The following is a 69,752-nucleotide window of genomic DNA, read 5'->3' as shown; positions in this document are numbered from 1 at the left end:
ATATCTCTGTTGAGGAAGAAGCTTTCAGGTCAGTGTGTTTATGTGACACCTCCAGATCGGTGTGTGTTTTGTGACACAGTGAGAGTGGCGCTCTGAAGTAAGCGTAGAGGATAGAGAGTGTGACCACAACCATTACTGGTGCAACTGTATCTTACCGCTTAAATAACTGACAAGCAGACTGGGTGGGTTGTCTCTGATAATGTAGAGTTTGTAACTGTCCTTTGTAAGGAAAAAGATCAAATGACAAGATTTCGAGTATTTTAATATTTTGATCAAGTGCAATAAAAAGCAGAAAACGACAGAAATGAAAAATGTCGCAAAGTATTTCAGGCAGACCAGTTTTAGGTTTTTGATACAGTAAATCCTACAATTACATAAAATGCAGTCCACTCATTACCTTTTTTTTTTTTAAATTTACCCTCTCCATTGGTCTTCCAGTTCAGTTCGTTGTTGAAGTGGACATTCAGGTGAGGACTCCTCCCTGACATCAGCATCCTGTTCCAGGATGACAAGGGCTTTATAATAGTACTCTTCTCTTTGAAGTTGAACATTAATCCTTTGATTTTATCCCTGTGTAGAATTAAATGATTTCTCTCAAGGCACACCCCAAAATATTCCTCTAATGTTCGGCATTCCTCCACCTGGCTGTCAGTTATACAGCACTGCAGGATCGTCTATAGGGAAAATGACCTAGAATTGTTTTGAAGTATGTAGAAGACAAACAGAAATGGAACCAATACTGAGTTTGTTGACCAATATATATATAAGATAATAAGAGAATGCAAAATCACACCTTTTTCATAGCTGTTTTGGGTTTCTTTTTTGTGAAAACATACTAGGGGACAATCCGAGTTACGATTAGCTAGGTAACCCTCTCACATATCATTTACCACCCTCTCACATATCAATCAATGGCATTCTTCAATCTCATTGTAATCACCTACTTGAATTTGCGAGAGATTAACATTAGACCCACTACCTTCATGTAACCAACAAATATTTCAGCTGCAGCCACCTGAAATGTTGAAATGCAAATTTTATAGATTTTTTATGGTCGCTGCTCTACATTGTCACCTGTCACTTCCTTTGGAAATGCTCCTTTAATCAGTTTTGGCACTCACAATCTTAGCAGTTGCTACTTATAACGTAAAACTTGGAGCTATACAGCCTTGCATGGAGCAAGCATAACATTATTAGAGCTTGACCTACAAAAAATCTGATCCATCAGCTATTTTTTTAAATTGCCTAAAAAAGGTTTCCCTAACATTTGGTAAATGTAGTTATTTGTGGGCCATATCACAGGATATCTGACACTTTGCTTTATTTTTTTGTTGTAAATGGAACAAAATGTTTGCTGGGGAAGATATGTCCATCTGTTTACTTCCACTAAGACAATGAAAGTAAGGTGTAATCGGAGAGGACATGCAAACTCCACATAGAAAGGCTTTGGTCTCAAGTCAAACCTAGAACCTTCTTGCCGTGAGGTAAAAGCGCTGACTACCACATCACCATGCTGCCAGATAAAGGGACCTATAACTGCTATAAAAATAAATGCATTTGCTTTTTGATAGTGTAGTGCACAATAACTCAGCTAACATAAGAAACAGCTTTCTAAAACATTTTAGTGGTGTAAAATGGTCTGTTCAGATGCAGAACCTAACCTAGTTTTACTGCCTAAACCTAACCAGGCAGGCGAAAATAAAAACATGTACTGGGTCAAAGCAAAGCTTTAAGATGTCCCCAGATAGGACTTGAATCCACTTACATACCTAGATAAACATTTTAAACATTTTAAAGTAGAAAGAAGCTCAAGAAGTCTATTTAGAAATTCTGAAATGAATTATTGCCAGAAGGTAGAAACAAATGACAAATTAATCATTGGAGAACTTGCTGGAAAAACTTTAAAAATGCCTTGTATTATACTTAAAATGAGTGATGAAATGGCTAAGCAACAGACGCTTTACTCCTCAAAGACCTGGATGAAACAAAGTGACAGGAAGTTCACTTCATTCTCTGATTCTGATCTATATATTCTGTGATAACCAATCAGCCAATAAGATCGGTGTAACAGTTTGACATAAAAGGTCCAAGTACCTCCTACAAACAGTGAGATACCTACAAGTCCATAACAAAAGACATGTCAAGATGATCGTGTTATGGGTTACGCTCCTTCTTCTCCATCAAGGATGTAAGTGCTTTTTCTGATTTCGTTTTGAATACATGCTGTTTGCTTGGTGGTTTTCCTGTGTCATTGTGAATTAATGTTTTAGATTTCTGTGTGTTTTCTATGAAATTAGATACACTTGTTCCAGTAACTTCAGTTCAACTTGGGGAAACTGTAACCATCCCATGTCAACTGCCTGTGATTGAGACCATTCGTAAAGAAGTCCACTGGTACAAGCAGCGTGCCGGGGACACTCTGAAAGTAATTTGGACAATAAGGGAATCTACAACACCTGACTTTGCACCTGAGTTTAATAACTCCAGATTGAAGGTAAATCACAATAAACACTTTACCAACCTGACCATTTTGAAGACAAATCAAGAGGACGAGGGAATCTATCACTGTGGATTCACAGAATGGCGTAGGAATACTGAATGGACCGGGACGTATTTGTTAGTAAAAGGTAATGATGTGCGCTTCTTTCATGGAGTTTTGCCACATGCTTCAGTCTGTAAAATTGTAAAGTATAAATTATAACAACAGCTTATTAATTGTCAAAAGCATGATCAGAAAACAGTTAATATACTCATACAAATGTATTTTAATTTACATTTAATTTGCTCCTAATTCATTTTAAAGACACATTTTATAGATGCAGTACATGAATCCTTCACAATGTGCTTTGTTAACACATTTTTATTACTCAGGAAACACCCAGAAAACATCAAACTACACTTTTGTTAAGGAGAAAGTCCATCCAGGAGACTCTGTGACTCTTCAGTGTTCAGTCCTCTCCAGCTCTAACAGAAAGACATGTCCAGGAGGTCACAATGTGTTCTGGTTCAGGGAAGCAAATACATCTCATCCTAGCATCATATACACCGCTGGAAACAGACATCATGAATGTGAGAAAAGATCTGAGACTGAGCAGAGTTGTGTTTATCGCTTGTCTAAGAACATCAGCTCCTCTGATTCTGGGACTTACTACTGTGCTGTGGCCACATGTGGAGAAATATTATTTGGAAATGGAACAAAACTGGACAGTCGAGGTACCTGTGATCACATTAATGAATGATAATATTCTCCAGTCCAGAACATCAGTCTATAGTTTGAATATTAAATATTGACTCACTTTGGTTTTACATTAACAGTAATCTAATCTGAAGGTGATATTAAACACAATTTAGTGTTTGTCCAACATAACTTGAGTTTTTACTTTTAATATTGTTTCAGAAACCAGAGTGTGGTCACAGACGGCCAGCAGCACAATTTTTCTACTGTGCACTGTCTTGGCTATAAGTCTGATTGTTATAGTTGCTCTCATTTGGATGATCAAGAAAAACAGTGATCACTGCAGAGGTAATTCAAATTGCATTGTTCTCTATGAAAAAGAACCACATAAATCTTACATTTATATTAATTGTTACCTGTATCTTCTATATTCAAGCTGATATCCAGAGGAAATGTTTTACTGATCAGAAGAAACAAGAGGTAAAGAACTTTTTGAGCTTTTTGTTTTTTCTAATATTTTGAGATTTCTAATACATTATATTTACTCTGTTTTCCCAGAATAAGGACAGATGGATGTTTTCTGTTGTTGTTTTTACCACAATGAAAGCTGATGGATGCACAAAAAAGTATGCAAAACCTATGAAGAAGGAGCAGATCTATACAGCTGCCGAGGCGTTTGTCTTCGGTTAGGCATATTTACCAGTATTTGATATGAAATTACCTAATTGATGTTTGCTTAGACATAGTAGGGTTTTTGCTGTTTTTCTATATATATATTAGAGTTTAAATGTGTTTTATAGTAAATGCATCTTGATGATGAAAATGTTTACTTCTGCATACAGCTATAGTAACAAAGTATACCCTCTTTAAATTCAATGGTCTTTGGTTTTATAGAGGTAGCAAACTTGCTTAAGATCAATTTCAGTACCTGCTTCTACTTTTCCTAATATATCCTATGGAAGGATTCAAAGTCTTTTATTCTGCATTTTAGCTTAATTTTTGTAACATAAATATGATACAATGTAATGTTTTGTCGTTCATCTGAAGTTGCATTTAGATCATTATGAAACCTGCTGGGGATGTTTTATTTTATTTTATTTTTATTATGTGTTGATATACACCTAAGAACTGAAAAGATTAACATTCCTATCGTGGTGTGATCATTTGTGGTCTGATTGTTGCTTTTCTCTGTCATGTTTTCTTACTTCCTGTCTCATGTCCCGCCGTTAAAGAAGCTTCAGATTTATTGAACAATATGGATGGATTCAGCCAGGTGACTCACATGTCATACAAGTCTGTAGATTTAACATTATACAAAGCGAACAGCTATTTTCATCTGTACAAAAGACAATGAAATGTGCAACAGTGAGCAGTTAAAAGGACGTTTTCTGCATCATTCATGCATCTTGTTGTAATGAAATATCCTTTCTTTTTTTGTTCCATATAAGTGGCATAGTATGTTTGTAAGGGGACATTTGGTGAACACATCTAAGTAATGACATGTATGTTGGTGCAGTGAATCAAAGTAAAATGCATTTAGTTCAGTTACTGTTTGTTTCATTGCACCAACATGAGTGAAAGCAGTACAGGTGGCTTACACTGAGAGTTGTGAAAGTCCAATCTAACAGCGTCCACATGGTCTGGTGGTGACTTTCTGTCCTTGTGAAGTGTATAGGAATTTCTTTTACTTGTGTATTAATCACATTATTTTATTGTATGATGCCTTGGTGCCACTGGATTTTAACAAGTCTCACACTCATACAGTAAGACAAATGGTGGGGGTGTAGTAAGGAAGTTGTGAGGAAGCAGACAACTCCACAGGAAGAAACTTTTGTCTCTTCGAGGACTCTGGGAGGTAGCAAGGGAGTGGGAACCTTAAGGTGTGAAACAGCTGTGTACTGCCTTTTGTTCCTGGAGAAGGTATTTAACTGAGAGCCATGCTGGGTGCAGGGAGACTCTGCTGACCGTCTGTCCCGCGGTCATGCAGGGACTTCATCAAGCTTGGTTGTCTGTTCTTTGTGTGTTTGATTAAAGAATGTTAGCTACCGCTCACCGCTCGTCTGCAGGCTTCATTTAAATGGAAAACTTCCACAACAGAAGCAATGGTAAATGCATTGGTTCTTATAAACCACTTTTCTACTCTAAGTACTCAAAGCTCTTTATACAACTTCTCTCATTCACCCAAATATTTTTTTTCTATGATTTTTCTAAACAAGTTCTTTCTGTCTAACATTCACACACATGACATATGCATTGGCTGCAACGAGGGGTTAGCATCTTGTCCAAGGATATGTGACACAAACCACAAACCTTCTGATTAGTAGATGACCTGCTCTACCTCCCGAGCTACACCCGCCCCAAATTAACACTTAAACTCCCACTCCTACGTAGTTCACAGTCTGAAATCACAGGCATTTCAGATTGTATTTAACTGGGAATAATGCAGGAGTCAGAAATATTTGCTTTGCTTCCCTTTTCAGGAAATATCCTAATACCCAATAGCCATATTTACCAAATTGCTGGCTTGGTCCAGAGTTGACATGTCCAACATGATTGGAGGCACTTATGTTCACTAAAAAAACAAAAACATAAGAGAGAGAGCTATGTTCTAGGCAGTGCGATCTTACTAAAAGTCATCTAGAAATGGCGACATTTTACTCTTCACTGTTAAGCTTGATACATGTCTTCTTCCATGTCAGAGAGATTAAGATCCCCTGGTTGACTCATCTCCATTCAAAAGAGGGATAAAAGGACTTAAAAAGTAGTAAACCAATAATAATAAAGTGATAAAGAGTGTTACATCAGCGTTCATTTGTATGTGATTCTGCTAATCATTAATCAGGTTTAATTCAAGTCAAAGTATAATCAAATGTAAACCTAATTAATATAATGAATGAGAAAAAATAGCCTGGGTAATGAAAGGATTTGAACACCTGACCTTTCCACATAGACAGCAAAGTGAACATGAACTCTGACCCAGATCTCTGTGAGGGCAGGAGTGAGGCCTTGTCTGTAAGCTTGTTAGGAAGGAAGTATTGAGTCACTGAGGCAGAGCTTTGTCATTTTAGCAACTGGTATAAATATAGAGAAAACACAGGATGAACTGCAAAGGTTTTTGTTTAAAAAGTGTTCTTTTTATCTTTTTATGTGCCAATGACAAACGCAAAGTAATGGCTAAAGGCTTACACTCAAAAAGGTTATTTTAGCAGGAGCAGCACAAAACTCCAGAGCAAGACAGACGTCTCAGCTACTAACTATTATTAATGTTAAGGACTAAACGTGTGTTTAGGAGTCTGAATATGTTCTTTTCAGCTTTTCACTTGTGGTTTCAGTGAATGCTGTTCTGCATGTCAAGAGCAACGAGCAAAGCAGCACATAACATCTTTACTTTCAGACCAAGGTTAGGTTAGGTACCATTTCTCCATTCTATGGCTGACCACAGAAGCTGTTGACTCAGAACAGACCACACTATGAGCGCTCATCAAATATAAAGCAAGTGAAGAGCTACAAGACACTTGAGTGGGCTTTTTTAAACCTTTATAAAGAGACAAATGCTGCTCTCTTAAGGTTAAAACACTAAGTAAACAGCATAGTTTTGCAATTTTGTAGTGTATAGTTCCGTTTTTTTGTTCATGCTGTAGTAATGTTGCACATTGTAGATCATTTTAATTTTGACAGGGTGAAAGTCCACAACTGTACTAAATGATGCACACTGGAATTTATTTCTTTGAGGATGTCAAACCTCCTGCACAATGCTGTGAAATGTTGCTATTATTAAAACAAGAAAGAAAAAAGAGTGAGTGAATTATCAGCACCTCCTCTCATTTCTTCGCAACTACATAGGAAAAAACCCCAAAGTAAAGTAAAACTAGTCCCAGCATGACTGAACAGGTCTGAGTGTGTGTCCTTTTCTCAGATGTCCTTCAACAGCTTCTCTAGACTGTTCTAATTTAAATATGATTCGTGGTAATAATATAGTGTTATTTCAGTGTCCTAAAATAGATAAGACACTGGTGCAAGACCAACTGCTTGAGATTAAAACAGAGACACAGAGAGAAAACCCCTTTGTATTCACTCCTCTGTTTGAAAGCTCAACCACAGCAATGACTAAGTTGTCATGCATCAAGTCTGTCTATAGTTATCTCTGTGGGTTTCAGGTGCAAGTAGTGTGTGTACAAAAAACAAAAAGCAACAATCAAAGGAAAAAAAAGAGATTAGAAAATGGACATGTAGGAGATTTAATAATTTAATACTTTAATTGCTACTTTTTAAATTATATTTTGCACTAGGCTGGACACAGCCTAGTCTGACTGAATCTGTACTGTCTTTTATCCAAGTCTCAGCTCTTTGCATTTATAGATTTATTCAAACATGCATCCCCACTTCAGTCAAAAATTTCTTATCACCTCCAGGTTTATGTTCTTTGCGTAAGAATGGTGTTCTGAAGCGAGTGCAGAGCATTTAAAATGTGACTGCAATGACTTTGTTGAATCTGTAGGCTGGTACTTGTGCTTAAGTAAGTTGCCCTGTTTCTGTCCTTGGGGTGCAGAACTGAATCAGTCTATTTGAGAAATTAATGCCTGTCCAGTAAGTGGTTCAGAGGGTGGTTAAATGATCCATGATGGATAGTAATTTATTTGATTTAGGAGTTGGTTTGGGTGAAGCATTGCATATATATCCACCACAGCTTTCCACAGCTGTAAGTCGACACATGGCATTTTATGTCATTAAAACAATTAATCTCTTTGTCAAAAATGTTTTAAAATATTTATTTGTTTTAGGGTTCATCGCACTTTCCAAAAGTTCTCTACATTTCTTTCATGAGAATAACAAGCAGAGGCACATGCAACAACTACTGTTACAAACAAATGCTGCGGTACGCCATTTCTCCGCCCTTTGACCGACCACTGAAGGCGTTTCTTCAGAACAGGCCTCACTGTGAGCTTAAACAGGATATGAAGTGAGAGAGGAGCTACAGGAAGGCTTCAGGAGATTCGTTTTAGCTAAACAACGGATTTTTTAAATGTATACTTATTGATTTGTTCATCATTAGTTTGGACAAGCCACATGCCCACCTCGGTGCTAAGTGAGGTGTGTGACAACACACTATACCAAAGCTTCATACCTACAGTCAGCAATGAAGCAAACATTTTAAGACATTGACAAAGAGGCCCAGTTGGGGTAGGGGGAGTGATTGACACCTCCTCTCTTCCATCAACAGCTATGAAGAACCACAAATAAGTGTGATAAAAGTGGTCAGTGTAGCTGAGAAGGTGATCATGTGCACTTTTTGTTTATCCTTTAACTACTTTTCTGTGCTGTTTTGGTATGGATAATACTTGTAACGGTTATATAACGTCATTCTGCACGCTTTTTTAAAAACTGATAAAACAGTGCTTCAAGACCAGCTTCCTGAGATGGTCGAGAGCGAGACAGGAAGAAAAGCCCCTTTGTACTCACACCTTTTTTGAAAGCCCAACCACGGAAATGCATGCTGCAAAGTTTCCATGCATCATTTGTTTGTCAGTGACGACTGCTGTGTATTTGTTTCTGCATTTCGCTGCGAAGGATTATGTAAAGAATCTTTTTTGGGGGGAGATTAAACAAAGATATCAAGTGTTGTTCGTTACATTTATCTTAGAATAATTAGAAGCTGGGCACAGCAAAGTGTCAGTGGATACGAGTTTACTGCATAGCAAAACCCCAGCTTGTATTCATCTCTCTCTCTCTAAGTAGTGGTGAGGCAGACTAAAAATATAGGCTGTGAGCAGGACTGTGATATACAACATTCAGATTTCTAGCTTTGACTGAAACTGAAACAATAATGATGTGATTTTGTGCAACCTTTTATAAACAACTACACTGTCAGACCATTATGGCTTGTAGTCAAAAATACATCAGTGCTAACACAAAATACTCCACATTGAAAGATTTTCTACAGTTATTTATTAGATTTTTACTGCCAGTAGGTACAGAGTAGTTTTGCCTGAAACCCACACATATAATTTTGGTAATTATTTGATGCAAGTGAATCATTTATAGTGTCAGACTTTTTGCTGCTTTCTTTGTCCTAAAAATAATATAATTAATTACAATTGCATGATGGTGATGACAGAGAGTTTGAGCGTCTTCAAACTTATTATTTCGGTTTAACATAACTAGTGTCTGAGTAAATTTGCAGATGCAGTGGGACAAAAAACCTAAACCTAAACCTAAAATTAGCTCAAGCTAAAGCCTAGCAGCCAGCTAGCAGCCTTCTCTGCCTTAAATCTAAGAACTTTCTCAGCCGTATATCAAAACTTAGGAAACTACATTATTTGAAGTGCTCATTAAAATTTAAACCCATGAGTTGGAAAAAAGAAAGTAAAGAAAGTGCAGCTGTGCTGAAGAAAAATTGAGTTAGATAGCAAAACCAAATTCTGCACACTGCCACACTGACTTGATAAATGAGAATTTTACTTAAATCCTCTGTTTTGTACAAACATTACCCAACTTGGGTTTTATTAATACTATTCGATTATTGACTGGGGGAATCATACATCTACAGTCCTTGATGGGTCATATATGTATGAAAAACCTATTTGTGGTACATCAATTAAAATGAACGTGTAATTAACACTTTTTTCCATCAGATTTCCTCCTTTTTGGGGGATTCTCAAGAATCTGGAGCTGTCTTACAGGTTATCCGGTCTTTAAGTGATGCCTGCTTCCGGGCCCAAACTACCCTGTGTTTAATAAGGCTGTTGTGCTTTTAACATGTTTTAATGCTTTGTATGTCTATTTAACCTCAACAAGCCCCTGAAAACAGTAGGTGATCACTGTCGGCCTCTCTCGGTTTCAAGGTTCAAGGTTCAAGGTTCTTTATTTGTCACATGCATAGTTATACAAGTATAACTATAAGTAGCCTGACATTTTCTGACAAAATGGGGGGGGGGGGGGGGGGGGGGTGTAGAGGAAGAACATTATATATATATATATATATATATATATATATACACATAGTATATACACTGGGTGAATGTGCAGTAGTAGCAGCAAGCAGGTGAATTCTGTACATTAATATGAATAGACATCTGACTATTTTACAGGATAGACAATATAAACATATTTAAAATTAAAGGAATTGAAATGTACATTGTGCCTTGGTTTAGTTGCGGTTTTTATTACCGCAATTCATTTTAATGCTCAGTTTTTAAAGCCTCACAATGTAACTACAGCCCAGCCCATGCAGCAGTATATTAATGACTAATCTTATATTGCAGTTGTTCTCCTGACTGACGTTTGGTCCGTTTATAGCATCCTGCCATGCGATTGCATACCTAACCACACTTTAACCTCACTTTAACTTTTATTGAGTGAAAAAAGTTAGCGTTCATCCTCCAGCTTCATTGTTTATATTACGCTAACATAGCTGAGTCATTCCTACTATTCGGTGCCATTTCAGTGTGATCACTCTTCATCAAAAAATACAAAATTTTGAATTATTTTAACATTTCATCTAAAAGAGGGATTTTCAACCTATAAGAAAAATGTATTGGTCCAGCTAAGGATATTATATTATAATATTTTTTTAAATCAAAGTCTTTACCCATGACGTGCCAAATGTCCACCCTGTTACAGGACATTCAATTTTCTATTAATAACTGTTTTGAATACACAGTTATAGTAATATTTACATTTTCTAAAAGCTACAATGTCCCTTTTTAAAATCTGCAAGGAAATTTCATGTTACAGTGCATAGCAATAACAGGGGTGACGGTAACAGGGGGGAGATTTTATGCTAAACTTAGCCATTACTACTAGTATGATGAACAACAAGCTAGTACATGGTGACCACTAAGAACCATTTTTAACATGTTTATTAGCCATATTATAAAAATTACAAAAAAAAAATTGTTTCCACTATTAATAAGCGTAACAGGTTGGACGTGTTATGCTTTGCCACATTACAAAATCTTGCTAAAACATTGAAAAAAGGGTTGATTAAAGAGTGGTACTTACTCGTCTTCTTCTTGAAAGTTTTCCCTCCAAAATATGTTACATCCGGGAGTGTCATGTGACTAAAAGAATAATCAGGTGATGTGTTCTATGGAATTCTTATCAGAGTAACAGGGGTGACAGTTGATTCAGGGACACAACATTTTTTAAAGATTTTAAGTATTAAACATGCATTAATAATAAAAAAGAACATTTGATGAGGAACATTAGAAATAAGCCAATCCAGAAATGATGAAAAATCTAGATTTTTTTTTTTTTTTTAAGTTATATTTGTAACTGAAGTCGAGCAAGCATGACTGGGGACATAGTACTTTAGTGACTTGTGCTAAAATAAAAGTAATTTACTTTTAATGTATTTATCCTGTGTATATATCAATGTGTTCTATGGTAGAGGGGGGTTAAACATACAAGAAAATGGTTTAGAAATAAGCATTAGACAAGTTTTACACTAAATATACCATATTATGTCATTAGGACTCAAATGGCACCGAATAGTAAGAATGACCCAGCTGTGTTACTAGCGATTAGTTAGCACATCATCATATACTAGCTGGCCAAACGTCACTATTGTTTAGTTTTCTTTCTTCAGCTATGTTGGAAGTGATAGTATGTCTTAATTTGTTTCAGAAATCCCTCACTCAGAACATGGTATCTTATATTTAGATGGAAACTAGCAAGCTAACTCCCTGCTAACTTCTAACTCCGTTAAATTTCATAAATTCTGTTTTCATGGATGCCTGGACGTTAAACTTACTTGTTACACCTGGTAGAGCAGAACACTGATCATTTTATTACAGACAAAAGAATTTAGACAGTTTTTCAACTCTGAGTGATGCCGCAGTAATCGTTTGACCTCCAGCGTAGTTGGGCCCAGACACAGCTAATGATGTCAGACTTAAAGACCGGATAGAGTGTTAAGAGTTGTAAATCCATTCTTCAAAAAGAAATCTTTTCAACCCAGGGCACCAAATACTGATAAGGTGTCCATTGATGTTGGTTCTTTGATGCCCTGACAGGCAGTCTGTGAAGGCACCTGACCTGTTTGGGAGATTTGCATATTCTAATTTATTTTTTCATTTACCTTTAATGCTGGCACTATAAACTTATTTTGCTGAGTTTCACAAAACTAACCTAGCACAAGAAAAAAACAGAACATGTGTCTGGTACATTTAAATCCTTTTCAAATATTCCCATATAACAAGCTGGGAGTTAAGCAGTGCCAGTGTGTTCGCTGAAAGTCCAGGCATGGTTTATTTGTCTGTGTTTTTCATATTTTATGAACTCAACTGGGGCTCTCTTCCCTAATCTGGATGACTTGTTAACCAATCAGCGTTCAGCAAATGCTTATCTCATCCGCTTCCAGCGATGCACAGTAAGAGTAGACCTGCTATGCCTCCACATCAAAGTAAGGAGGTGGTTCGGCTATCTAACGAACCTGGGCATCAGATAGCTCGGGCACCTCCTGAGTGAAGTATCTGGACATGTCCCACCAGGAGGAGGCCCAGGGCGGACCCAGGACACGCTGGACATGCTGGAGATCTCTAGCTTGTCTGTTCCCCCAGACAAGCTAGAGCTGGTGGCTAGGGATAGACAGGTCTGGGACTCTCTACTTAGGTTGCTCCCCCCCAAACCTAAGCACTTACACTTCCGGATAAGTGGAAGAAAATGGATGGGTTAAAACACTGAACTAACAACCTAATGATTAGTTTCATAACATGCCTGTCAAGTAGCATGCTTTCATAATGGATTGTTTGCCATGGCCAAAGTCAAAGTCTAAAAGTCTAAAAAAATTATATTTTATTTTATTTGAATTTAGTTGTTTAACTTTGACACAGGACAAGCTGGAAACGTTGGATATCTCTAGATTGTCTGTTCCCTAGAGCTGGTGGCTAGGGAGCGAGAGATCACTGAACTTAACCAAACAGATCTGTGGATTAAGTTCAGTCATCAGTATCAATTTTAACATAGTTCCACAGCCAAACAAAACAGGACCCTTTTTTAAACCTGCATGGAAAATCTGAAAAATCTGGCTGAACAGTGACACGTAGACTGGAAAACATGAAGGCTCCTTAAAATCACGGAAATATGAATGGAATAATAAAGCGTAAAATCCACCTAGAATCTCAATTTGAGATCTTTTTAATCTATAAACAGTGGTTGACATAGTAACAGTAATACATAATGTACTTTATGTTTATCATATTGTCTCTTACATGATTGTATTGGATTTTATTTGGAGGTGTGTGTCAAGTTCTATATCATTTCTTCCACATATGCTTCCAGCTGGCACAGTGTAAACCAATCTGTCTTTCTTGCTTTCTCTAGGTTTCAGGTTGAGAAACCCACAAATATAAGATGACGCGTCTTACAATTGGTGTTGTTTCATGTGCTTATGCTGGAAACACATTTGACATTGTTTCCACTCCTGTAATGCAGTGAAACAACTTAACAAGAAGCCAATCAGAGTGCTCTGCAATTGTTTCCTCCCACTCGATATGATTATATTTAGACAAATCATTTAATTAAGTTTGCATCCCAGCAGTATCAAGAAAGAACATCAGAAATGAGGATTATATTTTATTTGCTGATGCTCAGTGTTGTGTGTAAGTATAATTAAAGGCCTGTGCTGCTGATATATTTTTGAAGTGTAGATGATTCCATTACTTGCTAATGACTGACTGGGCTGACTTTTTGTTTGGTTTATTTCAGATTGCTCAGAAGAGCAGATTTTTGAGACAAAGACTGCACATGTTGGAGCGAATATAAAGCTGACATGCCCCCGCAGGTCTATGGGAACCTTATTTTGGATCAAGCTTGTTTCTGGAAATTTTCCTAAAATCTTTGGAAGGTCATTTAGCTCTCAGGGGGTTGATCAGCGCATTAGAACTGCTACAGAGGATGGAATATTTGATTTATATATTACAAAAGTACAGGAAAGTGATACAGGAGTTTACTTCTGTGTGAAAACATTAAGTCGAGACTTAATATTTTTGAAAGGAACATTCCTGAAAGTTGAAGGTAAGTAGACAAAAAAATATCACAAGATATTTTTATTCCTAAATCCATGTTTGCATATTGTGTGTGTAAAGTTCGATAGTTTATTTCTTTATATGTGTGTGTATGTGTGAGTTCACTACGACAGAGTATACCCAATATTATTATGGACACCTTGCGAAGTCAAAATTTGAGATCCAAGTTAAACGTCTTTTTGGAGAAAACAATCCCAATACCATTTTAAGGGAAAAAGTTGAAATGTAGTGAGTACAGTTTTGGTTTTAGTAACAAGGACTACAAGGACTCTTTTAGCACATAAACACAGTGTCATGATAAGTGTAAGGACATTGGAAAGGTGGTGCAGAAAACGGCATCTGGTCGGATGGAAACACACAAACTTGTTTTTTGTAGAAGAAGAGTGATTTTGTACAAAATGAAATGGCTGGTAATAGACAGATGCAAGGTATCTTAAAAAAATTAAAAGCAATTTTTTACAATTTTTTATTTGTTTCCATTTCTCAGGACCAGAAGCTGCTTTCACTACAGCTCTTCCATCTGATCCTGTCCATCTGGCACACACAGTGACACTGCAGTGTTCGATCCTCCGTGACTTTCAGAATAAAAGTTGTCCCACTGATAAGAAGATGTTCTGTTTAAGTGCCAAATCACATCCGTCACACCTGGATTTAAATTATAGTTGTACTAAGGGTGAAGATGAATATGAAAAGAATCCCGAGGAACTCTCAGCAAAGACATGTTTCTACAGCTACTTCAGAAACTTCAGCTCTTTTGATTCTCAGAAATATTACTGTGCGGTGGCCACGTGTGTAAAGTCATTTTCTGGGGATAAAAAAGGGGATACTGCAGGTAATTCTATCACATTTTAATATAATGCCAGAAATAGAAAATCTGTGCATTTGATTATATTTAGTTTTTTTAGCCAAGATTCTGTAATACCTAATCAACTTCCCCCGAAACCCCCCAAATTTTTTAATACTTGTAATCATTTTTAATATCCATGATTTACGTCTTTTCTTTCCATGGCAGCAGTCGACAGGAGCAAATCAAAAAGGGACAACATATTTTTTTACCTGTTTATCGCTACTCTGGCTATAAGTGTGATTGTTGTAGCCTTTCTAGTCTATTCCATCAAAAAACTAAAGAAGAATTCACATGTGTACTCTAATGGTAAGCAAAATTACACACACTGTATATCAATCTGTCAAACCATATTTGGCAAAAGTTAGCTCATTTGACTGTTTTATTTCCTTCTCTCTCTTTTTTTTTTTTTTTACAACTGCAGCTGCTCTGGAAACAAATGGAACTTCAGGTGGTGATCAGGAAATTCCACAGGTAATTAAATATATAAAAAGCTGTTAGTTATATGCATGTTTTAATCTCTAACATGTTCTGCTTCCTCAGACAGATGAGGATACGTTGGTATATTCTACAGCAACTTTTAAAAAAGTGAGTAAATCAGCGGAAAGACATAAAAAACCAACAGAGGAAGACAGCATCTATGCTGCTGTCAAGGCTCCTGCCCTGGATTAACATCTATTATGAGATCTTTTATGTGAATATAGTTTTACCCTTTTTTTTGTTATAAATGTACATAAATAAACTTTATTATCTGGATACTTTTTACATTTGTAAAAAGTATGCATACACTCACAAGATGTTTATTAACTTCAGATCCCTGCAACAAGCCCAGGTCCCGTTTACTTTGGTGATTTGAATTTATTGTCCTTATTTATAACTGGCATTATTGTTGCATTCTAATATAGAATCTTACAAGAAAGACGCAAAATTGTATTTCATTATGCTTTATTAGCTGCTTCGGTGTAAAACAAATCAACAATGCAAAAAAACAACAACAAAACAACATACTGGAAAACAGTTATTCATGACTTGATTGCTTCAATACAACCCTTGGGCACATATATGCGGGATGTTTCGTGGCTGTTTTGATATCGCTCTCTCTTTTAACCGATCAAATCTGGCTGTGGTAGCAGCTTTAAACTCGGTATGACCCAGGTTGATAGAGGGGCCCCAGTCTGGATCGCATTCCAGCCTTTTGTAGGCTGGTTTTCCTACAAAACACAACAAACATTAGCCCGCAAAGCCACAGTGAACAAAGCAGCATAGCACAACGAATTCAATTCAAATCAATAGAACACTTATTTGTAACCTACATCAACTATTATGTTATGATAAATTACGTAACAACTACAACAGAAGACTTACCTTTGTGGAAATGCTTGGAGCAGACTAACATGTGAGCTTGAGTGTTCTGAGATGTTATATTTGGTCTTCGAATGGCTGCAATCCAGGCCATCCGTCAGCTTTTTGTCGCATCGGAAACACGGCCTGAACAATTTCTCTTCCACGACGTAATCCGATAAAAAACGATCTCTTTACCCGTCGGCTTCCCGTGGCTGTCATGCAACTGGCTATTGCAGTTAATAATACAACAGCTTCTTGTCATTTTTTGTGTTTCTTTTTGTGTGATAGTTTTCATGTGAAAGCCTGCGTGCGCTAGTACCGCTTGCCACGTGTTCCCAGAATCCTTTGAGGTTTTACCCCAGAATGTCACATTTTCAATCTCTATAGGAGGTTTTTAATTTTCTACCTATTTTCTACATATGTGTTTAATGTGGATGTTGGAGGACATACACAGATCAAAAATGACTCCTCAAACTATTACTGGAGAGCAAGCTAATGTAATCCAAAATAAGCATCTGGTTCGACACATTTAGAAGTAGGAAATTGGAGATCTTCCAGTGACACACAGTGGGATACTAGGGACAGGGTGAGATGGAGGCAGATGATCTGATGTGCTGACCCCGAAAGGTACTTTACTTACAATAAAATAACACAAAATGTTAATGTTTGTGGGGGTTTTGTCTTTAACCTGTATGTTTTTAGTTGTAAGCTTTGTATTTTGAACACATCTCAGTCACATTGTGTGTTGCATTAAAATGAATAAAAAGTTACTCACTTAAATCTTGTTAAATTAACTATTTTACACAAAAAAGTTAAATAATAAAAACAAGCCAGGATGAAAACAAATTGTATTCCTTAAGCCAGAGACAGTCCTGAAGGTTTTCAGCTATAAGTCTGACGCGTTCCTGGTGGGTGATTGGATCCGCCAGGGCTGTTCGTTGTCATCAATTCTATTCGTAATTTTTATAGACAAAATTTCTAGGCGTAGTGAAGTGGTGGAAGGCTTTCACTTGCGTGGTCTCAGAGTCTCATCTCTGCTTTTCACGGATGATGTGGTTCTGTTGGCTTTAGCAGGTGATGGCCTCCAGCTCACTTTGGAATGGTTCACAGCCAAATGTGAAGCAGTGGGAATGAGAATCAACACCTCCACATCTGAGGCCATGGTCCTTAGCCGGAAAAGGGTGGAGTGCCCACTCCGGGTCAGGGACGAGTTCTTGCCCCAAGTGGAAGAGTTTAAGTGTCTCTGGGTCTTGTTCACGAGTGATGGGAAAAGGGAGCCGGAAGTGGACAGACGGATTGGTGCTGCGGCTGCCATCATGCGGACGCTGTACCGGTCTGTTGTGCTGAAGAGAGAGCTGAGTGTAAATGCAAAGCTCTCAACTTACCGGTAGATCTATGTCCCTACCCTCACCTATGGTCACGAACTGTGGGTAGTGACTGAAAAAACAAGATTGTGGATACAAGCGGCAGAAATGGGCTTCCTCTGAAGGGTGGCTGGTCTCTCCCTTAGGGATAGAGTGAGAAGTTCGGCCATCTGGGAGGGGCTCAGAGTAGAGCCGCTGCTCCTTTACATCGAAAGGAGCCAGTTGAGGTGGTTCGGGCATCTAACAAGGATGCCCGAACCACCAGGCAATATGTTTGAGCCTGTAAGGCCCATTTGTAACATCCTGTGTCCTGTATAGTATGTTCTATGGAGAGTTTTTATTGTATGGGTAATAAGTTTCAAGTTATAAGAACCAGAAGTTACGAAATTAAGATTTTAAGACTGCCTTGTGTGTCAAACATAAAGATAAGATAACTTCATTGTCATTGCACAGTCATACACAGTACAATAGTACAAACGTGGAAAACTGTCCCACGTCAGGACTACATACAACACTACACAACACAACACAACACAACACAGTAAGTAATAAAAAGAAGAATAAGTGTATGTTTATTGCACAGTGTTATTGTTGCACATTATTATTATTATTATTATTATTATTATTATTATTATTATTATTATTATTATTATTATTGTACCTTGTTATAAATATGAATATTATTATTGTTATTCTTGTTACCCCCCAAAAAAGTCCAGGGAGGCAGCCAAACAGGTCAGGTGTTAGCATTGATTTAGGGCTATTGCCGTGTTGTAAAAGCTGTCCTTGAGTCTGAAGCACCTTTTTGTGTGCTGTGGTGCAGCTGGAGACCCATACTGTTAGGATGCCTGGGTCATCGACCCAGGGTTTTTGAGTTTATGATATTATTTATACTGTCTAGTTTTTGGTTTCTTTGAGTTCTGTCTTATGGCTTAGGTCTCTGTCTTCTTTAGTTGCCCTGTCTCCCCTATCACCTGCATCCCCTTGTCTAGTTCGCGTCTATGTGTATCTTAAGTTCCTATATCCCCGTGTTCAGTCAGTGTTTGTGTCTGCCCTGATCCCACGTCTCTGTTCCCTTTGTAGTGCCTGCATGTGAGTCTGTGTCTTTGTTCAGTCTGTGTTATGTGTTTCCTGTTTTACTTTGAAGGTCTCCGTCTTTTCTCAGTGTGTTCAGTTTACGCTTCTTTGGTCTCGTCAGTTCTGATTTGCCCCAGCTGTGTTTCCCTTCTGTTACTCATTTCCTGATTGCTCCCTCTGTGTATTTAAGCCCTGTGTTTCTTAGTGTCTGTGTCGTGATCTACCGTTTTCTTAGCTGTGTGTTCTGTCATTCCTCTGGTTTAAGTTTGTTTTGAGTTTTTTCAGTTATGTTATATTTTTGAGTACCAAATTAAAGCCTTTTTGAGTTCACGTCTGTCTCCGGAGTCTGCACCTTGGGTCCTATTCCTGCCTGCACACAGCCACACCTAACAGAAGATCGCGACCAGAACATGGACCCAGCAGACTCCGTGTGGTATTAGCGACCCGCAGTTTCTGCCTTCCTCAAGGAGATCGTGAGGGAGGAAGCTGAGCATGCCCAGGAGCTCCAGTCACCCTTCTATGGGTCACGTTTGGCTTTGGGAGGGCCCCGCAGCCTCCAAATGGCTACGGCCGAGCCAATGTCTATGCCTCGGGCGATCAGGTTGAGCACGTGCTCCTTCTCTCCAGTCGCTACACCTCCGCCTTCACCCCTGGATTACCAGTCCGACAAGAGAGTTAAGCGGCGGAGGAAGAGAGATTATGTGACACCGGACGTTAGACTCACTCCGCTGCAGTCCTTCGCTCTGTTTTTGGGTCTGCCGCGTTCTGAGCTTCACAAACTCTCTGCTTCCTCATCGCAGCCCGGTCCTTTGGAGGATTTGCAGCCCAGTTCGCCACCTCCCACTTCCCGGAGGAGGCGACGCTCACACCGTCACCACTCTTTTTCTGCGGAGCAACTCCCGGTGGTGAGTTGTGATTGCTGTCGTTCCTCGGAGCTGGAGACTAACAATCATATGAACACTGCTAAGACTGAGACTATTAAGACTGTTAGACGTGGTGGTGGTAGGAAGTTAAAAAACGTTTTAGAAGAGTCTGTGTTTGCTGAGCCTGCTCCTTCGCACCATTGTGTTCCTGCTCCCAGGGCAGCTCAGGCCCAGCATTCCCCTGCACCTGTTTCAGTGCTTCAGGTGAGGGAGGCTGAGGTCCAGCTGGTCCCTGCTCGGGTGTCTAGGCTGGCTGAGCCTCTGCCTGTCGCTGCACCCGTACCAGCTCCTCGGGTGGGGACTGCAGCTGCCCAGCCGTTGACTGTGCCTGTCCCGGCTCCCAGGGTGAGGATGACCGGGAACCAGTTAGCTCCTGCACCCGTACCTTCTCCTCGGGTGGGAGTGGCTGGTGTCCGGCAGGTACTTGCACCTGTTTCTGACCTCGCTGGAGGCTCAGGTGAGCCCGTCCAGCAGTTTTCTGTAGGATCCGTAGGCTCAGACAACCTAGTCCAACCGTCTGCTAATCCACCACCTCACCCGCCATTACTGCCATCGTTACAACAGTCAATACAACTTAAACTTCTCTCCATAGCTCAGACATTAGCTCACCTATCGGCTCAGTCACCTGCTCAGCCACCTGTCTCCGCTGGAGGGTCCGAGGGGCCCGTTCAGCCACCTGTCTCCGCTGGAGGGTCCGAGGGGCCCGTTCAGCCTCCTGTCTCCACTGGAGGGTCCGAGGGGCCCGTTCAGCCTCCTGTCTCCGCTGGAGGGTCCGAGGAACCGCTTCAGCCACCCGTCTCCGCTGGAGGGTCCGAGGAATCGCTTCAGCCGTCTCTTCCTGCTGGAGGATCCGAGGGGCCAGTTCAGCCTCCTGTCTCTGCTGGAGGATCCGAGGGGCCAGTTCAGCCTCCTGTCTCTGCTGGAGGATCCGAGGGGCCAGTTCAGCCTCCTGTCTCTGCTGGAGGGTCCGAGGGGCCCGTTCAGCCACCTGTCTCCGCTGGAGGGTCCGAGGGGCCCGTTCAGCCACCTGTCTCCGCTGGAGGGTCCGAGGAACCGCTTCAGCCACCTGTCTCCGCTGGAGGGTCCGAGGGGCCCGTTCAGCCTCGTGCCTCGTCAGCTGGGGGTCCGGGAGGACCCAGCCAGCACGTCCTAGTGTCTGCTGATGGTTCTGGCGAGGCCGTTCAGCCACCACCGGCTCCACCGCCTGGTCCGGCCTCCGAGTCTGCAGCTCCGCCTGGTCCGGCCCCCGAGTCTGCAGCTCTCCCTGATCCGACCTCAGCCTCTGTAGCTCGTCCTGCTCGTCCTGCTCGTCCTGTCCGGCCTGCTCGTCCTGCACGTCCTGTCCGACCGATGACTGGACGTCATTGCCGTCATGGACGGCCCCCTGAACTACGTCGCCGTCGGTGCCTCCCGCCCGGCCGGCCTCCTGATCTGCTCGGTCGCCGTCGGTGCCTCCCACCTGGCCGGCCTCCTGAACTGTTTTCTGGGCTCTTGGACCATCAGCCTCCGGGCCGCCCCCCTGAACTTCCCGGGTTTGGACTATCGTGCTGTCAGCCTCCGGGCCGGCCCCCTGAACTTTTTTGAGACTATTGCCTGGGCCTCTGCGCTTTTCGTGAGCTCTTTTGTTTGTTTGCTTTTGGACTATGCCTGGGCCTTGGTGCTGTTGTTTTGGACTTTGTTCCTGTGTTTTCTTCTGTTGCTTTCCAGGCTCCGTTGTTTGTTCTTTCTTTTTTTGTTTTGGCTCCTTGTTTTGTTTCGAGCCCTCCATCCTGTTTCCCCCGCCGCCCACCCTGGTTGGGTTGTTTTTGTTTTTTTGATTTTGATGTTTTGGTTTGGGCTGTCTGGAAGCCAGCCCTTAAGGGGGGGGGGGGGGGGGGGGGGGTACTGTTAGGATGCATGGGTCATCGACCCAGGGTTTTTGGAGTTTATGATATTATTTATACTGTCTAGTTTTTGGTTTCTTTGAGTTCTGTCTTATGGCTTAGGTCTCTGTCTTCTTTAGTTGCCCTGTCTCCCCTATCACCTGCATCCCCTTGTCTAGTTCGCGTCTATGTGTATCTTAAGTTCCTATATCCCCGTGTTCAGTCAGTGTTTGTGTCTGCCCTGATCCCACGTCTCTGTTCCCTTTGTAGTGCCTGCATGTGAGTCTGTGTCTTTGTTCAGTCTGTGTTATGTGTTTCCTGTTTTACTTTGAAGGTCTCCGTCTTTTCTCAGTGTGTTCAGTTTACGCTTCTTTGGTCTCGTCAGTTCTGATTTGCCCCAGCTGTGTTTCCCTTCTGTTACTCATTTCCTGATTGCTCCCTCTGTGTATTTAAGCCCTGTGTTTCTTAGTGTCTGTGTCGTGATCTACCGTTTTCTTAGCTGTGTGTTCTGTCATTCCTCTGGTTTAAGTTTGTTTTGAGTTTTTTCAGTTATGTTATATTTTTGAGTACCAAATTAAAGCCTTTTTGAGTTCACGTCTGTCTCCGGAGTCTGCACCTTGGGTCCTATTCCTGCCTGCACACAGCCACACCTAACACATACAGAGATGCAGTATGTCAGCTCACATGTTTTTCTGGTTTTTTTGCCTGTCCCGTTTGGTTTTTTAGCCATCAGAATTGATGTCTGAAAGCTAACAAAGATACCCAATGGATTTACTATGCCAAGTGGATCATCACGGCCTTGCTGTTTTGGTCCATTTGATCGACCTTTGTTGTTATAGTTTATTTTATTTTATTTTCAGTTGTTACAGACGGGACAGACATGGCTGGGGGATAGGAAAGGGAGAAAGAAAGATGACGGAACAGTAAAACAGAGGGGAAGGGGAACAGTGAGAAAGGACCCTTAAAATGAAAAAAAATCTCCCTGATCACCTGTTGAGAGAAAAAAAAAGAAAAGAGAGAGCAACATAATAAACACAGCACCATCACATTAATCTAGCTAACAGTAAATAACAGTAAATACTAAATATTGAATGTTGTTGTGCAGCACGCAGGACCGACAGCGCACAATGTGCTTTGAGGTAGCAGCCAACAAAGGTGTAGTTTGTGTCTGTGTACACCTGTGTGGATCAGAGCGCTTGTATTCAAAAGGTTTCTCCACGTAATGATCTGCTAGAGCGTGTGGGGATCCATAGCCCCATAGCCCAGGGCATGAAGCAGGCATGGAGGAGATCCAGGACCCTGACGTCCAGAGACCCCAGAGTGCGAGAGCCCAAGGATGACCATCGGAGGGGCATCCGTACCACCCTCCTGGGAAGAGCTGAGGAGAGCTCCAGGCGAGGGGTCACCTAGCAGCCACCGAGCAGACGTCAGAGGAGGCTGCAGTGGCATGCCCGCGGGCTCTGCCGGTAGCCAGCTGTGCCAGAGTGAACCGAGCCAGAGGCCGAAGGCCTGACGTCCCCCCACACCCCGGGAGAGGCCCGACCGAGCCACGGGTGCCAGACCCCACCATGCAGCCACCGGGAGTGAGCCGGTACATACCTGAGGGCCCAGCCCCTGGCACCAAGAACCACCAATGCACCGACACCTGAGGGCATCAGCCACCGGCAGGAAGTGTGGTGAGGGGGGATAGGCCTCTATACTTTGGAGGGCCTGAGATGTTCCCAGAGAGGTGGAGTCTGAGATCCGACCTGACATATAGACACAGACAAAGAGGCACACACAGACACAAACGTTCATTCCCACGCTCGTGCACACATATACAAATACTCAGCACTCACCAAACGTAAAGACAGACACAAATGGACATTGTACACCCAGTCACACTCCCCAAACACACTCTATACCCCACATCCAGGTACCCTCACCCCCAGAGGAAGAAATTGCACCTAGACCCAGGAGATGTTACCCTTTTCCCCAGGGTGGAGACAAGCAGACCACCCCCAGCCCTGCAGCAGCATTCTAGTTGTGACCATGGACCATGCGGCCTGCTAGCTCAATAGCCGAGTATTTAGTATTTATTTAGTATTTATTTATTTATTGTCATTGTCAAGAACAATGAAATTGCGTTTGGGGCTTCCATACAACCCAAAAAAAAGAAGAAAATAATAAATACCCCTTAAAACCCAAGTGTACATATTTAACCCAGTGTGACTCCAATGCAATAAGACAATCCTTAGCAATAATGTTCGTAGAAATTCAGACAAAGACCTGAGAAACATGACAAAATACAACAATGCAACCCATTCAATATTATTGTACTGTGAGATATGATATCAGATATGATAGTTATCTATTTAAGAAAGAGGGGGGGGGGGCAGGAGGGGGAAGAGAATAAAGATATGATGCACCAATGCAGACCAGTTCATTGCTATTAAGAAGTTGGATATGGTTATTGTCCGTGAGAGGGGGGCAGAGAGTTCAGGAGCCTCACAGCCTGTGGATACAGGCTGTTGGCCAGTCTGGATGTTCTGGCCTGTATAGACCTGTACCTTCTCCCTGAGGGCAGCAGATGGAAAAGGTGGCGCGCAGGGTGATGTTGGTCCCGCAGGATACTGTGCACCCTCCTCAGACAGCGAGTGGGGAAGATATTACTGATCTCTGGCAGACTTGTTCCAATAATTCTGCCAGCTTCTTTCACCACCCGCTGGAGTGCTTGCTGATCGGCCTTGGTGCAGCTGGGGAACCACACTAGAAATCCATACGTCAGAACGCTGCTGATGGCACAGTTGTAGAAGTTCAACATCAGAGATCTGGGAATGTGTGCGCTCCGCAGTCTCCTCAGGTAGTAGAGGCGCTGTTGGGCCTTCCGTACAACTGAGGTGATATGGTTGCCCCAGGACAGGTCCTCGGTCACAGTTACCCCCAAGAATTTAAAACTGCTCACCCTCTCCACCGCCTCACTGCCAATGAAGAGAGGCAGATGGTTGTTATGGCCCCTCTTCCGGAAATCTACAATGATCTCCTTGGTCTTTTTGGTGTTTAAGACCAAGTTATTGTCGTGGCACCATGACTCTAGTTGTTGCACCTCTGTCCTATAGTTTGTCTCATCATTGTTGGATATAAGTCCGAGCACTGTAGTGTCATCTGCAAACTTAACAATGAGATTGGACGCGCAGGAGGAAATGCAGTCATGGGTGAAGAGAGTGTATAGCAGAGGGCTCAGAACACACCCCTGAGGGGCACCGGTGTTGACCACAAGGGTGGAAGAGGTGTTCTTACCCACTCTGACACTCTGTCTACGGTTAGTGAGGAAGTCCACAATCCAGTTGCACAGAGAGGAGTTAAGTCCCAGTTGGTGGAGTTTGGGACGGAGTTTGTATGGCCGGATGGTATTAAAAGCCGAGCTGTAGTCTACAAAGAGGAGCCGTGCATAGGTGTTCCTGTGTTCCAAGTGCTTCAGTAATGTGTGCAGCACTGTGGCGATCGCATCCTCGGTTGACCGGTTCTCCCTGTATGCAAACTGGTGCGAGTCCAGGGATGGTGGAAAAGCAGCTCTGATGTGTTTAATGACCAGTCTCTCCAGGCATTTGGCGGGAATGGGGGTGAGTGCCACAGGTCTGAAATCGTTCAGACATGTGACAGTACGGAATTATGGCTGCAGCCAAGTCTCTGTGAGTAGTACAATGCTGCTGTACCGCACACACTTGTTGACTGCAGTCTGTAATCTAAGTTCATCTATTTTGTTGTTTATGGATCCGACGTTGGAGAGGAAGATACTTGTAAGCTTAAATGGTTGTTTCTTTAGCCGTGCTAGCGGGCTAACCCTGCAGCCACACTTTTGCCTCCTTTCTTTCCTCTTTGGGAAGAACCAACCATGGCGACCCTGGAGTTCTTGTTATGTCCTCCGGAATGCCGTGGAAGTGGTGATAGTCTGATGTAATGTTCCTTGCACAGCGTAATCCCAAACTCAGAAGGTCCTGACGACTGTAAGTAGAATCTAATCGATGTATAGTAATAAAAAACACCCACACATATACACGTAGAAAAAGTAAAAAACAAAGCACCCAACGTGAGGACCAGTGAGTCTCTGCATCTGTACGCTATCTTGCCCAGGGCCCCAGCATCGACACAGCACAGACATCTATCTGGCCTATGCTAAAGCCTTGCAAAATGTGAACTTCTGCTCCATCATGGCCCTTCACACTACACCAGTGACTGTGAAGTAATTAGCTAATCGATAAACAACTAAATGACATAAAAAGTTCTTGTTGTTTTAGTATCTTCTACAGAAATTTCTGAAAAAGAGACATTTTATGTCAATTATGTTAATTTGTCCACATTTTATTTTATTTGGTAACGTTGTAACACCAGGTGCCCTTCTTGATGCAGCCCATCCATTTTTCCGGCATTGGGAGTAGACTAAGAGTAAACTAGCATGTGACCATCTTAGGCTGGGTTTGTGTCTCCTCCCTAGTCTCGAATCAATGATTAGAATATGTGAAGTATTTTATCTTTTTGTGATTTGTAAACCATAAACCATAAATATGCTACTTTTTTTTTTGTCCACTGCAGTTTTCACACTTCCATAGTGAATTGCAAGAAAACCAAATAGCAGGATATCTCTTGCTGGAAATATGTTTAGCCCACTAAGAAGCTCTGAGATTCAATAAACGATCTGTCATCAGAAAATGGCACTAAGTAATTTGTACAAGCTGTAGTTAAGACCAAGTTAAGTTTTAGAATTCAGGAACTTCTAATGGCTGTATACATAAATGCATGCAACATTTATCTAAGTGTTTTAACTTTTAGGTAAGGCAGAGCACCTAAACCCAGATAAACCTAGAAAACGAACTTTCTAAGATGTTTTTATTATTGTACAATTGTCAACTTGAGCTGACGTCATGACTTAACCTAGTTTTGCTGAATAAAGTTAACCACGCAGGAAATGAAAACTTCGGTAATCTATAAGTGGAAGCAAACTTTGATTTTTTTGTATTTCCTTTTTATTCTTTTTATTCTTTTTGTCTTTGCAAGTGGAAATAATCAATTAAATGAATTCAGAAACACTTAAATGAAAATTGACAGTAGCGGGAACAGAAGACTAGTAAAATCATTTGGAAAATTTGCTGACAGATTAAAGCAGAACATGAATATTGGATAGGGAAACTAAAATAACTATAAATGAGCGCCTAACATTTTTTGGGAAAGAAATTTACTTCATCAATGAAATAATGTGCAAATGAACAAGGAAGAGATGATTTAGCCCTCAGAAGCCTGGAAGATAGCAATGTGACAGGAAGTGCCCTTGAATCTATATTCTGTGATAACCAATCAGATTCATCTGACACATGTGACATAAAAGGTTTGTGCTAAAATACCTCCTACACTGACTGAAATACCTACAAGCTCCCTAAAAAGCAATGTTGCCAAGATGATTGTGATATGGGTCGCACTGCTTGCTATTCATCAAGCATGTAAGTGTTTTTATATTCTGGATGTTTTTTCCATACATGTATTCTGTTAGCATGGTGGTTTCCTGTATTATTGTGACTTAATGGTTTAGATTTTGTTTTCTTTCAAATTAGATACACTTATTCCAGTAACTACAGTTCAACTCGGTGAACCTGCAACTTTGCTGTGTGACCTGCCTAAGACCGAGTACAGGCGTAGAGTCGACTGGTACAAGCAGAGTCCTGGAGACTCTCTGCAAAGGATTTGGACAGTGAAGGATTCTGCAGAACCTGCCTTTGCACCTGAGTTCAAAAACTCAAAATGGGATGTTAATTATGACAAGAATCTGACCAACCTGACCATTTTGAGGACAAGACAAGAGGACGAGGGAATGTATCACTGTGGATTCACAGCGTGGCTCCAAGATACCAAATGGACTGCGACATATTTGTTAGTAAAAGGTAATAATGTGATTCTTCTATAAAAGTTTGCTTCAGCAGCTAAAATTGAATACTACAGAAAATAATTTATGAATGAGCATGTTTTGAAAACATTACATTTACATGTAAGATACGTTTGGTCGTTTTTGAAAACTCAAACTATTTGTCTTTTAGTTTATTTTATAATCACATTTATTAATATATTTATATTACACAGGAAACACCCAGAAAACATCGAAATATTCTGTTGTTCAAAAGAAGATAGCAACTCCAGGAGGCTCAGTCACTCTTCATTGTTCACTCCTCTCTAATTTTGATAACAAGACATGTTCCAGAGGTCTCAGTATGTTCTGGTTTAGAGAAGGATCAAATCCATCTCATCCTAGCATCATCTACACTGATGGAAACAGACATCATGAATGTGGGAATAGCTCTGCGACTCAGCAGAGTTGTGTTTATCAGTTCAATAAAAGTATTAGCTCCTCAGAAGAAGGGACTTACTATTGTGCTGTGGCCACATGTGGGAAGATATTGTTTGGAAAAGGAACTAAATTGCAAATAGGTATGATTTTATTTATAAAAATAAACCATGAGATATAGGATTCCTTATTATTGTCAGAATTACTAATTGTTTCTCTTGATTGTTTCTGGTTTTCTAGAGCAAAGAAGAGGTTCTGAATTTTCTGCACTGGTGATAGCATTAGCCTGCTTGGCCATTTCTGTGATTGTCAATATTATTTTGATCTGTTGCCGAAGCCCAAGAGCATCATGCGAACAATTTAAAAGTAAGTGTTGTTGTAGGAGCACTAAAGTTTTCCTTTAATGTGAGAAAAACTAAATACTCCTTTAATTTAAAATTCTAAATCAGACAAAATAGATAATATTCCTATTTTTGTCACTGTAACACACAGAGAAAAGCTCTTCACAAGCAAGGCAAAGTGATTTATGCCAAACAGTGGACAACAGTGTAAGTACTATGACCAAATCTTTTTTTTTTTTACTTTATTAAAATGATTCTATGAGGTAATTTTTTTTTTTTATTATTTTGTATAGGCTGAAAGTGGACATGATCTAAACTATGCTGCTCTACACTTCTCTGGAAGGAAAGCTACATCTACAAGAGGAAAGAAGAAGAATGAACTGGAAACTGAAGAAAGTGTTTATTCTCAAGTTAAATGCAAAATGTAAAAGTGTATCTATGAGTGTCTCTGGGCTGGTTTATAGTAATCTTTATCTAAAAGTAAACTAATATGAAAACTGAAAACAAGATGTTTCCTGCTTGTTTGTCTTAATTATTTATGTATAATATTATGAGTTATTAAAGGAGTGGTATGATGTAGTATATTATGATGATTTCATCACACTGATTGTGAATTACTTCAAATTAACCCTTTAAGACCTACCATAGAACCAAGGCCGCCAGAGCTTATATTATATTTTTACATGCTGTAGTGCCATTTTTGCGAGCATTTCAAGTTGCTATACATCAATACAACTGTTATAGCCCATATTTTAATAATATGTATGCATTAAGGCAAGGCAAGGCAAGGCAAGGCAAGTTTATTTGTATAGCACAATTCAACAACAAGGTGATTCAAAGTGCTTTACAGAGACATTAGAAACAAGAACAAATAAAAAGCATGATTTAAAACTGATTAAAACAAGCAAATAAACTAACTAACTAATTAACAAACAAACAAACAAACAAACAAACAAAACAGTATATAAAATCAAAACAGATAAAATCAGAACAGTAGATAAAATCAGTAGTTAAATGTAAGTTTTGAAATTTAAGCTTAAAGTGTGGATTTGGTGCTTTATTCAAATGCAGCTGAGAACAGGTGAGTCTTCAACCTGGATTTAAATAAACTGAGTGTTTCAGCTGATCTGAGGCTTTCTGGGAGTTTGTTCCAGATATAAGGAGCATAAAAGCTGAATGCAGCTTCTCCGTGTCTGGTTCTGACTCTGGGAACTGATAAAAGACCATTAAGTCCATAGTAACTACATAAATTGCAAAAAAAGTGCAATAAACTACAAAAAAATTGAAAATCGTTTTTGCTTTTTTGTTTTTTTACACATATTTCTACTTGGAGAAATTTAAGAGGTTTATCTCTCAAAACTTTAAATACAAAAAAGTTGCAAAAAATAGTTTACAACAACAGAAAATTTATTTTGATGTCTGTTTCAACGTAGGAAGTGTTACGAACAGCTGATCGGATTGGCAAAGCGTGTTTCTGGAATATCATGTTTTTGTTCCCGCAAGCGCTTTTTATGCAATATTTGCAAAGCTATATGTGGAAGGAAACCGTGACCTAGGACAAGATAATGGCATAAGATGTAAGTATAACTCCTCCGGTTTTATATGCAAAAAAAATTATTGCGCTAGCTTACACGGTTCTGGTTACAGTTATTATTTTTGTTTCTTGTCGGTTGGACTCTAACAAGGGTTTTCAGTTATTTCTGCTTCCTGATTCCTGCATTTGGGTCAGTGAAGAAAATCAACAAATAAATTGAAACAGGTGTATTTGATTTGCTTTAGTTTTTTTCTGTCTGTGTAAGGTTTTGTTCATTGTAAAAACATGCATAAAATAAGTTTAGATAAACACAAAACGTGATCAACATGTGTTTATGCAATAAACATCTCTAGACATACATATCTAGAATAACCCACAGTGTGATTTTAACTGCAAAATGTTTTAGAACATAAAATACAAATTCACATGACATGCAGTATATACGCCTTCCCCTTTGTTCCTCTTTGCCCTCATTACATGGCAGCAACGTCTGACTGTTGGTGGTACTATAAGGCCTTAGGACTAACTAAGCATCACTTAAAGCCCATAGTCTACCTGAGTTGCTGACAATGTAGATGCTGTTTTGACCACTATGTACCGATTTTCTCCTGTCGTGAATCTCAGATCATCGTAAACTGTTTTTTGAGCAATGAATACACTGTATTCAAATGATCTCATCGATAACTTTAGTTTACAGCACCCAGAAGCAGCCACTAAAAGGCGGAGTTGCTGGCTGAACGGAAGACGATCCTTTATTTGGATGTTGGCACATGAAAAAGCATGAAGCTATGAAAACTAAGAAAACTGTGAAGACTCAGAAAACGAAAGGACTAAGAAACTCAGTGAAAATACTATGACAAACTATGAACACTGAGTAAACTATGACAAAACACTATGGGGACGCAAACAGACGACCTGACAGTGAAACATAGAAAACACTTAAATACACACATGAGGTGATCAGGAGAAGTCGAGACACATGAGGAAACAGCTGACAAGGATGAACATAACGATGCACAGGAAATGTAAAATCAAACACAATGACATGAAAACCGGACTTTCAAAATAAAACAGGAAACATAAGACGCAGACATGACAACCTGAACTTGACAACGTAAGACACAGACATGAAACACATGAAGGGCAAGGGAGACTTAACAGGGGTGGAAGACACAAGGGGAATCTAATAACAAAGAACTAGAACAACCTACGCATGATAAAAAATGAACTTAGAAAACCTGAAGGGCTTAAACATAAACTAAAACTCAAAACGCTGGGTCAAAAGACCCACGATCCTGACACTGTGGATGTTTTTTCTTCCCAGTATCACCAAGTGCTCATAGGGAGTCATGTAATTCTTGGGGTTTTCTCTCTAATGTAAATATAAAGCACTTATAATACAGAGAGCCTTGAGGTGATAGTTGTTGTGATTTGGATTCTTATAAATGAACTAAATAAAAAATAAATAATTATACAATGTGGGAATTCTCAAATGCAAAATTATTTTCTGTTATTCTCCACAAATCTACTTGACATGTAACTTCTCACTTTAGAATATTTCTGTGCAAAATTAAAGAGCTCTCACATCCTTGATGAAGAAAAAGAACTGGAGCCTAGAAAGCCATCTTGAGGCTTGTACTTGTTGTGGACCTTATGTCACGGTCCTGTGTCTGTGGACCTAGTGTTTATATAATAATAATAATAATGGAGTGGATTTATATAGCGCTTTTCAAGGCACCCAAAGCGCTTTACAATGCCACTATTCATTCACTCTCACATTCACACACTGGTGGAGGCAAGCTACGGTTGTAGCCACAGCTGCCCTGGGGCAGACTGACAGAAGCGAGGCTGCCATATCGCGCCATCGGCCCCTCTGGCCAACACCAGCAGGCGGTAGGTGAAGTGTCTTGCCCAAGGACACAATGACCAGGACAGAGAGCCCAGGGATCGAACCAGCGACCTTCCGGTTACAGATACGCTTCCCAACCCCCTGTCTATGTTTCTGGTTTATGAATATTCTTTGATATAGTGTTTTTCATGGTGTAGTTGTTTGTATTTCTAGTTTCCTCAGTTATTCTCTGATTATATTTTGTAGTTTCTAGTCTTTAGCTTCTGTTACTGTGCCGCCCCTGTATTCCACCTTTCATGTCTAGTCTCCCTTGTCTTCATGTTCGTTTATCTCCTGTGTCTGTTTTCTGTTTTTCCTTTCTGTCTTGCCAGTCGGTTGTGTTTCCATGTCTGTTTCTTCCCCGCGTCATGTGTCAAGCCGACGTCTTAGTGTGTGTCTAATGTTCCCTGCTTTATTTTGATAGTGGATTTTTGGAGGACATGTATACCTATGTAACTATATACACTATATATCTATCTGCACTGAACATATATATTTTAACTTTCACATAGTCTTACACACAAGACATTTTGCTTCACCATGGTTTATTAAGGTTGTACAATAACAGGGCAATTAATGCTGTTGAACTCTCTTGAACTCATTCTCATTCTGAACTCATAACTCACTCTCCAGCTCCAGTAACTAACTCCCCCCTAATACACACAAAATGTCTTTCATGCAGCACAACCAAAACAGTAACATTGTAACAGAGATACTGAACACATCATGATGAAATCAGGATCATACGATATAATACACACACACACACACACACACACACACACACACACACACACACACACACACACACACACACACACATTATGCACCTGCACCTGCTGTTTTTGGGATACTGGTCCCTATATATTAGGGGACCAGAGGACACCCCGGCACTCTTTTTTCCTGCTGCTACTTTCTGTCCATCTCTGTGTTGCCCTGCTGTCTGTGCTTAAGGTTGTTGCTTTGCTATGTATCGTCTTGCTATACTCTGTATGTGTTTTCTTGCTGTTCATATGATTCAGTGTATTAAACTCTGTTCCAAGAATTCTACTCTTTTCCAGAGCATCTTTTTGAGTGCCTTAATTTTAATTGGATCTAAAAAAGTTGGATCTCCACATCATTGGTGGGAGAAGGTTATCATGATGGCTAAAAAATTTGCGACCACACTTCCTCCCTGTCTCGTTGTGTCAGATTAGTTCCAGCTGTGATTCCTTCCTGTTTCCCATTCCCTCGTTATCCTCTGTATATTTAGTCCTCTGTTTTCTGCTGCCTATTGTTGAACAGTCTGCTCATCTTTCTTCATGTTTCCCAAGTGTCAGGTTTTGCATTTAAGGTTTTTGTACTTTTCTTTATGCACCTAGTGTTTTCGGTTTAGCTTTTCCCAGTTTAGGTTTTGTTAGTTTAATCTTAGTCTTCTTTTGTTTTTTTTTATTTTTGTGCAGCCAGAAATAAAGACTCATTTTTGTTTTTATTCAATTCCGTCTCCATTGTCTGCAATTGGGTCTCCACTCTCCATTCTCCACCGTCTGCTGCAGCCGATGTGACACCTTATTGGTATTTCACTGTGTTAAAGAGGTGAAATGATGGTATTAGATAAGACTTTAAACACCTCTCATTGGTTTAAAAAAATCACATTTGGCTCATATTGGGTTATAAGTTCAAAGTTAAAATAATGACAAAACTCAAAATGAAAGATTTTCATGTTACACTGAAACCCCCCAGAGTGGTCTACTACAAAGCATGCTCAACAGTACTGGGTTTTTGATGGTTTAGTTGGCTCTGCAAAACTTGAATCAAAGAAAATGTGTTACCACAATAGTAATAAACAGTTTTGTGCTGTCACAGATTTTTAGTCTCTCCCTCTTTTCACACAATGCAGGACAATACCCGTGTGGCAGGAAATAGGCTTTGACTGTAAAGACTGCGATAACCAATCAGATAGTGATGGTCTGGGTCGCATCATCTCCCTCTGTCACTGAAATATCGAAATGTTTTCAAGTAAAGACATTGCGATGATGACTCTGGTTTGGGTAACACTCGTTTTTCTTCTTCACCAAGGAGGTGAGTTCTGTCTAATTATGATCTATTTTCTTTTTGTCATTTAGGAATTTGCAATGCACCTAGATGTGTAATGGTTAATGTTTTTTTTCCTATAGTGTTTAACATGTGTTTTGTTTACACTCACTGCAGACATGCTGGAGCAAGTGGCCACAGTTCAACTTGGTGAACCTGTAACTTTGACATGTGTTTTACCTCCTGGTGATTTAAGCAGTAAAATTCACTGGTACAAGCAGAGAGCAGGGGAAGCTCTGAAACTGATTGCGACACTGCGGCAAACTGTACATCCTCAGTATGGACAAGGGTTTAATGCCTCAAGACTGGAAGTAAAAGACAATAAAAACATCAGCAGTCTGACCATATTCAGGACACTCCCAGAAGATGAAGGAATGTATCACTGTGCAGTCATGGAATGGAATGTGAATGCTTGGAGTGGGACATATTTGTTATTAAAAGGTGATTATGTGATTGCAGCCTTTTGGATTCACTGTAAATACTCAACCATCTGACAAAAACTTTTTCACATGGTGGGAAAAATAACTGTAGATTATATATGAATTTAATAAATCGTAGTTTAAACATCATATTAGGTATTTTAATGTGTTTGCAAATCGATTCCAAGTTTTCCTTTTCGAGATGCACTGTTATCATTCATTTTTCAACAAAATTTGAAACTGTGTTTAGAGGTAGTTTTTAAACACTGTTTTTTGTTATTACACAGGAAACACCCAGAGAAACGTTACTGTTCGTCAGTGGCCAACGGTATTAGATTCAGTCCATGCAGGGGATTCTGTGACTCTCAACTGTTCAGTCCTGTCAGACTCTAATAACAAGATGTGTCCTGGAGATCTCAGAGTCCTCTGGTTCAGAGGACAAAACTCTCATCCAAATATCATCTATGTTGATGGAAAGAACCAAACTGAATGTAAGAAGCAATCAGACACTCAGAAGAGCTGTGTTTATCGCTTCTCTAAGACGGTCAGCTCCTCTGATGCTGGGACTTACTACTGTGCTGTTGTCACATGTGGAACGATATCATTTGGAGATGGAACTAAAGTGCAAATTGGTATGATTTCTAAAAAATAAAATCATGGCATAATGCGAGTATGTTTAATTAAAAGTGATTATTAATTCATTAAATAGGCATTACAAAATTTGATTTCATGCTCCGAGTAATTTCATCATGAGGAGAAATAAAAAATCATTTATTTTTAGTCATTTCTAACTTTGTTTTTGACTTTTACTTTCATTCCAGAAACCAGCATTTGCTCTCTGATGGCCAGTATAGTTATTTTTCTGCTGTGCGCTGTCTTCGTTCTCATTGTTACTGCTGTCCTCACTTATTCGATCAGAAAAAACAGCAGTAATCATTGCAAAGGTAACTTCAGTTACTCACAGTTCTCTATGAAAAACAAATGTTAATTAATCTTACATTTGAATTAATTGCAATGTGTATGTTCTATAATCAAGGCGCTGTCCTGCAGAAAAATTGTAGCGATCAGAAAAGACAAAAGGTAAAGTATTTATTTGTCAGATTATTTTCATAAATCTAAAGTGATTTTTTTAAGATTGTTTACATTTTGATATTGCTAATATTTTTATGTAACCTATTTCCCCAGAATAAGGACACGTCTATGTTTTCTGCTGTTGTCTTTACAATGATGAAGGCTGACAGAGGGAAAATAGAGGATGCAAAGGCAGTTGAGAAGCAGATCTACATGGCCAAGGCTTTTGGATTGGATTAGTTCTATTTACCCACCTTATGAAATTATCTAGCGGATGTTTCTTTCTTTATACATCATGTCGTCATGACACATGTCACTGCCTATCATAGCAGTGGGTTTAAATGTATTGAGATTAACTGCATTTTAATATAGATGTGCGCACATGCATACGCCTCAGTATAATCCCTGACCTGCAACACTGCCAGTCTAGTCTGGTTGGGAACATTTGTTGCTTTTCTTGGTCGTTTTTCTCTCTGTCCAACTTTAAAAAATGTGAAAATAGTAGATTTTTTGTTGTTTATGATTTTTTTATTGTTTAACCAAGCTTCCTGTTGATATTCCCATTGATGATCGGCTTACATTTATGCAGTTTTATTACTTGGCTTAATTTGATTTTGTATTGTTACTAACTGTACTTTAATGATCTGTTATAGAACTAAAGATGGACAAGATGATGTATTCAATCAGAGGAAATAAATGTACAGCAATACGTTGTTAACAATAGCTTATCTCATAGCTTTATTATTGTTGTATTCTTCTTGTATTAAAATCTCTTAAGACTTTTCTTGTTATTGTGTTTGTCATGATTTATAAATATCTCAAAATTTTCAGTTCAACTCAAATTTGTTGCATCAAATCACCACAGCAGGCAAAAGCCTACAGCAGGTGTTGAACTCATTTTACATCGTGGGCTACATACAGCCCACTTCGAGCTTAAGTAGGCTGGAGGAGTGGAACTCCCTGTTCTGTCAGCATAAAGAAGTTACATATTTTAACTGGTCTTGATGCTTAATTGCTTTCTGTATTATAAACCTTTTGTCCTCAACAATGGAAAATGTCTGAAAATAATTTCAAATATCATACCTAGCTACATCTGCCTTTATATTCAGATATAGCTGGAAATCATTATTATCAAAATCAAAGCAACCCAACAAAACACAGACAATGACGCTGAGCCTCCTTTAAAGCATGTCTTCGCCTGACCATCACGACCTGTACAGATGGTCGCGGTCGGTTGTGGGAGTCTGATCTAACAGCAGTGTAAACACAGTTGGTGTGACTCTCTCCTCTTTTTATGCTACTCTTTGAGCAATCCACAAGTAAGGATGGTCTAAAAACAAACACACAAACACTAGCTACAGATTATAAAGATATCAATCTCAGATCCTATTTAAGAAAAAGGAAAAAAACAAATCCAGTAAAGAGAAAAAGATTTGGCCCTTGATTTGATCTTCACACAGAAGAGGTAAACAGAGGGGGATCTTTTTAAAACTGTTGGAATTATGAATGCAGAGAAGTACCATCAGGTTTTGACCCCCCACGCGATACCATCTGTAAACATTTGATTTCTGGTGGCCTCATTTTTCAGCAATGATCCTAAACACTCAGTGCAGTTAAAGCAAACCTGATGGCCATGGATTGACCTTCTACAAGCCTTTGCGTCAACATTACTGAAGCAATGTGGGGTCACTTGGACAGAAAATGAAAAAGACAACTAAGATCCAAAGAAGAGCTTTGAATGTCCTTCAAGAAACCTGAGAACTATTACTGAAGATAAATATCTCAGAAAGTTCATCTAAGAGAGTTGTGTTGAAGAATAAAGGTGGTCATACCAAATATTATCTGTCAAGCTTGTGAGAATGGTCAAGACTTAGTTTATGACACCTATAGTCTATTTCCATGTATGTTTGCACATCTTTTGATGAACCATTTTACTTATATCCCACTTTCCTAGCAAAATGTAAAGAAATAAATCTTGGCTAAAGACTTTAGCACAGTGTAGTACCTGTACTCAAACAATAAATAGCCAGGCTATTTAAATGCAGAGATGTGACTAACTGGTGAGATCAAGACTCACTAAACACAACAGGGAGACCAGACAACTACAGACAGAGCACAGACAGAGCAGACAGACACAGGAACACGAATGGGGAAACAGATACATAAACATATAGACAGAACTCGCTTCAACGGAAGACGCTCACAAAAATATAGAGACGAAGAAAAACCACAAAAGGAAACGAACAATATCAAACAAGAAACTATGATTGGGAAATATAGATAACAAACTCAGAGACACTAAGAACTAAACGGCCAGACTGTACAAAGCTTGAACCGAAATACAGTTAATCATGAATCCAAAACAAAAAGACCCAGGACCGTGGCAGTGTCATGGTGAAAGGTGACTCTCACTGTCAGAAGAACAGGTAAGGCAAGATTTAACAGCTACATCCATGGATGAAGGTTGTTGTGAGTGCGTTCTTCATGCTTTTACCAACCACTGAAGCTGTTTACTCAGAACAGATCTCACTATAAAATCACAAGTTACCATACTAAACATGCGGTCCTTTAGACCTTTTGTATTTACGGCCTTGTTTGAAGTCCCAACCACAGCAGTGTTTAAGTTTCCAACAACTTCCTTCTCTTAAGTACATAAGACTTTTCTATCACTTTGGTGTATGTATCTCAGTTGAATCAGAACTGTCAGGTGTTCTTGTCAGGTCACTGTGTTTTTTCTGACACTGAGTGGTGCTCTGAAGTGAGCGCAGAGGATGGAGCGTGTGACCACAACTACCTTGTGAGATCTGTATGCTGGTACATGTGTCTCTTTGTGCTTAAGTGAATGGCAAGCTGACTGGGTGGGTCTTCACTGATAATGTGGAGTTTGTAATTTTGCTTTGCACATTGACAATATTCAAATAACAATGAAGTTGAAAACAATCTATTAATGTTTTCACCACGTCCTTAGTACACAGAAAGTAATCAAAAGAAAAAGAAAAACGCTGCAAGGCATTTCAGACTTAACTCCTCCCACCCATCACTATTTCTGTAGATCGAATGACCTGAAATTGTGCTGACAACTTACCCAGAAATGGACAGCACTGGTCTTGTTGAGAAATAAATATAATTTCATAAGAGAATGCAAAATGACACTCTTGTCACAGCTTTTTCATTTTATAAAAACATAAAATATCACAAAGATTTGTAACAAAGATTTGGAATTATATGTTCTAATAATTTATTCTGCTTGCTCCTCCAGTCTGAGCCAACCCTTAGCTTACTACCTATTTGTGCAAAGCAATGACAATGACACCCAACTACTTCATTTCACCTCCCCCTCTTAAGTGAATGCTTTTTCGTTCTCTTATATCCGGACTTTATAGCAGCAGCTGTAAAAATATTACCCCATTGGAAACTAGGGCATGGGTGAACTGCTGCATCATTTTAATTCACTAAATACACAAGTGTGTTCTGCTTTTTTTAGTCAGTATTATCAGTCTTTATAGTTCCTTGAAACAAGTCTCTACATCTTGTATTTACAAAACGGATAAATCTTGAGTTGCATCCACACAGGAATTTTTCCATGCCTTTGTCACTGATTGTTGCTAGCAGATTACCGTTACCTAAGTAATCCTGTAATTTATTTACCATCCTATCATATGTCATTAAATGACTTTCTCAGATTTCATTGTTAACCTCTTGTCATGAACCCAGAGGGTTCGTATGAAAGGCAGACCCAAAAACAGACTCAAGAGCTGATTCACTTCTTGACCAGACTTTTTTTTACACACCAAAACCAGGATTATATGTAAACATATGTGAGAAACACCAGTGGAGAGGGGAGTGAAGTGGGATCTCTGATAAGCAGTTTTCAAACAGAGGAGATTGTGGTTACTGACTAAAATAGTAGAGGAGGGGCTCTATAGGTGAGCATGGGGCTGAGGGATGTTTGCCTACTTGCAGGTTGCACCCAAGACCCTTTGGGAAGGCTAACCGAGGGAGTGTCTATGCAGGGAGCGAGCACTGGAGGTAGCAGGGAATCCATATCTCGGTTCTGGAGGAGTTCCGGTGGTGCACAGTGGAGACAAAGGCAGGCATAGGTAGTATTGCAGGTGAAACCAGCGGCTGAGTGCAAATGCAGCAGCGGACGGATCTTGGAGGACATGACCGGGAACTGAGACACAAGGAAACAAGTTTTTACACAGGGAATAAATCACAAAAGCAAAATTATTAGAAGACCTAGTTACCACTGAGAGTTGGCAGACAAACTGGCGGAAACTACAGGAAGCTAGCGAGCGCTGGCTTTAAGAACACTCCTGCTGATTAGCCTTGGAATGGAACTCTGGCGAGGCACTCTGCTCAAGAAGATGAACACAGGAAACTCATCGCCTCCAGCTGGAAAATCCCAGACACTCCCATGGACCATGACACTTCTTCAGTCACTGGACTTAAATTTGAGAGATGATGAACTCATTGTCAGTTCTATGACACTCACCACATCAGTGCTAGCTGCTTCCTGTGTAGATGCTCCTTTGTAACCAAAATCTGAGTAATTGCTACTAATACTGTATAGCTTGGAGCTGTGTTAAGATAAGATAAGATAAGATAACCTTTATTAGTCCCACACGTGGGAAATTTGTTTTGTCACAGCAGGAAGTGGACAGTGCAAAAGTTATGACGCAAAAATTAGAATACAATAAGAATAAATGGTTGCCAATGGTTGTGTAAAAAATGCATTGACAGTGTATGCTAGGGTCTTCACTTTTAGATAAGGCAGTGCATGGAAACCCAGGTAAATATAAAACAGAACTTTCTAAGATGTCTTTATACTTGTCGATGTTATCTAATTTAACCCGTGACCTAACCTAGTTTTACCGGCTAAATCGAGCCATTCAGGAAGTGAAAACGAAAGCAATCAGTGAGTGAAAAAAAAAGCTCAAAGATGTTCCAAGAAAGGACTTAAACCCACAAACATAACTCCATTTTAAGATAATTATTATTATCAATGTTATTATTTTTAAGTTGAAAGACTCTAATGATTTTAAAAAAACTGGAATGTCAATCATAGAACAAATAACCAATGAAATCATTTAGTTGGAAAACTTGCTGAAAGATGATGATAAAAGCAAAGAGCGGATGTTTTTTTTTTAGCAAAGATAAAAAACTTCAAGATGAGCATTAGAAAAATGATTTAAATTGAAAAAAAAAGTGAGCGACTGGATAAAGAAGAGGCGACATACTCCTCAAAGACCTGGAAGGGACCAGTGTGACAGGAAGTGCACTTCATAACCAATCAGGTCCATTTGACAGTGTGACATAGAAGTCCCATGTCATAATACCTCCTACAGTCAGTGAAAAACCTACAATGTATATAAGAAAAGACATTCGCAAGATGATCGTGTTATGGGTTACTGTCATGGTCCTGGGCCGTGTTGGCCCAGTATTCTTAGTTTCCATGTATTTTTGTATTTCGTTCCTTATTTAGACCATGTTTTCTGAGTTGCCCTGTTGTGGTGTTCCCTTAGTGTTTTCCCTTCATGGCTTTTACCCCCTGTGTGCCCCTCTGTGTATCTGTGAGCCCTCGTCTCTCCTTATGTTTTATTCCATGTTTCCCCTGCCCTTTATGTCTAAGTTCTCCCCGTGCTCTCTCTTCCCCCTGTGTGCCCTCTATGTATTTATGAGCCCCCGTCTCCCTTTGTGGTTGTTTCATGTTTCCCCAGCCTGTTATGTCTGTGTTTTCCCCGTGCTCTCTCTCCTCCTGTCTGAACCTCTGTGCCTGTACCCGTCAGTGTTATGTTCACCCCGCCCTGTCTCGTTATGGTTATCTGTGTCACCTGTGTTCCCCGTGTGTTCCCACTTTCCTCGTTAACCCTCTGTGTATTTCTGTCTGCGTCTTCCTCTGTTCAGCGTCGCGTTCTCCCTCATGCCGTGTGTGGTTCTCCCCGTGTCTTCCAGTATATGTTACTTTAGCTTTTCCCAGTTTAGTGTAGTTTTGTATTGCTTTTTGTATCATCGTTATTGTTTATCACTTATCAGCAATAAAGCTGCATTTTGAGTTTATCCCCCGTGTGTGTGAGTTTGCAATTTGGGTCCTCATCCTGCCTGCCACACGGCCGAAACATGACAGAAGAACGCGACCACGATATGGACCCAGCAGTTCACAACCCCTCCGCGGACCTCCAGGACGACGCGAACATGTCGGACCCAGCGACACGGAGGAGGGGGATCGTCCGGACAGTGGAGTCTCTCTGCGACAAGTGGCTGCACTGTTCCAGTGAGGAGGAACGAGAGGAGTTCGCCCGCCAAGTAGGGGTGTGCGTATCTGTGTTCCCCTGGTTATGGGAGACGCTGCACCCCCTCGTCAGCGACTTTCTCGTCTCCACCCTCCAACTCCGTCCGCAGGAGCAGCGGCCCGGTGGGCGTGCACCTTCACCAGAGCCGTGCCGTTGCGCCGTTTCCCCGCTGTCTCATGAGCCAGTAGCGGTCAGAGTTGGAACGGTGAGGCTCGCCACAGACACACCTTCCGCCCGCACCCCGCCGGCTTCCGCGTCTTCACCGCGGTCTGGCCGCACGGCGTGGCGCACGGAGACAACGGAAGCCATAGACTTTGGCGAGGAAGAGCGGCAGCAGGTGTTACGGGCTTATCGGGAGGACGAGCTCCGGCGGAAACCCTGGCTCATCCCGGAGGAGGACCTCTCACCTGCTGCACAGCCTACCAGCCGCTCGCCGTCTCCGATCCGCTTAGGCTATTTTTCGCCTGCCTCATTTCTGGCAAGGATGGGGGCGGACGACGGGGAACTCACCACTACGTCACCCTCTGTGTTGGCGCCATCAGCGCCCATCGCGCCAGCTTCCTCTGCTCGAAGGAGGCGGCGCGCCCGCCGCCATAAACCGGACAATGCTAAGACTACAAAACATGAAGTGGACGGCGGGTTCATCTTTGATAGAGCTATTTTTGTCGACCCTGAGCCTGCCATTTCTCGGACAGTTTTTTCTGAGCCTGCTCCTTTTCCTGCTCGTGTTTCTCCTCCCAGGTCAGTTCAGTTAGCTCCCTCGCAGCCCCTCACAACTCAGTTAGCACCCTCGCAGCCACCCTCAGTTCAGTTAGCTCCCTCGCAGCCACCCTCAGTTCAGTTAGCTCCCTCGCAGCCACCCTCAGTTCAGTTAGCTCCCTCGCAGCCACCCTCAGTTCAGTTAGCTCCCTCGCAGCCACGCTCAGTTCAGTTAGCTCCCTCGCAGCCACGCTCAGTTCAGTTAGCTCCCTCGCAGCCACGCTCAGTTCAGTCAGCTACCCTCCTGGAAGCCCCCGCTGCCTGGTATTTTCAGCATCGGCATCTTTTCCCGTCTAGGTTTATCGCTAAATCATTCGATCCTCCCTTAAGAGAGAGACTGCGTCCTCGCTGCCTTCACCCCAGTACACCAGTGTCACCTGGGTCTCCAGTAGCTCAGCTCCCAGTGTCACCTACCCCGCAACCACTTTCAGCTCAGTTTCCAGAGCCACCTGTTTCAGTTCAGGCCCCAGTAGCTCCAGTGCCGCCTGTAGCGCAGGCTCCAGTAGCTCCTGTAGCCCAGTCCCCGATAGCAGTACGGTCCGCTGGTCAGCTCAACATTCAGCCAGGGGTCTCAGGTCTCTCTGGCTCTACTTCAGCTCCTCCTCCTTCTGCTACGCCTGGTTCAGCCTGTGCTTCGTCCGCTGCAGCAGCCTCAGAGCCTTCGTCAGCTGCAGCAGCCCCAGAGCCTTCGTCAGCTGCAGCAGCCCCAGAGCCTTCGTCAGCTGCAGCAGCCCCAGAGCCTTCGTCAGCTGCAGCAGCCCCCGAGCCTTCGTCAGCTGCAGCAGCCCCCGAGCCTTCGTCAGCTGCAGCAGCCTCCGAGCCTTCGTCAGCTGCAGCAGCCTCCGAGCCTTCGTCAGCTGCAGCAGCCTCCGAGCCTTCGTCAGCTGCAGCAGCCTCCGAGCCTTCGTCAGCTGCAGCAGCCTCCGAGCCTTCGTCAGCAGCTGCAGCCTCAGAGCCTTCGTCAGCTGCAGCCTCAGAGCCTTCGTCAGCTGCAGCCTCAGAGCCTTCGCCCGCTGCAGCCGCCTCAGAGCCTTCGCCCGCTGCAGCCGCCTCAGAGCCTTCGCCCGCTGCAGCCGCCTCAGAGCCTTCGCCCGCTGCAGCCGCCTCAGAGCCTTCGCCCGCTGCAGCCGCCTCAGAGCCTTCGTCAGCTGCAGCAGCCTCCGAGCCTTCGTCAGCTGCAGCAGCCTCCGAGCCTTCGTCAGCTGCAGCAGCCTCCGAGCCTTCGTCAGCTGCAGCAGCCTCCGAGCCTTCGTCCTCGTCTGGCCCAGCCTCAGAGTCTTCGTCCTCGTCTGGCCCAGCCTCAGAGTCTTCGTCCTCGTCTGGCCCAGCCTCAGAGCCTTCGTCCTCGTCTGGCCCAGCCTCAGAGCCTTCGTCCTCGTCTGGCCCAGCCTCAGAGCCTTCGTCCTCGTCTGGCCCAGCCTCAGAGCCTTCGTCCTCGTCTGGCCCAGCCTCAGAGCCTTCGTCCTCGTCTGGCCCAGCCTCAGAGCCTTCGTCCTCGTCTGGCCCAGCCTCAGAGCCTTCGTCAGCTGCAGCAGCCTCAGAGCCTTCGTCAGCTGCAGCAGCCTCAGAGCCTTCGTCAGCTGCAGCAGCCTCAGAGCCTTCGTCAGCTGCAGCAGCCTCAGAGCCTTCGTCAGCTGCAGCAGCCTCAGAGCCTTCAGCCTGTGCTTCGTCTGGTCCTGTGCCCACCGGGCCATGGCCAGCACGCCTGACACTGGAGAGCCGCCGCCGCTGCCTTCCGCGCGGCCGGCCCCCTGAACTGCTCCGTCGTCTCCTCCGCCGCCGCCGCTGCCTTCCGCGCGGCCGGCCCCCTGAACTGCTCCGTCGTCTCCTCCGCCGCCGCCGCTGCCTTCCGCGCGGCCGGCCCCCTGAACTGCTCCGTCGTCTCCTCCGCCGCCGCCGCTGCCTTCCGCGCGGCCGGCCCCCTGAACTGCTCCGTCGTCTCCTTCGCCGCCGCCGCTGCCTTCCGCGCGGCCGGCCTCCGGACCAGCTCTGCCACCTGTGCCACCCGCCTGGTCGGCCCCCCGACCGTGTGACCCGTGAACTCTTGTGCCTGTGGGCTCTGGGTCGGCCCCCTGAACTTTATTTTGACTATGGTCATGTGCTCCTGTGTTTTCTGTTGTTTGTTTTGTTTCCCGTTCTGGTCCCTCCGTCCTGGTCCCCCGCCTCCCGCCCTGGGTGGGTTGTTTTCTGTTTTTGTTTTTGTTTCTCGGGTTTGGGCTGTCGGGAGCCAGCCCTTAAGGGGGGGGTGATGTCATGGTCCTGGGCCGTGTTGGCCCAGTATTCTTAGTTTCCATGTATTTTTGTATTTCGTTCCTTATTTAGACCATGTTTTCTGAGTTGCCCTGTTGTGGTGTTCCCTTAGTGTTTTCCCTTCATGGCTTTTACCCCCTGTGTGCCCCTCTGTGTATCTGTGAGCCCTCGTCTCTCCTTATGTTTTATTCCATGTTTCCCCTGCCCTTTATGTCTAAGTTCTCCCCGTGCTCTCTCTTCCCCCTGTGTGCCCTCTATGTATTTATGAGCCCCCGTCTCCCTTTGTGGTTGTTTCATGTTTCCCCAGCCTGTTATGTCTGTGTTTTCCCCGTGCTCTCTCTCCTCCTGTCTGAACCTCTGTGCCTGTACCCGTCAGTGTTATGTTCACCCCGCCCTGTCTCGTTATGGTTATCTGTGTCACCTGTGTTCCCCGTGTGTTCCCACTTTCCTCGTTAACCCTCTGTGTATTTCTGTCTGCGTCTTCCTCTGTTCAGCGTCGCGTTCTCCCTCATGCCGTGTGTGGTTCTCCCCGTGTCTTCCAGTATATGTTACTTTAGCTTTTCCCAGTTTAGTGTAGTTTTGTATTGCTTTTTGTATCATCGTTATTGTTTATCACTTATCAGCAATAAAGCTGCATTTTGAGTTTATCCCCCGTGTGTGTGAGTTTGCAATTTGGGTCCTCATCCTGCCTGCCACACGGCCGAAACATGACAGGTTACACTGCTTGTTCTTCACCGAGGATGTAAGTATCTACTTATTCTGTGTAGGTTTTCTCATGTGTTTGTTGTTTGTGTGGTGGTTTTCCTTGTGACTTACTCCTTTTTATTTGTGTATGTCTACATGTTTTCTATGAAATTAGATACACTTGTTCCAGTAACTTCAGTTCAACTTGGGGAAACTGTAACCATCCCATGTCAACTGCCTGTGATTGAGACCATTCGTAAAGAAGTCCACTGGTACAAGCAGCGTGCCGGGGACACTCTGAAAGTAATTTGGTCAACAAGGGAATCTGCAACACCTGAGTTTGCGCCTGAGTTTAATAACTCCAGATTGAAGGTAAATCATAATAAACACTTTACCAACCTGACCATTTTGAAGACAAATCAAGAGGACGAGGGAATTTATCACTGTGGATTCACAGAGTGGCGTAAGAATACTGAATGGACCGGGACGTATTTGTTAGTAAAAGGTAATGATGAGCTCTATTTTCATGGGGTTTGCTTCAGTCGGCTTATTAATTGTCAAAAGCATGATCAGAAAACAGTTAATATACTAATACAAATTTACTTTAATTCATTTTAAAGACATTTTATAGACACAGTACATCAATCCTTCACCTTGTGCTTTGTTAACACATATTAAACAGGAAACACCCAGAGAACAAACTACACTTTTGTTAAGGAGAAAGTCCATCCAGGAGACTCTGTTACTCTTCAGTGTTCAGTCCTCTCCAGCTCTAACAGAAAGACATGTCCAGGAGGTCACAATGTGTTCTGGTTCAGGGAAGCAAATACATCTCATCCTAGCATCATATACACCGCTGGAAACAGACATCATGAATGTGAGAAAAGATCTGAGACTGAGCAGAGTTGTGTTTATCGCTTGTCTAAGAACATCAGCTCCTCTGATTCTGGGACTTACTACTGTGCTGTGGCCACATGTGGAGAAATATTATTTGGAAATGCAACTAAACAACAAATGGGTATGATTTAAAAATATATATATTATGTTAAAAATATTATGTCAGTGTCAGTGTGTTTGAGAAACTTTCTTTTCTTGTTTTTGTAGAGCAAGCAGCAGGTTTGGAATTCATAGCTCTGATGATAGCAATAATCTGCTTGATAATTTCTGTGATTCTCAATATTATTTTCATCTGCTGCCGAACTCCAAGAGCAGCATGTAAACAATTTCAAAGTAAGTGTTGTTCACTAATGTAACAATTATAATAACACTTTAGCTTTCCTCACTTTCAAAACATGTTTTCAGAAAGAATTTTATTAATTTGTGTAAAATCAAGTATATGTATATGTTAGTCTTGATTGTGCTTGCTCCTTACAAAACTCACTACATTTGACCATCACACTTAAATTTTTCCCCAATATAAACAGATCTTTGCAGGTTATATATTAATTCATCAATCTAAAATCAAACACTTTTGTTTAAATATTTTGAGTCTCAGTGTTAGTTGCTTATGTATATATACATCTCTTATTGACTTTGTCCACGTCACTGCCAACAGTTTAACTGCTGGTTAAAACATTAATAAAAAAAACAGATAATAATAACAATCCTCTTTTATCACCATTATGCACAGAAAAAAGCTCTTCACAGGAAAGACAAGATGACTTGAGGCAAACAGTGGACAGTAGTGTAAGTAATAAGACATACTGTTAATTGATTTAAATGATTTCCCACCCCTTTATTTTATGGAACTAATGGTGTTTTTTGCATAGCCTGAAGGTGAATATGATCTGAATTACGCTGCACTGCATTTCTCTGGAAGCAAAGCTACAAGAGGAAAGAAGAGGAAGAATGAACTGGAAACTGAAGAAAGTGTTTATTCTCAAGTTAAATGCAGAATGTGAAAGTGTGTATGAAAAACTGTGGGTTGACTTTGAGTACCAATGTCATTCACTGAAAATAAACTAATAAAGAACTTGTTTTTAATTTTACTGAAAACATGATGTATCAGGTTGTTCGTTATATATTCTGTTACCCCATTCTTGTTTTTGTATTCATTAATGTATGACTTTATGAATTTTCAAATCTAACAGTATTAGATAGAACAGTATTACTGTGATTTAGTCTACCTTAGCTTTCACATGTCTGCGACAAAGGAAGTAAGGTTTCCAATCAGACCTGGGTATTGTACACCCATTTCAACGTCCCTGATCAGCTTGCATGACGACAGGGGAAAATTAAGATTCAAACACAAATAAGTAAACATCAGTGTTTGTCCCATTTCAGCCACCATAACTCTTTAATAACCTCCCCATCAAAGGCTTGCTGATTTTTTGTGATTCGTGTACACACTGTCCACATTTATAAAGTGCTCTACAAACAATGACATTACAACTAATAGGGGGATTTTCTTGCTTCAGTTCAGTTAGCCAAACAACAGACAATCACTGACTGCTAAGAGACTGAGTAAAAGTGGACAACATAGCCTTAAATAAAAAAAAATCATTGTTGCAGCCAGGGGTAGTGCAAAAGTGACCCCCTTAGACTGTTTTTCAGTTTTAGATTTTTCTACTGAATTATCACTTCTGTCACTAGTTAGTTAACATAAGCTATTGGAAGTCTATTACGAGAAACTAACCAGCCAATCCAGTGATGTTACGTTTTGTAAGGGCACAAGATGGCACTAAACACAGTCTAAAAACTTTAACCCCCTAAAGCGTTGTTTCCCAACCACTGTGTCGCGGCACATAGGTGTGCTGAGAGAAATGATCAGGTCTGCCGTGGAAGATTATCTGGTTTCACCTGATTGGTACTTTAAGCGACCGGCATGAGTATCAGGTAGAATAATTACATTCTCGTCCACTAGAGGGCAGTACAACTTATGGGTTGCCAACTGCCAGTAAAACAGAAGAAGATGAAGAAAAAATTACATAGTCATGCGACAAGGCAGCGCGCAATAGCAATAGACAAATATTTGAAAAGAAAAAGTAGTCAATCTGACCTGGGTCGTGGAGTTAAAATTCCGATCCAGAGGAAGGCCCTAGCACGAGTAGTGGCCAGAAGAAAGCAAAAATGGTATACTGGGGACGAACTGAGCCAATTCCGCTATGCCTGGTGCACGGGGGGAAATTATCAATATGCTTTTTGTAACATTTTTGTTACAAAACACGCCTTAAGATGCTCTAATGCCTGGGTCTCAATCTCGCGGCCCATGTCACCTCTACTTGCAGCCCGCATAATGACATGAAGAAATATTTTTAAAAAATTATTATTCAAAAAATTACTTAATATGAAAGCAATAGGCAGAGTGTTACAGGCATAGCCCTAAAGAATGTAGCCTCATGTACGGTGTACAACAACAGTGTTGCCAACTTAGCGACTTTGTCGCTATATTTAGCGAGTTTTCAGACCACCTTAGCGACTTTTTTTCTGAAACGCAACTAGCGACAAATCTGGCGACTTTTTCTGGCGTTATTAGAGACTTATTTATGACGACTTTTTGATGTGAAAGCGCGTATCGCTCTTACTCTCAATAAGCAGCGGGTGTTGCGGTGGGCACCTCGCCCCCGCTCACAGGCAGAGGATAGTCCTCCCCGAGCTGCTATCAGGGCAGGGCTCCCGCACTGACTGTAACGCAGTCAGTTCTTCTTTTACTGGTATGTTGCTTTGTGGACCACAAAGTTTAAAACTACACACACACACACACAATAACTCCACCAAAGTGCCTGTTTCGGGTCACTTTTGCCAGTCCAAGCCCGGATAAAGGAGCAAGGTTGGAATTGTGACATTAAAAAAACAATAATTGCTAAAAGAAATTTAATTTGTAGTTCTAAATAAATTCTAAATGCATTTAAGACGTTTTTTATTGACTTTATGTCTCTTCCACAATGTTATTTCTCTCTGCAACAGCGTAGGTTACAATTACAGTGTTTTGTTTGTTTGTGAGTAAATCAGTTTGGCTGAGATTAAAGTTATTAGATTAGATAAAATAAAACTTTATTAATCCCCCGGGTGGGTTCCTCCTTGGTTTTTACACAGCTGACTAAACGTCAAACAGAAAAGTGATTAAACAGAAGTATGAGACAGTCGAGAATTTACGCCAGTGTCCTGTTATATTTTAGACAGCAAGGAGCAGACGCCGAGTTTATTAAACTCCACGAGACAGCGGTGACGCTAATCTGAAGGCTAGACCGTCCAGTTTCACGGCCGTTTACTTCCGGCCTACCCGACCTTCTGAGGACCTGGCCCACGTAGACCGCGAAGGCCGGGTCCTCAGGAGGATGCAGCCCATGAATTTGGACACGTCATATTGACGTGTCCAAATTCATGGGCTGCCACAGTTGTGTTATATTAAGATGCGGTTATGTTGTGAAAGTTACATATCAGAGAAGGAAAGCTAGTTTTGTACGAAACCAAATCAGTACTATTTTTGTCTGGCTAATTCATTCTAGCTAGCGACAGTGGTGAAATGTGATTTTTTTGTTTTTTATTCGGAGATGTTTCTGTTTTATTAGGAGACTGTCTCACCCCAACATCGTCAGACTCATGGCAGTTGCCTGCACTGAGTCCTGCTTTTTGTTGGCAGCTGAATACATTCATGGCGCAACCCTGCAGCAAGTGCTTCACACAGACAGCTGCTACTCTAATAGTCTGTGTTATTGAAGGATTCAGCACTTCTTTTGGTTTTTTTTATCCATTTTTAGACAGCGATGAGATCGGCTACACACTCCACAGAAGCCCAGAGTTACTGTTAATGTCAAAAATATAATGCTGTCCTTCTAGATTTTAACATTTAAGACTGTGAGTGTAATGGATCTAAAACTGTTTAAATCTCTACAGCCTGGTAACTAGGGATGGGTATTGATAAGATTTTCACGATTCCGATTCCATTTTCGATTCTGTTTAACGATTCGATTCTTTATCGATTCTCTTATCGATTCTTTTTAAAAAAGGAGAACACTAAGGTCGATTAGCTTAGAACTTCGTTTTATATCTTCTCTTTGAACAAGATAGAAATTTAGGAGTAACATGGCCTTACAAACCCAACAGTGAGATCTTAAGAGATCCACAGCCTACGGCTCTTCAATGGGGTGTCACAGGGTCCCCAGGAAAAAACATTGTAAATGTAAAATAATAAAATAAATATTCTTCTGTAGCAATAAAGTATAACATAAATTATTCTGTAGCAATTACACAAGAATATCCAGTAATGTCCTGCCTACAATTAAACACATTCACTTACCAAAAATCATCTGCTGTGGCAAATGGGTGCAAGCCTTTTACCACAAACTGAGTCACTGCTCGGTGACATTCGTCTATCCTGGCCTGAAAGGAGACGCTACCGCTAGACTACAGCAAGAACTGCCAGCATCTGAGCCAGACTCTGTCTCTCTCATCATGGTCACCTAAATGCACAGTAATGGCAGGTTTTGTAATAAAGCAGATCGCGCTAACATAATATGCACTGTTGTTGATTATTTACCTGCTGCATTAACGGGAGAGGACGTGTAAACGTTACAGCTGCTGCTGGGTTGAGATTCACGAGTCCGGAGCGGAATTAAAAACACGACATTCATTTAAGGTTATCACGTGTTTTGTGAGCAAATGCTTTTGCATATTCGTAGTGTTTCCTCCCTTAAACGAAGTATCTACTTTGCAAGTATTGCCCTGTTGTCATCCGTTCTTGTAAAGTATGACCAAACTTTTGAGCGTTTGAGCCGCTTACGCGCCGTGTTTCCTGCCAGGTAAATGACGCTCCGCAACGCGGTGACGTCATTCGGGGCGACTGGAATCGATAAGGGAATCGTTTGCAAAAATGGCAAACAATTCCAAGGAATTGAAACAGTGGGAACCGGTTCTCAACAAGAACCGGTTTTCGATACCCATCCCTACTGGTAACATGGAAACCTTAAAAACAGCAGCAGAAGGTTTCAGTAGTGTAGTCTAATTTGTTCTTTTTATTTAATAATAATCCATATTATGTATAACAGCTACATTCACCCTGGAGAGAAACTAGTGAGGGAGACCATCAGGACCAAGCTGGGTTTCCTGGGTCCAGAGGTTTGGAGAAACTTCTTCACTTTCTTTCATCACAGCTGTCCTGTGCCAGAAGTTCTGTTGACCCGCTGAAAGAGGCATCATTTAAGAAACACCAGGAACACTGAAGCTCATCGCATTGATCAAGCAGGACTCATGATCTTCACCAGCAGCTCCCTCACAGGGAAATCTTCAGCACTCCTCTGTAGGCCCGCCCCAGGAGATGGATAAACCCAGCATTTCATCAACACTGTGATGGAGACCTTTGGTTTGTGTAATGTTATAAATACTCGGATACTCCCCAGAGGCTCCAGACTTTTACATAAAGATATTATATTCAGTCCTGTAGAAAGTTATATATTTAAAAATATATGATCCTCTCTGGTTACTCTGGTATGAATAACTCTGAATCACTTTATGGTAAATAACACACTATCTGCAAAAAACTGTGAAAACTGTGACCTTTGACCTTCATCAGGTTTTATTTAATTGTGTTAGAGAAACTCAAACGTGCTCTTCATGCAGCTGAGTACATCAAGTGTTTAAAACGGAAGCTGTGCAGGTCTGAGATACAAACTGAGGTCCTGTTAATGCTGATATATAGTGACACAGTTACATGGGTGATTAATCCTTTTGTTTTTTTGTCTTTAACTTTATCAATAAAACAGCTGTGGCTTTCACTACAGCACATGTGGTACTTTAACCTTTGTACTGTTTTCATCAGGTCATTTTGCAGTTAAAAATTTAAAGATGCCGAGGAGCAGCTCAACAAAACCTTAAAAGAACTGAAGACAAAAGAAAAGCAAGCCGAGGACAGGAGGGGAAGAAATGGAAGATACAAAGAGTTACACTCAAAACATGAAGAAGGAACTGATGAAAGTGCAAGAAGAACTTGCAGAAGAGAAAATTGAGGTTAAGGTATTCAAGAAAGAAATGACGGTGACCAAGAAAGACTGCAAAGAGGCACTTAAAGAAATACGAAAGCACAAAAAGGAAGCTAAAGCGCTCCTCAAACACAAAGTGAAACTGGCCAAACAGCAGCTGAAAGAAAAATTTAAAGATGTCGAGGAGCAGCTCAACAAAACCTTAAAAGAACTGAAGGCAAAAGAAAAGCAAGCCGAGGACAGGAGGGGATTCTGGAGCAGACTGCTGAGAAAGAACTGTAAAATACATCATACAATAAAATAATGTGATTATTTTATTGTATGATTATTATCGCTTCGACGCCGCAGCAATTAAAACAACAAACGGCTGCGCGCGCTCGGAGTGCACCAGTGAAGAAAATGCATTCGTCATCACAGAGCATGCCGTGAGGAACACCTTCAGGAGGGTGAACACCAGGAAGGCAGCAGGACCGGATGCAATCCCTGGCCGGGTCCTTAGAGCCTGTGCTGATCAGCTAGCACCGGTGTTCACGGAGATCTTCAACCTCTTCCTGGCCCAAGCTGTGGTTCCCACGTGCTTCAAACAGTCCATTATTGTTCCTGTTCCAAAGAAACAACAGCCTGCTTGTCACAATGACTACCATCCAGTAGCACTGACTTCAATTGTGATGAAGTATTTTGAAAGACTGATGAGAGATCACATCACTTCTTCACTTCCTGCCACCATCGACTCACTTCAGTTTGCTTACCAGACTAATCGTTCCACAGACGATGCCATATCTCACCTGCTCCACACATCCCTGAGTCACCTGGACACTGGCAGAGGGAATTATGTTAGGATGCTGTTCGTGGACTACAGTTCAGCATTCAACACAATAATTCCCTCTAAGCTTTTCACCAAGTTGACAGATCTAGGACTCAGCTCATCACTGTGTCAGTGGATCCTCAACTTCCTCACAGACAGACCCCAATCAGTGAGGGTGGGAAAACAAGTCTCCCCCTCCATCTCACTCAGCACTGGAGTGCCTCAGGGCTGTGTTTTAAGCCCCCTGCTGTACTCACTGTACACTTATGACTGTGTAGCCACATCCGACACCACCTCCATTGTCAAGTTTGCTGACGACACTGCTGTTGTGGGCCTGATCTCCGACAACATCGAGACGGCCTACCTGGAGGAGATTAGGAACCTGGAGACCTGGTGTCAGGAGAATAACCTCCTCCTAAACATCAGCAAGACTAAGGAGCTGATCGTGGACTTCACTACAAAGCAGGCGAGGAATTACAAACCCCTCATCATCAGTGGCACGCCAGTGGAGAGAGTGGACAGTTTCCAATACCTGGGTGTCCACATCACTCAGGACCTGTCATGGTCCTGCCACATCAACACCCTGGTTAAGAAAGCCCGTCAGCGTCTCTTCTTCCTCAGAAGACTTAGAGACTTCCATCTGCCACTGAAGGTGCTCAAGAACTTCTACTCCTGCACCATCGAGAGCGTCCTGACGGCAAACATCTGCACCTGGTTTGGGAACAGCACCAAGCAGGACAGACAAGATCTGCAAAGAGTGGTGCGCTCAGCCGAACGCATCATTCAATCAGAGCTCCCTGACCTGCTGTCCATCTACACCAAGCGGTGCAAGTCCAAAGCTAGGAAGATTATGATGGACCTCTCCCATCCCAACAATGGACTCTTCTCACTGTTGAGGTCTGGGAAGCGCTTCCACTTCCCAGAAAGAACTGACCCAGCAGCATCGAGTTTGAGGACATCAATAGTTTCTTCCTCCTCTCTCCACCTTTCTTTCACCCCATCCTTCTTCTTGGGACGTTTGTTTGTTTTTTCAAAACTCTAATCTAAATACATGTACTGAAACACACAAATAAAATTGCCATAACTTGACCTCATGTTGCCTGCTTCTTTTCTTGTGTGTCTGTGGATGTAAAACAGTAACACACTTCCTGCTCTGTGTCTTTAATTGTAAATAAATGCAATATGTTTTCATTTTAAAATGCAGTGCAAAAAACTTCTGCTCTAAATCTTTTTTTTTTAGCAAAAAGCTTTTTTTTGCCTGTTGTGGAAGTTTTCCATTTAAATAAAGCCTGCAGACGAGCGGTGAGTGGTAGCTAACATTCTTTAATCAAACACACAAAGAACAGACAACCAAGCTTGATGAAGTCCCTGCATGACCGCGGGACAGACGGTCAGCAGAGTGTCCTTGAGCCTAGCATGGCTCTCAGTTAAATACCTTCTCCAGGAACAAAAGGCAGTACACAGCTGTTTCACACCTTATCACCAGAATTACTGAGCCTTTTTTTCCCTGGTGCGAGTCCCTACTACTAGATTTACTAGCCCTGCGCAAATTTGCGTAAATTCCACTGGCACTGCGTTGCCTTTAGAGTCCCTGGCACAGCAGCTGCAGCAGCTTCAGCAGCCTGCGTCTGTGCTAATATTTCCTTGTGCTACATGAATCGGCAACGAAGTTCCTGTGTCATGGTGGGTGTAGAAAAGAGGACTGTATGCAGGACTCCTTTGGGAGAAGACAGTGGATTTATTTACGGTGCAGTAAAGGTGCAACAGTTCAATGATATATATATATATATATATATATATATATATATATATATATATATATATATAAAAAACACCCAGCACGCCCCTGCGGGCGGTTTATCCTTCAAGCTCGGGTCCTCTACCAGAGGCCTGGGAGCTTGAGGGTCCTGCGCAGTATCTTAGCTGTTCCCAGGACTGCGCTCTTCTGGACAGAGATCTCCGCTGTTGTTCCCGGGATCTGCTGGAGCCACTCGCCTATCTTGGGAGTCACCGCACCTAGTGCTCCGATTACCACGGGGACCACCGTTACCTTCACCCTCCACATCCTCTCGAGCTCTTCTCTGAGCCCTTGGTATTTCTCCAGCTTCTCGTGTTCCTTCTTCCTGATATTGCTGTCATTCGGAACCGCTACATCGATCACTACGGCCGTCTTCTTCTGTTTGTCTACCACCACTATGTCCGGTTGGTTAGCCACCACCATTTTGTCCGTCTGTATCTGGAAGTCCCACAGGATCTTAGCTCGGTCATTCTCCACCACCCTTGGGGGCATCTCCCATTTTGACCTCGGGACTTCCAGGTTATACTCGGCACAGATGTTCCTGTACACTATGCCGGCCACTTGGTTATGGCGTTCCATGTATGCCTTGCCTGCTAGCATCTTGCACCCTGCTGTTATGTGCTGGATTGTCTCTGGGGCATCTTTACACAGCCTGCACCTGGGGTCTTGCCTGGTGTGATAGACCCCAGCCTCTATGGATCTTGTGCTCAGAGCTTGTTCTTGTGCTGCCATGATTAGTGCCTCTGTGCTGTCTTTCAGTCCAGCTTTGTCCAGCCACTGGTAGGATTTCTGGATATCAGCCACCTCCTCTATCTGCCGGTGGTACATACCGTGCAGGGCTCTGTCCTTCCATGATGGTTCCTCGTCTCCCTCCTCTTTCTTGGGTTTCTGCTGCCTGAGGTATTCACTGAGCACTCGGTCAGTTGGGGCCATCTTCCCAATGTATTCTTGGATGTTCGTTGTCTCATCCTGGACTGTGGTGCTGACACTCACCAGTCCCCGGCCCCCTTCCTTCCGCTTAGCGTACAGCCTCAGGGTGCTGGACTTGGGGTGAAACCCTCCATGCATGGTCAGGAGCTTTCTTGTCTTTATGTCAGTGGCTTCTATCTCCTCCTTTGGCCAGCCTATTACCCCAGCAGGGTACCTGATCACGGGCAGGGCGTACGTGTTGATGGCCCGGATCTTGTTCTTACCATTCAGCTGACTCCTCAGGACTTGCCTGACCCTCTGCAGGTACTTGGTGGTTGCAGCTTTTCTAGCGGCCTCATCATGTTTCCCATTCGCCTGCGGGATCCCCAAGTACTTGTAACTGTCCTCTATGTCTGCAATGTTGCCTTCTGGTAGTTCAATCCCCTCAGTTCTGACTACCTTCCCTCTCTTTGTTACCATCCGACTACACTTCTCCAGTCCGAACGACATTCCAATGTCATTGCTGTATAGCCTGGTAGTGTGGATCAGTGAATCGATGTCTCGTTCACTCTTGGCATACAGCTTGATGTCATCCATGTACAGGAGGTGGCTGACAACTGCTCCGTTCCGTAGTCGGTATCCGTAGCCAGTCATGTTAATGATCTCACTGAGGGGGTTCAGGCCTATGCAGAACAGCAGTGGGGACAGAGCATCTCCTTGGTAGATCCCGCACTTGATGGTGACTTGTGCTATGGGCTTGGAGTTGGCCTCTAGTGTTGTACGCCACATCCCCATTGAGTTCCTGATGAAGGCTCTTAGGGTCCCATTGATCTTGTACAATTCTAGGCATTCCAGTATCCAGCTGTGGGGCATTGAGTCATAGGCCTTCTTGTAATCAATCCAGGCAGTGCACAGGTTGGTCAGTCTGGTCTTGCAGTCTCGGCTGATTGTTCTGTCTACCAGTAGCTGGTGTTTTGCGCCTCTGGTATTCTTGCCAATTCCTTTCTGTGTCCCGCTCATGTATTGACCCATGTGCCTGTTCATCTTAGCCGATATGATGCCTGACAGGAGCTTCCATGTAGTACTGAGGCAGGTTATTGGTCGGTAGTTGGAGGGGACCGGTCCCTTCTTGGGGTCCTTGGGGATCAGGACCGTCCGGCCTTCAGTTAGCCATTCCGGGTGTCTCTCGTTAACTAGCAGCTGGTTCATTTGTGCTGCCAGACGCTCGTGGAGTGCAGTTAGCTTCTTCAGCCAGTAGGCGTGAACCATGTCGGGCCCTGGTGCTGTCCAACTCTTCATACTGGAGACCCTTTCTTGGATATCTGCCACTGTGATGGTTACTGGACCCTGTTCAGGGAGGTCGCTGTGGTCTGCCCTCAGATCCTCTAGCCACTGAGCATTGCCGTTATGGGTTGCATCCTTCTCCCATATGCTCTTCCAGTATTGCTCCGTCTCCAGCCTTGGTGGTGCTGTTTTCTTATTGTTCCCTTGCCACTGAGAGTACACCTTTGCTGGTTCTGTGGAGAACAGCTGGTTTATTCTCCTGCCTTCTATCTCTCTGGTGTACCTCCTCAAGCGGCTGGCCAAGGCTGTGAGTCTTTGCTTGGCAGTTTCCAAGGCCTCAGGTATGGACAGCTTGCTGTATTTCTTAGGCACCTTATTCGTCGCACCTTTCTGCAACTCCGTTAGTTGGCTAACCTCTCTCCGTGCTACTTTGATCTTGCCCTCTAGCCTCCTTCTCCATGGAGGGTACTGCCCCTTGTGGCTGTTCAACTTGTAGCCAAGCATCTCACTGATCACTGCTGCCGTATTGTAGATCAGCTTGTTAGTGTCGGTAATCGTGGTTGTAGGTATTGCCCGTAGTGCTGCATTAACATCATCTAGCAGACCTTCTGAGGGTACTTCACGTAATCTTGGTAACCGGCTACGGGGGATCCAGGTTTCAAGCTTGGCCATGATCCTGTTTTTCAGGTCAGTTCCTCTCGCACTCAACGATCCTTCTCCTATCACACTTGGGGCTATGTAAAGTTTATTTATAAATTCATTTATTGCTAATATATATTGTAATATATCTATATCATGGCTAAAGCACTTCTGGATGGATGCAAACTGCATTTCGTTGCCCTGTATCTGTGACATGTGCAATGACAATAAAGTTGAATTCTATTCTATTCTATTCTATTTATATAGCACCTTTCACAGACATATGTCACAAAGTGCTTTACATGGTAAAAACATAATACAGTCATAAAATACATCATAAAACCCCTGGTCTAATTAAAAACTTTTTAAAATAAAAATGTCTTTAGCTGCTTTTTGAAGGTCTCCACTGAGTCCAAACCCTGTAGAAATAGGGGAAGTGCATTCCCCAGTCTGGGTGCAGTCTCTGTAATGCTCTAAAAGTTAAAACTAGAATTTTAAATGTAGTGGAATACATTTTAAAAGTAACCTTCCCAACCAACACTGTTTGGATGTGGCAGCCTGCATGGGATTACCCTTATATTACTGAAAAAGCACAGAGTTGATGGTTTTAGGAGCCATTGGAATTTGTCAAATACGCCATTGATTCAAGGGTTGTGGTAATTTGACCTAAAAATTTGAATTAAAATGGGTTTAATGGGCTAAAAAAACTGTCATAGATTTAACTCTGTCTCTGGATTTAAGAAATACATGTTTATAGCAGGACAGGTGTAAATTAGCCTTTATACATGTAGTGTTTCTTGTACACTTTAAAGGTGAGCTCGCAGCAGTTTCTTAGTGAAATAGAAAACAATACGGAGTCTTGTAAGTAGTGCTGAAAACTGTGTTCTTGATGTTGTAACTAAAATCATTTACAGTACTTTGAAGAGCATGAGACTGAACATGGTGACTTAGGCAGCTGTTTGTATAGATATGACAAATGTTTTACTTAAAAGATAAAGTGCTGCTCCTGAGGTCCCTAAGCACAGTATCCAAGTTTATTTGATGGAAATTTGCATCATTTCTATGGAGATGTAGTAGTTAATCAACTGCAATATAACATATACCAGCCTCAGAAAAAAAATAGCATAATACTGATGTAATTTTCATATTAATGATTAAAAAACTGACCGCACAGCTCATTGCTAATCAGTGGTGCTAGTTTTGGTCATTGCACAAATGTACAACTTATTAGGTTGGGCAAACTTTATTTAGTGTCACTTTGACGATGCAGTTATCTTGCAGTGCCTGATATCTTGCCTGTTAGTGGTCTCCAGACTCTCCGCGCTGTTGATAAAAGCCTTGTTACACCTTCAGTTAAAATCATATTCTATAATAATTACAGAAAGTTTGGACAGTGTGCACTAAACTTTACTCACTTCACTTGGCCTCACATAGCTTTAAGCTTGTCACAGTCTAATGAGCCCCATCATAAACAAAAGCAGGAACTAAAGTTTGAATTAATAGGAACAAATATTGAACAGTTTGCTAAGCAACATACATTAATGTGGTAATTTTCCATCTTAATTAAGACCAAAATATATAGTGCAATAACTTATTTACGTGAAGCCTGAAACTTTACTGGAATTACTGAAACAAGAAGTATAAGCCACATAGAACTGATTACGGTTGTAAATCCTTATTTATTTGCATCACAAAACATTATTAAAGTTATCTACAGTGGAATAACCCACAACATGATTTTATTCACTTTGTAAGAGGGTTGGTTAACACTTTCAGATCAGCGCTTAACTTGAGAATAAACACATTCTTCAGTCTTCTGTTCTTTTTTATTGCTTGCTTTTGTAGCTTTCCTTCCAGGGAAATGTATTGCTGCATAGTTCAGATCCTGCTCACCTTCATTCTGTTTGAAATTAAAAGATCATAAAATATTGTAGCTGCTACAGAGATCCATAGTCATGAATTAACAAAAAACAATATGAGCTAACATAATTACTTACAATATCATCCAGTGGTTGAGTCAAGTTGTCATTTCTTCCTTGTGAAGATGTGCTGTCTATTGCCAATGAATGATGAACAAATACACATACATTATAAAATGTAGCAGATTTTTCATTACAGTGCTCAATAATGCTCCAGTAATAATTCGACCTGCTAGTTCATCAGTTTTAATTTAAAGTTTCAATCAATTTAAAATAATAACTTTCTTTGATGAGTTTTTAACATTGTGCCCTTAAAATTTAAAGCTTTTGAAAGCACAAATATCAATATGGATGCTCAAACCCGACAATTGTTTAATGAAATATAAATTAATGCAGAATAAGCAGAAACTTGAGCTTTGACATTTGTTATGTTGCTTCATTTCACTCAATGAATGACACTTACCTTTAAATTTATTACATGCTAGTCTTGGTCTTCTGAAACGGGTGAAAACAATATTTACAATCACTGAAATGACCAGGCAGATTATTGCTATTACCAGCGCAATAAATTCCCAACCTGTTCCTTCAAAAAAACCAAAAAAAAGTATGTCATTACTTCTTGAAGAATAAAAAAAAGAAGAAGCCATGATGGCGTAAACATGTTTTGCGCATTTGTACTTTTGTGTTACCAATTTGCAGTTGAGTTCCATCTCCAAATAATATCGTTCCACATGTGACAACAGCACAGTAGTAAGTCCCAGCATCAGAGGAGCTGACCGTCTTAGAGAAGCGATAAACACAGCTCTTCTGAGTGTCTGATTGCTTCTTACATTCAGTTTGGTTCTTTCCATCAACATAGATGATATTTGGATGAGAGTTTTGTCCTCTGAACCAGAGGACTCTGAGATCTCCAGGACACATCTTGTTATCAGAGTCTGACAGGACTGAACAGTTGAGAGACACAGAATCCCCTGCATGGACTGAATCTAAAACCGTTGGCCACTGACGAACAGTAACGTTTCTCTGGGTGTTCCCTGTGTAATAACAAAAAACAGTGTTTAAAAACTACCTCTAAACACAGTTTTAGTTTTTATTGAAAAATGAATGATAACAGTGCGTCTCGAAAAGGAAAACTTGGAATCGATTTGCAAACACATTAAAATACCTAATATGATGTTTAAACTACGATTTATTAAATTCATATATAATCTATAGTTATTTTTCCCAACCATTTGAAAAAAAATTTTGTCAGATGGTTGAGTATTTACAGTGAATCCAAAAGGCTGCAATCACATAATTACCTTTTAATAACAAATAGGTCCCACTCCAAGCATTCACATCCCATTCCATGACTGCACAGTGATACATTCCTTCATCTTCTGGGATTGTCCTGAATATGGTCAGACTGCTGATGTTTTTATTGTCTTTTGCTTCCAATCTTGAGGCATTAAACCCTTGTCCATACTGAGGATGTACAGTTTGCCGCAGTGTCGCAATCAGTTTCAGAGCTTCCCCTGCTCTCTGCTTGTACCAGTGAATTTTAGTGCTTAAATCACCAGGAGGTAAAACACATGTCAAAGTTACAGGTTCACCAAGTTGAACTGTGGTCACTTGCTCCAGCATATCTGCAGTGAGTTTAAAAAAAACACATAAAAAACTGGGAAATTTGTCTTGAATATAAATAACCGGGACACACAAAAATCCTTATTAACCGTCACATGTTTACTTTGGTTGCAGATTGTGGCAAAAATAAATAAATAGTAGGTTATAAAGTTAGATAAAACTCACGTCCATGGTGAAGTAGAAGAAATGTTACCAATAACAGCATCATCGTGACAATGCCTTTACTAGGAAACTTGTTGATATTTCAGTGACTGAGGAGGATGATGTGATCCAGGTCAACATCTGATTGGTTATCACAGTCTTTACAGTCAACCTGCATTTCCTGGAATCGTCCTGCTTTGTGTGAAAAGTGTTGCCTCTATTCAAATGCATTTGTTAGTCTGTTTTATGCTAATCAAGACATTTCCTTTTCTTTGTGGTTCGGTAGACTGAAACAGACTTAGATAAACTAATGAAAAACAGATGAAACTTATAAACTTTGTTTATTTAGTAGTTTGTCCTGATGCTATAAGGAGGTCAAACTTTTCCCTTATTCTTCTTTCCAAAAAATTTGCACATTCATCATTCCCATGGGAGGAAAACTAAAATTGTAGTTATGGTAAGTGTATATCACAAAATCAAATCACTCAACTGCTCGGACTACAAAACAATCTTTCATATATATTATGAATAAGGGAAATGTCATCTTTCACATGGAAGAAAGAAAAGCCTAAAAACATGTGATTACACAAAAAAGGCAGTCACCACTGCTGTACTAAGCATTATCTCTGATGGAAGTTTACTCGGGGCAGCAAAAGCAAACAGTCCTTGGATATGTCAAACATGCTTTCTATTCCACACATTTCTGAGGGGCTGATTGAGATAGCAAAATGATGGTGATCAATATTCTAACTTTTCCTCTAGCACCACCATGGGGTTAAGAAGTGTGATTATGAGAAAAATTGCTATAAATGATGTAATGAATGATGGAATTCCATCCAAAAACTGCACATTCAGATTTTGTTTTTTTAACAGGCTACACCACCTCACTTTACGAGCTGCACTAGTTTAACCTGGGGAATATACCACAAAACTTAATCAGCATACCTAGGTTAACTTTCTGTTGTGTGAATTCACTTACCATAACATTGTCGATCACAATAAATGGTCGAACAATGCTGGTTGTCAACTCGCAAAGTTAACCCAGGCTTTCCCCTACACATTTATACAAAAGGGGTGGTATTGGCAGCATCTGACCAATCGAAGAGGGACATTTCACAAATTATGACTCTTCTTCCAAAGAAAATGATCCCTGCAACAGAAATATTATCAAATGGCGCTTAAACATCTGTAAATATATATCAGTAAAATGCAACACTGTTGTAAAAAACTGAAACTTTAAATTGGATTTATTTGAACAATAAATGTCCATGTGGGTGTATAGGAATTTCTTTTACTTATGTATTAATAACATTATTTTATTGTATAATGCCTTGGTGCCACTGCACAGCTTAACAAATGTCACATAGAAAACATATTCTACCTGCAGAGAATCTATAATACACTTTACATGCTGTAAATAAAAGAATAAATGAAAACGTGGCACTCCAAGCCAGTTTTAAACTGAATCTCAGAACACAACCTGTTCCCAACAGTTTTAGTTAGACTCTGTGCTGTTTTAGAATTTGAGAGCAAAGATGAGGTCAGCAAGTACAGTGCAGGTGTCCAGTTTTAGGATTAGATATTATTGCTTATAGAACAAAAAGTTGTAAAATTGTTTGCTCTAAGAAGGTACAACTCCTCCTCCGTCTCTTCCAAGAGAGATGGACAGCACATGACAGCACATATTCTTCCATAGTGACTTATTACTGTCCACAACAGGCTGGCCACAGGAATTTTCACATCAACAAGTTCAGCCAACTGCACCTTTTGTCTCACAGCCCACCACATCCTGCAGAAAACATGCAAACCTTTCAGCTGTGTTTCAAACGCCCTGCAAATGTCCTCTAAAGGTTAAAGTGGACAGCCTTCATGGTTCTATTCATACTTTATGGAAGAAATCAGCAACATGTTTCATTGCAGATAGTAATTAAAGAGTAAATTATGTATTTTAAACTACTACAATTTTTTTGTTTTTATTCTACATTTTTTAGCTGATGATAAATGATATTGAGTGAAAGTATTTTGCATTTCAGTTCGTAATCTCAAATGACAGATAGGTAATGTCAGCAACATCATCAATATCAAAATGTGTCTGTTGAAGATTCTCCCTTTCTGCTGTGAGTTCTAGAATTTGGCCTGAGCAGCATGAAGTCATGGATCCATCCTGCATTGCATCAAATATCTGATGTCATGGTGTCAATATGGATCAAAGTCTCTGAGGAATCTTTCCAGCACCTTGTTGAGTACATGTTAGCAACTGTCCAACAAACCAAAAGCAACGTGTAACTAATGAAGTGGCTAATAGAAGGAAAATAAAAGCTCAGCAGGACACCAGTACTCTAAGAACAATCACAGAAAGGCCTAATTCTGAAAAAAATAAAGAAATAAACGAGTTGGAGAGGCTTTTTAGAAACATGGAATTAGGCAGTTACTGGAAATGCATGAAAAATTCTGCTTCTGTGACAATGGTAAATCTTGATTTTTATTTGTTTATCAGTTCCAAATTCACAGTTTTAAACAACATTTCAAATCTCGCTCAGTAGTAATCCTATGTTGTACTTAAATATTTACTAACTGTATCACAGTGCTACAAACTCTTATACTTTAATGCAAGATGAATTAACAATTTAAATACAAACCTGTCAGCACTTCCTTCACCAAACAGCATCTCCTGATAAGTGACCACAGGTCAGTAGCATGACAGCATTTTAGATACAATGTAGACAAATCTCCTTTTCACATCTACATTCATTCCTGTTGTGTTTTTGACACACACCTGTTAAGCTCTAAACTGTAGGTTTTCTATATATAAGAAACTGTTTTATTCACCGGCTGATATTTGCTTCATGTTTGTTTGTTTAACAAATATACTGTTGACTAAATCATATATAAACGTTACCATTGGAATGGTTAAACACAGTAGCATTTCTAATCAAAGTTTTTTTTTTCTGTAGCTAAGCTCAACCATAAACTACATAAAAAAAAACTAAAGGATGGCACCACATTAGCTAGATTCATCATTTATAAGTTTTTCAAGTCATTGTGAATCCACAAAACAAAGAAAAAAAACAAAGAACCTCATGAATTTGGGAAAACTCACTACTAAGTCCTTTTGACAGAGAGAGACACACACAGAAAAGAGATAGCCACTGAGGTAGAGCTTAGCATTTTTAGCACAGTGATACAAATGCAAATGAAACCCACTGATTGAACATTGGCTTTAAGGGTCTGTCTTCAATGAAAAGATTCTTCAGCTAAGCTTAAGTTTCAGTATCTCAAGAATATAAAAAGCAAACACACATTCAACAACTAAACTGACAGATGAAGGTTGTGGTGGCGTGTTTCTCTGCACTTTGACCAACCACTGAAGCTGCTGACTCAGAAAGGATCTCATTTTGTGCTACATTGTAACAGTCTTTGGTGGCTTGCCAAACCAACTTTATAGTTTATAGTTTGCCAACCAATTAAAATCCTGCCCTTAAAGGAAAAAAAAGATCAGAGTAAGACGAGTGAATGATAAGCACTTTCTGTTGTTTCTCTGTAACTACCAATGAAAGATGCCAGACCACAGTAAATTGTAGCTTTTACTGATCACACCAAATCTAAGCAGATCTCTGTATGTGTCCCTTTCTCATATACACTTTAACAGCTCTTGTAAATTGTTTAAATATAAATGTTAGTCACACTAATAATATAGTGTCATTACATTTTCCTTTTTTAGGAAAAACAGTGATGCCAGACCAGTTACTTGAGATTAAAACAGAGACAGGAAGTAAAGTCCGATCCATGCCTTTGCTTGAAAGCCTAAACACAACAATGCTTCTGTGTCTCTTTGTGTGTTTCAGGTGAAGCAGCAGTTGAAATTTGTTGGTAATCATTAATAATGTTCATGTCATTAACTGCATTTTGCACAGGGACAGTAAAGTTGAATCTAAACTTCTGAATCGAATCTTGGGCAGCTACTGTCCGATTATGCATTGTTGTAGCGAAAGGTTGGACATAGTTAAGCAGAGTATTTCAGACTTGGTAGTGTAAGGTTTTGAGACTGAGGCTTTGAGACTTGTAAATGTATTTTTTAAAATGTAATAAATAGATAAGTGGCAGCGGTTGAGCCTGGTAATCTCTGGTGATACATTCATTTTGGACATCTTTGCAGTTTTGAGATAGCACGGATAATTGTATAGCAAAGTGTAAAATTACATTATAAAAGCATGAGTATTGGGCAGATTAGTCAAGGAAACTTTACTAAAATGCCTTTCAGGTGCATTAAGGAAAATGAGAGATCCAGTGTTTAGGGGGTGTGACTCATAGTAATTCAGTTTACGTAATTATTTATATCATATGTTCTTTACAACATTAAATTGTTGAATTAGATAATTGATATTGTTACAGCAATATTGTAACAGTTAATTTACCATTACAATGTGTTTCCTAACCTTAAGAAAGTACTCCTTAGCTTAAGGTTAACCATAAACCAAGGCCAGGCTAAATGTTAAATTATACTTTTCAAAGCAATAAATGCTTTAAAAAGTTCCTCACTTATTTATGTTATGATAGTGGGTCATGCTAATAATGGTAACAATTTTATGAGTCCTAAATAGCTTGACCGTGTTAGGTAAGATAAAGTCTGTTGCCTCTATATTCTAGAAAATATCCAGACAATTCTGTTTTTGTGTTTTAGTTTACTGTGTCATCTCTTACGTTTACGCCCTCAGAAATGAAGAAACCCACCATAAAAAAAAGCATGTTGATGGTGTTGTTTCATATGTTTAGACTGGAAAGATGGTTGATATTATTTCCACTGTGGTAGTGCAGTGAAGCACTAACGTAATAAAAAGCCAATCAGATTGTTCTAAAATTGTTCCCTCCCACTTGATGTGATTATATTAAGTTGCATCATCTTATAATATGTTTTAAATGCTGTGTGCTTTAAGAAATGAGCTGCAAGTGGATTAATCAGAAAATGCTGATAATATTTTACATACTGCTGAGCGTCAGAGTTGGTAGTAAGTTTATTTATTTATTTATTCATATATTTGTACAATTTAGCACTTACAAATCTATCTCTTACTGCTTTTTTCACATTTTATTTTCAGGATGCACAGATGATCTATTCTTTGAAACAAAGAGTTTAGTTGTTGGAGATTATGTGACTCTGAAATGCCCACGCCGAGTAGCTGAGTACAAAGAAACCATGTACTGGATAAGGATAGTTTCTGGAAGCTCAGTTGAATTCTTGGGAGGAACATTTACCTTTGACTATAATGGTGTTAACAAAACTCCCCATATTACAGCAAAACAAGAGCCTGGAACTTTTACTCTTGAAATAAGTAAAGTTAATCTTAGTGACATTGGCCTTTACTACTGTATAAAAGTCAGGCAGCTTGCTATGACATTTTTAAAAGGAACGTTTCTTACAATTAAAGGTCAATATGTTTTATTTTTTCGAAAAATCTAATATTTATTTTTCTCGGTGAAGTGAATGAAATATTTTAACTATTTCGTCTTTTATATTTTCCAGAACTAGAACCTGATGTCACTGACATTTTTCAAATGCCTCCATCTGATCATGTCTATCAAGGAGATCCAGTGGCTCTGCAGTGTTCACTCCTCTCTAACACTGAGAAGAAAACTTGTTCTGGAAATCACAGTGTGTTTTGGTTCAGAGCTGGAACAGACCAGTCTCAACCCAGTCTAATCTATGCTCATGGAAATACTGGTGATGAATGTAACAAGAGTGCCGAGGATCCTTCGCAATACAAATGTGACTATAGCTTCTCCAAGAACGTCAACACTGCTGATGCTGGGTCTTACTACTGTGCTGTGGCCACATGTGGACAGATCGTTTTTGGAAATGGAACAAAGCTGAACGTTAAGGGTAAAATGTCCAACGTTTATCAAACAATTCAGAATATATTAATATCAGCTGAATACATTTGTCAAATTTCTAATGTAACAACAACAACAAAAATCCTAATGATGGGATTCTTATATTTTTCCAGGGCCCAGCACATGGGACTTGCAGAAGGCCAATACAGTTCTCTTTGTGTTATCTGCTGCACTGGCTACAAGTCTACTTGTTATAGCCTACCTCATCAAGAAATTAAGTGTTTGCTGCCCTGGTAAGTTCTCCCTTCTCTATCTAACGTTATTTTGCAAAAGCGTCACTTGATTAAGCTTGAGGTGACTGTTGTTGTGATTTTAAATAAAACTGAATTGAATTGATTTACATAGTTGTTTTTTAAAATCAGCCAAGAGCGTCTTTCATCTTAATTTTTTTTTGTTTCAGACACAGATCTTGGAACAACCAGTGGCAATCACGAGAATCAGGAGGTAAGGTGTAAATCAGAAACAAAGATAAATTAATGGCATTTGAAATTTTTTTTTTCACTTTATTTATCTCCATAAATTGTATGTATTTCCTCAGAGAGGCGAGAACTCGATGGTTTATTCAGTAGCAACTTTCACCATAAAGAAAAGTGGCAAACTAGTGAGAAGAAATGAAAAAGCAGAAGAGGAAGCAATAGTCTACTCTGATGTCAGTGCTTCTGCAGTAAAATAACTATTTTTAAACTGAATTTTAAGTGATATTACCAATTACAAATGTTTGTATGACAAACAACGTCATACAACATATGTCTTCTATTTTACTTTTGAAACCCACAAATTATATTATAATAACATGTATGATTTTAACATCACATTGTGTTATTGTCCAGTTTGTATTTTTAATGCTCTTTTGGAAGTGTAAAATATACATTTTGCTGATATACTATGACGCTATATATTTAAATAAATGCTTACTTACTTGCAAAGGGGGCTTCCCATCTTTCTTTTGTTTAACATGCATATTTCATCATCTTAACCATTCTTTAATGCATCAGTGCAATTTAAAACACTTCAACAAAATTGACCTATGTGAACCACAAAATATTGGACGTCAGACAGACGTCCAATAGCTCATGTCTATATTGGGTCCATTTTTCAATCACCAATTCTGGACATCTGTACGACGTCTAAACTTGGTCCATGATTTTGACGTCCAGCCCTGACCCAATTTGACGTTCAACATTTTAACTTTGGACTGAGTACATATTTTGGACGTCATGTGGACGCGCATGAGAGGTGCAGGGAATTTACACAATTAATAAATGTAATATTTTTTATATACAAATATTAGCATTGTTGTTATCAAAATGATACATATGAATATAGATTATTTATAAACAAACATGGTTTATTATGCATTAGCCTATTGATTTATTTAGTACATGTGAATTTTTTTGTTTGTTATTTTATATTTTCCTGATTTTCTGTAACTGGTTTATTTGTTTTAATTAATCAACTTACTAGTTTGAAACCAGGTAAAACTGAAAACTATTAAAATGTGTTGAAATATTAAAAATGTTAAAATCCATGTTAAAATGTAAAATAACAATGGTTATATTTAGAGAAAGTTTTAAAACTCATGTTAAAAGGAGTGCAATGTGTTTAATAAGTTTTAAAAAAACATTTGCATTATATATGGTTTGTTTTTATGTTAGTGAGGTTGATTTTCTGTTTTATTGTAAAGAACTTTGTAGGGTGAAGTGAATGTGGTTGTGATCGATGGCCTGCTCTGAGAGACGTTGTGACAGAAAGTACCAAGGGTTTGTGCAAGTTTGTATGAATGAATGAACTGGACAGCTCGACAGTGTTTGTTGATGTACAAATTTTGTAAACTGTCTGTGAGAAGCTGGGGACATTTCTACTCTAAATCCATCACTCAGCTGCTAACTTTTTAGCTCAAGAACCCACACCATCTTGAAGATAAGAATAAGAATAACTTTATTTATCCCGAGGGAAATTCTTTTGTCATGTACATGCTCAAAGCAGCAGGAGAGACAGATGTCCACTGACCACTCTGCATTCCCTCACACATAACTGTTTCTGTAGAGAAAACATGCCCTCCACCCTCTGGAAACGTGGGGCTTATTATAAAAACAACATCTATAAAAAGGCTAAGTGTGACATTGAAAAGGCACATCAATGGACGTCAAGAGTAGAACTTTATTGACTGTCATCATAGTCATAATAATGCGTTTGTATTCATATATAACATAGTAAGGAGGGGTAATACTATATAAATGATGAATGTAGCACTTGTTAATACTTTACTAATACCTTAGCAATGCTTAATAGTGTGGCATTAATATAAAGTGCTATCAGCTTTTCTAACCACAATATTTCATAAAATAAGGATTTAAGATTAAGTTTGGGGGGTGTTAATAGAATAATGTAACAGATTTACATTATTTTTTTAAAGATCAGCAAAGATGCTTTAGATTCCACTAATGTTATTATACTTTATTTGTCTTATACTTTATTCTAATCTACTGCTGGATCGCAGCTACTAATCACTGTCTGATAATGTCTCTTGAGTAGGTGGCAAGCATCAGGATAAATTGCTGTTCTAAAAAAAGTCATGTAACCTGTGAAA

At 40.8% G+C, this 69,752-nt stretch overlaps 7 protein-coding genes across 8 annotated transcripts; 6 read left to right on the top strand and 1 right to left on the bottom strand.

Annotated features, from left to right (window-relative positions):
* The first annotated feature begins 2,123 nt into the window (after positions 1 to 2,123).
* Positions 2,124 to 5,223, top strand: LOC309712799 (signal-regulatory protein beta-2-like). 2 transcript variants are annotated; one of them, XM_082543909.1, is made up of 6 exons: positions 2,124 to 2,188; positions 2,298 to 2,627; positions 2,872 to 3,213; positions 3,398 to 3,523; positions 3,612 to 3,655; positions 3,734 to 5,223. In XM_082543909.1, the coding sequence occupies exons 1-6, from the start codon at positions 2,146 to 2,148 to the stop codon at positions 3,863 to 3,865; spliced, it is 1,017 nt and encodes a 338-aa protein (XP_082400035.1). In that variant the 5' UTR covers positions 2,124 to 2,145; the 3' UTR covers positions 3,866 to 5,223. The 2 variants fall into 2 exon arrangements, with proteins under 2 accessions (XP_082400035.1, XP_082400034.1); XM_082543908.1 differs by having other exon boundaries at positions 2,136 to 2,188; positions 2,271 to 2,627.
* An 8,497-nt stretch (positions 5,224 to 13,720) lies between these two features.
* On the top strand, positions 13,721 to 15,793 carry LOC309712884 (uncharacterized protein). Its single transcript, XM_082544051.1, has 6 exons — positions 13,721 to 13,776; positions 13,883 to 14,191; positions 14,690 to 15,034; positions 15,215 to 15,355; positions 15,471 to 15,520; positions 15,590 to 15,793. Exons 1-6 carry the CDS (start codon positions 13,737 to 13,739, stop codon positions 15,716 to 15,718), a joined length of 1,014 nt encoding a protein of 337 aa, XP_082400177.1. The 5' UTR covers positions 13,721 to 13,736; the 3' UTR covers positions 15,719 to 15,793.
* Positions 15,794 to 27,032: 11,239 nt separating this feature from the next.
* Positions 27,033 to 28,718, top strand: LOC309712829 (uncharacterized protein). Its single transcript, XM_082543961.1, has 6 exons — positions 27,033 to 27,090; positions 27,202 to 27,528; positions 27,725 to 28,069; positions 28,167 to 28,292; positions 28,419 to 28,474; positions 28,561 to 28,718. Exons 1-6 carry the CDS (start codon positions 27,048 to 27,050, stop codon positions 28,693 to 28,695), a joined length of 1,032 nt encoding a protein of 343 aa, XP_082400087.1. The 5' UTR covers positions 27,033 to 27,047; the 3' UTR covers positions 28,696 to 28,718.
* Positions 28,719 to 33,618: 4,900 nt separating this feature from the next.
* On the top strand, positions 33,619 to 35,934 carry LOC309712823 (signal-regulatory protein beta-2-like). Its single transcript, XM_082543948.1, has 6 exons — positions 33,619 to 33,750; positions 33,880 to 34,203; positions 34,469 to 34,813; positions 35,003 to 35,125; positions 35,218 to 35,261; positions 35,367 to 35,934. Exons 1-6 carry the CDS (start codon positions 33,678 to 33,680, stop codon positions 35,490 to 35,492), a joined length of 1,035 nt encoding a protein of 344 aa, XP_082400074.1. The 5' UTR covers positions 33,619 to 33,677; the 3' UTR covers positions 35,493 to 35,934.
* A 4,677-nt stretch (positions 35,935 to 40,611) lies between these two features.
* Positions 40,612 to 47,231, top strand: LOC309712793 (signal-regulatory protein beta-2-like). The gene is made up of 7 exons (XM_082543894.1): positions 40,612 to 40,659; positions 45,269 to 45,296; positions 45,414 to 45,743; positions 45,921 to 46,256; positions 46,343 to 46,468; positions 46,869 to 46,924; positions 47,008 to 47,231. The coding sequence occupies exons 1-7, from the start codon at positions 40,618 to 40,620 to the stop codon at positions 47,137 to 47,139; spliced, it is 1,050 nt and encodes a 349-aa protein (XP_082400020.1). The 5' UTR covers positions 40,612 to 40,617; the 3' UTR covers positions 47,140 to 47,231.
* Positions 47,232 to 59,292: 12,061 nt separating this feature from the next.
* Positions 59,293 to 61,340, bottom strand: LOC309716097 (uncharacterized protein; the record flags this gene model as incomplete). The annotated part of the gene is made up of 6 exons (XM_082549700.1): positions 59,293 to 59,490; positions 59,588 to 59,643; positions 59,973 to 60,092; positions 60,199 to 60,543; positions 60,811 to 61,134; positions 61,298 to 61,340. The coding sequence occupies 6 exons, from the start codon at positions 61,338 to 61,340 to the stop codon at positions 59,368 to 59,370; spliced, it is 1,011 nt and encodes a 336-aa protein (XP_082405826.1). The 3' UTR covers positions 59,293 to 59,367.
* A 4,869-nt stretch (positions 61,341 to 66,209) lies between these two features.
* On the top strand, positions 66,210 to 68,032 carry LOC309716087 (uncharacterized protein; the record flags this gene model as incomplete). The annotated part of the gene is made up of 5 exons (XM_082549686.1): positions 66,210 to 66,279; positions 66,795 to 67,151; positions 67,276 to 67,395; positions 67,563 to 67,606; positions 67,701 to 68,032. The coding sequence occupies 5 exons, from the start codon at positions 66,210 to 66,212 to the stop codon at positions 67,833 to 67,835; spliced, it is 726 nt and encodes a 241-aa protein (XP_082405812.1). The 3' UTR covers positions 67,836 to 68,032.
* Between the last annotated feature and the right edge of the window lie 1,720 nt (positions 68,033 to 69,752).

Source organism: Aulonocara stuartgranti (assembly GCF_965226115.1).
Source record: "Aulonocara stuartgranti genome assembly, chromosome: 2".
NCBI classification, from domain to species: domain Eukaryota; kingdom Metazoa; phylum Chordata; class Actinopteri; order Cichliformes; family Cichlidae; genus Aulonocara; species Aulonocara stuartgranti.
This window is presented reverse-complemented; position numbering and strand designations above follow the sequence as displayed.

Bases quoted from the DNA above. Each gene is read 5' to 3' on its own strand.
- LOC309712799 (XM_082543908.1), top strand. From the start codon at position 2,146: ATGATCGTGTTATGGGTTACGCTCCTTCTTCTCCATCAAGGAT. The intron at 2,189-2,270 runs GTAAGTGCTTTT...TTAATGTTTTAG, and splicing joins CCTTCTTCTCCATCAAGGAT to ATTTCTGTGTGTTTTCTATG. The intron at 3,524-3,611 runs GTAATTCAAATT...TCTATATTCAAG, and splicing joins AAACAGTGATCACTGCAGAG to CTGATATCCAGAGGAAATGT.
- LOC309712884 (XM_082544051.1), top strand. From the start codon at position 13,737: ATGAGGATTATATTTTATTTGCTGATGCTCAGTGTTGTGT. The intron at 14,192-14,689 runs GTAAGTAGACAA...TCCATTTCTCAG, and splicing joins AACATTCCTGAAAGTTGAAG to GACCAGAAGCTGCTTTCACT. The intron at 15,035-15,214 runs GTAATTCTATCA...TTTCCATGGCAG, and splicing joins TAAAAAAGGGGATACTGCAG to CAGTCGACAGGAGCAAATCA.
- LOC309712829 (XM_082543961.1), top strand. From the start codon at position 27,048: ATGATTGTGATATGGGTCGCACTGCTTGCTATTCATCAAGCAT. The intron at 27,091-27,201 runs GTAAGTGTTTTT...CTTTCAAATTAG, and splicing joins GCTTGCTATTCATCAAGCAT to ATACACTTATTCCAGTAACT. The intron at 28,475-28,560 runs GTAAGTACTATG...TATTTTGTATAG, and splicing joins GCCAAACAGTGGACAACAGT to GCTGAAAGTGGACATGATCT.
- LOC309712823 (XM_082543948.1), top strand. From the start codon at position 33,678: ATGTTTTCAAGTAAAGACATTGCGATGATGACTCTGGTTTGGGTAACA. The intron at 33,751-33,879 runs GTGAGTTCTGTC...CACTCACTGCAG, and splicing joins TTTTCTTCTTCACCAAGGAG to ACATGCTGGAGCAAGTGGCC. The intron at 34,204-34,468 runs GTGATTATGTGA...GTTATTACACAG, and splicing joins GACATATTTGTTATTAAAAG to GAAACACCCAGAGAAACGTT.
- LOC309712793 (XM_082543894.1), top strand. From the start codon at position 40,618: ATGTATATAAGAAAAGACATTCGCAAGATGATCGTGTTATGG. The intron at 45,297-45,413 runs GTAAGTATCTAC...CTATGAAATTAG, and splicing joins GCTTGTTCTTCACCGAGGAT to ATACACTTGTTCCAGTAACT. The intron at 45,744-45,920 runs GTAATGATGAGC...CATATTAAACAG, and splicing joins GACGTATTTGTTAGTAAAAG to GAAACACCCAGAGAACAAAC.